At 46.0% G+C, this 72,089-nt stretch overlaps 1 protein-coding gene across 1 annotated transcript; it reads right to left on the minus strand.

Annotated features, from left to right (window-relative positions):
* Positions 1-55,823: 55,823 nt before the first annotated feature.
* Positions 55,824-56,589, minus strand: LOC147525814 (testis-specific serine/threonine-protein kinase 6-like). The gene is given in 4 exon segments (XM_086630961.1): positions 55,824-56,129; positions 56,131-56,192; positions 56,195-56,396; positions 56,398-56,589. Coding segments are annotated over 4 exon segments (762 nt in total).
* Between the last annotated feature and the right edge of the window lie 15,500 nt (positions 56,590-72,089).

The raw sequence follows: 72,089 nt of genomic DNA on the forward strand, positions 1-72,089 counted from the left end.
AGGAAAATTACCAGTCACGCCTCTCATGACATTACACTATCCACAGGACAACAGGGTGCGCTGCTTCACAGAAGATTTCATACAGTAAATAGTCCTTAAATATCTTGATTTTTTAACAGGTTAATCATATGCTTAGGGTCTGACCACCAACACCATCTAACAAGAAGAAATATTTAGATCAGTAGAGCTGTATTTAAAAAAGCGGGGTTTCTCTTTCCTTTCCTGAGTGTTTATCACCCAGAGCAGGCTCAAGTTCTTATCCTGCAAACTGCTCCCCAGTGCTTGTATGCTCACTCTGGGAAACAGAGACAGCTATTGGAATTCTTTTGCAGTTACAATCTTTGCTTCTTTTCTAGTTGGAATAACATGAAAACACACATTTAGAAATAAATGCAGCATGATGCTCCTTATCTCACACTCATTTTTCTCTAAGAGTTGTGTATTTTAGAATATTTGAGTATATTCCCTCCCAAACCAGGCATGGAAAATAAACCACTACCAGCATCACACCATTTTCAGTAACTTCTGATACACCATGCCAGTGTTCCTTCCAAAACATACCATCCTGCATGGCCACATAAAAGAAACTGAGACCACTGAAAACTTTCTTTAGCCTGGAGCACACATCTCAGTAGTTTGCTTTATTCTTGGTATGAGGCAGCTAAACAAACGAAGCCAGGCTACGCATAGAGGGGTCGGGAGAAAAGGTCTGGATCTTACACAGCTTGGGGGGCGTAGGGGGAAAGATGGGAACCCCTTCCATTCTCCAAGTGCAACAGTGATGTTTTCCGAATACCCTGCTGACAAGACCAAAACAAGATTTTGACCATTAACGGCAACAAAAAGAGCACGTTTCAGTATTTTACATGTGTTGCTCTGTAAGATGAATAACGGACGCATCGGAGGAACATGCCACACTTTCCAGCTGCAGATGTTGGCCTGACAACTGACAGGGGCGAACAGCATGGGCTGCTGTGGGAGGCTTCCCAGTATGGACCAGTGCCGACCGTAGGGAGGAGGAACCCAATACCCTTCCATGCACTCAGTGATGGCAGCAAACGACGAGAAGAGCTGTTTTATCCTGAGGTACACGGCAGACCAGCCCCAGGAAGCACACATTCATTTCCTACTTAATCCATCAGTTGGCACTTGCTACCTCCAGACTGTGGCACGGACAAAAACGATTCCATTTACCAGAAGCACAGCACCGTGTGAACCCGCTCTGTGAAGTCCTGGAATTATGGAAATAGCTATAAATAAGAAAAATCTGCAGAGACTGCTGACCCACGTACACACTGTAGTTTCTGAATAGGACACACGTACTAAATCTGCAGACTCAGGACTGTGACACCTCTCACTTCGCCCCTTTTCTCTTTCCCTCAGTTTGGTGTGGAGCTCACTTATGAGTGCAGGTACACCACCAGAATAGCCTCACAGAGGGAAAGGAAGGGGAGGGGACAAGGGAAGGGGTGGAAAGGAAATACACAGAGAAGCAGCTTTGCCTTTCTTTGTTAGAGCCCCAGGCAACTCACAAATCATGTCTCCAGCCTGCAGAGTGAAAGTAATTTTACAAAATGCATGTAGGGGCCTGAAACAAATCTCAGAAAGACTTTCAGTAATGATTTTTGTGACTATTAGACTAAGGCCTAAAATTAAGTGATAAATTCTGCTTGTCAGGTCATGAGAAGGTAACTGAAATGAGCTACACAGTAATGAGAAAATGGCAAAGGCAACAGAGTTGCTTACTGTTTTCCTCCATTCAACCAACTGCGCAGCAATCCAACTCAACACAGCAAGCTGAAGGACTTCTGCAGAGACAGCAGCTTGGTTCCCAGGCATAGCAGCACAGATGGCCCAGCAGGGGCACATCCCAATGTTCCAGGTAAGAGAAGTGAAGCACAGGATGTGTTTGTGGGATCAGTTTGACGTATCCTTTCCATTTTGTGAAAGCCTGGGGAAGGACGCATTCTGCGGTAGGACTGGTGCCGCTTTAGACCTGAAGTTACAAAAGGTGCTGAACTTCAGGGCAACTCCCTGAGCTGTTTCATCACCAAATAATAAAAAAAAATACTTACTCCAACATGGTGGGAAAGCAGCTCCCATGTAGATTCCAGCTACAGTTCAGGGTAGCAGTTAGCACGTGCTGAACTTTAAATGTAGCTTAAATCCCAAAAACTGGCTATTACAGGTCACTTGAATCTCAGAGATCTAACAACAACAACAAAAATCCCCGGAAAATACTACACTCCATTTTTCACTCCTGAAGGAGGCCAGGGTCACATTACATATAGCAGTCCCCACTCAAGCCGTGAACTTGTCCGACTCCAGCCAAGAACCTGGAACATCGGTCCCCTCCGTCCCCAAGGCAGCTGCCACAGCAGCAGCACAGCGAGGATAGCAGCTCCCTGTCAGGCCAAGTAACCCACAAAACCACTGGCCGAGCACTGGTAGGAGACGTGTTCAGCTCTGCCACGGGACAGCTGCAGCCGGGATTCGTCAGGCTGCTCCCTCCAGGAAACAATCCCAACCACCCAGATCCTGCTGATGCAGGGATGTTTTTAAATGGGAAGGGTTTTCCAGCACAGGGAACAACGCTTGAATCTGAAGAATCTGCCTTGCAATTTTCCAGGGCAGCTGAACATTCCCAGGCCGTGAAAAGGGCAGTTCCAGTGAAAGTCCTGGAGAACATAACAGACGCACACACTACTGCTGTTATTGCAGTAACTGAAAATGCCGGGGGAGCTCCGGGGGCTCTGGCAGTCGGGGTGCCCGGAGCCTGTGGGGGGTCTCTCTGTCTCCTTCCCCTCCCCAGCCCTACGGTCATTCCCTGACCAGGCCCAGGCCCAGCTCACCGACATCCCATCACAGCGGGCGGTTTTGAGATCACCAGCCCCGGGCGGACCCAGCCCTCCCCTCAGCCGGGCTGCAACTGGAACAGAGCCTCCGCCTGCGCACACCGACATGGCTGCGGGCAAGGAGATGGCAGCTCCCAGCGAGCCCTGGGAACAACATGGCCGCCCGGCAGCCCGTGGCCCAGGACTACAGCTCCCAGCATGCCCGAGGACTACAGTGCCTCACATGCCCCGGGACTAAGGCTCCCATCATGCCGTGGGACTACAGCTCCCAGTGTGCCCCGGAGCACGCCTTGCTGCTGTCTGAGCCTGTGGGATGGAGGGGAAGGGGACAGGGAGATGCAGAAATTACAATAGTGCTAAACAGCGGAATGGCGGGACAGAGAGAGAAGAAGAGGCATGGACTTTCACAGGGAGCGCGAGGGAGGGCATGGGGGGACAGAGAAAAGGGACTGGGATGAGGACAGAGGGGAGAGAGTGAGAATCATGGAATGGTTAGGGTTGGAAGGGACCTCAAAGATCATCTAGTTCCAAGCCCCCTGCCATGGGCAGGGACACCCTCCACTACACCATGTTGCTCAAAGCCCCATCCAACCTGGCCTTGAACACTTCCAGGGATGGGGCAGCCACAACTTCTCTGGGCAACCTGTTCCAGTGCCTCACCACTCTCTAATCTAAACCTCCCCTCTTTCAGTTTAAAGCCATTGCCCCTTGTCCCATCACTACACACCCTTGCAAAAAGCCTCTCTCCAACTTTCGTGTAGGCCTGCCTTAGGTACTGGAAGGTGCTCTAAAGTCTCCCTGAAGCCCTCTCTCCTCCAGGCTGAACAGCCCCAACTCTCTCAGCCTGTCTTCAGAGGAGAGGTGCTCCAGCCCTCTCCATTTAAATTCTTAGAAGTCTTTTAAAGTCTTAAAAGTCCCATCAGTCCCTGCAGACCCCAACACGGCTCCTGCGCAGCCTCCCCAGGAGCAATAAGCGCAGAACAAGAGACTTGCCTTCAAAGGAAGGCCCACAGCTGCTCTTTCAACAAGACACACAGAGCACCCGCTGAGAACAACCTCTGCTTTAACGACGCCCAGCTCCGCTGTCTGTTATTTGCTGGTATTCCCACAGTCTGGGCTATGAAGGTACCTGGAAAGGCAAAGGATGCAGTACCAGACCATTATGAAAAAAAAAAGGCAATACTCTATGAAATTAGAAGCATGGCTGGGGTTCAAGCCTAAAATCTGGACCAATAGCAAATAGGTGCTTAGCCCAACATCTCTGAGTAACCCTGCTGACACCAGTGGTGACGCTCAGCCCACACAGCAGTGAAACCGATGAGGATGTCCACCGGCTCGGGGCTATGCCAGGACAAAGCTTTTTTTAAGGTACGCCATCTGAAGCCTTCAGCTTCAGCACACGTTTCTTGGCATGCACGGAGCCGGCAGATAGAATCATAGAATCATAGAATGGTTAGGGCTGGAAGGGACCTTCAAAGGTCGTCTAGTCCAACCCCCCTGCAAGGAACAGGGGGATCTCCAACTAGATCAGGTTGCTCAGGGCCTCGTCCAACCTGGCCTTGAATGTCTCCAGGGATGGAGCATCCACCACCTCTCTGGGCAACCTGTTCCAGTGGTCTACAACTTTCATGGTAAAAAACTTTTTCCTAATATCCAATTTGAATCTACCTCCCTCTATTTTAAAACCATTACCCCTTGTCATATCACAACTGGCCCTCCTGAACAGCCTCTCCCCATCTTTCTTGTAGGCCCCCTTGAGGTACTGGAAGACCGCTATAAGGTCACCCCGGAGCCTCCTCTTCTCCAGGCTGAACAGCCCCAACTCTTTCAGCCTGTCCTCATAGGAAAGGTGCTCCAGCCCTCTTATCATCTTCGTGACCCTCCTCTGGACCCTCTCCAACTGGTCCATGTCCTTCTTGTGTTTTGGGCTCCAGAACTGGACGCAATACTCCAGGTGAGGTCTCAGGAGGGCAGAGTAGAGGGGGAGAATCACCTCCCTCGACCTGCTGGCCACGCTCCTCTTGATGCAGCCCAGGATGCGGTTGGCCTTCTGGGCCTCAAGAGCACATTGCCGGCTCATATTGAGCTTCTCATCCACCAGTACTCCCAAGTCCTTCTCCTCAGGGCTGCTCTCGATCCATTCACCACCCAGTCTGTATTTGTGCCTGGGATTGCCACGACCCAGATGTAGGACCTTGCATTTGGCCTGGTTGAACTTCATGAGGTTGACACGGGCCCACCTCTCCAGCCTGTCGAGGTCCCTCTGGATGGCATCCCTCCCTTCCAGCGTGTCGATGGCACCACACAGCTTGGTGTCATCGACAAAGTTGCTGAGGGTGCACTCCATGCCAGATGTAGTTACCTTTCTCTCAGGCAGAATTCTGTGCAAAATGGTAGGGATATGTTAAGTGTTTCCTGAAAATAAATGAAAGCTTTACAGGCTGAGCAAAGAGCACCAAGAGAAAAAGACGTGGTATCCTGGCATAAAACATCATGCTTAGACATAGTAAATAGTTGGTTTTACGTAAATGATGTAGTCTTATCCTTTTGCAAATACCCTTTTGCATTCGCATCTTTTGCATTGTTTCTCTCTACTAACTTCTAACTTTCCCATCTTCTGCATTTTATTCCCTATAGTTATGTCCTAGTTTTAGCTGGGACAGAGTATTTTATCAGCCAGAAGAGCTCCGTGCTTTGGTTTTACTCAGAGGCTCACTCTGAGAAGAATGTTGATAGCAAGCTGATGTTTGTGGTTGGAAGTGAAACTCCAAGGAATTTTCAGTGTGCCGGAGTGCAGAAACACGGTGGGACAAGGGGGACACGATTCCCCTTGTGATTTGTGGTGGAACTTAAGATTGAGGGCCAAACTGGCCAATTAGTATTCCATATCATGCAGCGTCATGCCCAGTATAAGAGCGAGGGTCAGCCAGGAAGAAGGGCTTTTGCGCTTTGGCTCTTTTGCACTTTTGCTCTTTTGCGCTTGCTGCGCTGTTGCTCTGCTGTTTTTCTTTCTTTTCTCTCTCTCTCTCTCTCTGCCCCTCTCTATTTCGGGGCCTCGCGTTCGTCTGGGATTGCAGCTTCAGGACGAGACGGGCTTCGCATAAAAGGGGGTGGTGAGCACCTACACTGTATTAAATCATCTGTATTAAATCATTCTTATCTCAACCCACGGGTTTTCCCGTTTTTTCTTTAATTCTCTCCCTCATTCCTGGGGGTGGGGGAGGGGGAGTGACCGGCTGTGTGTGAGGGGGCAGTTCAGCCTAACCCACGACAGTCTTAATTGACGCCCAACGTGGGGCCCGAAGGGGTTGAGATAACGATGTTGCTGGAGGGAATGCTGTTTGTTATGCTTGCATACATGTTACCGGACGTTTATAATTTATTGCCTTATTTACCCTATATGATGTTAGGCGGAATGTTTATGCGGTTTTCTGGCTCTGGGTGTTGGACCGGCATGAAAAGAGTGTTATTGGTAATTAAGGGTTTTGCTATACTGTACGGTGTAACTCTGATAAGATCATCGGTGCTGGGACCGGCTCAGTCTTTGTATTCGGCGGTGCAGAGGGGGATGGTGATGTGGAGCTCGTTTATTAATTTTGTGCGTCACCTGGCGGATATCATCGCCAATTATACCGGTGACTTTTCCTTCACAAAAGCTTACGTTGACTTTGATAATGCCGAACATCATAGGAATAATTTAATGAGTTTGATTGTCCTGCAAGGTTTCCTGAATGTATGTTTAATTATTTATATACTGAAAGTTAATCGGCCATTTAGGGGTGTATATCAATTTATTTCTCGGGTTATTGTGCTTGCCATCTCAACTCCCATGACAAGCACTATAGCTACTCAGACTACAACGGTATCAGTTGCCCCGTAAGGAAAAGAAAATGTATACAAAAGTTAGAAGATGAAGAAGAGCAATCAGGACCATCACAACAACCAAATGAGGAAGAGCAACCAGGGCCATCAGAGCAACCAGACAAAGAAGAGCAACCAGGGCCATCACAACGATTGGAGGAAGAGCAACCGAGGAAACGCGTGCGAAAGTCAGAACGCAGAGGAGAGGATGATGATGATGAAGAGCGACCAGGGCCATCACGAGAAATGGAGCGTTCTGTTTCACCCCAGAGAAAATCTCAATGGAGGAGAAGTGAGATCACAGATGAGACTATAACCACCAGATCTCTAAAAATGAGCGAGCTGTGAGATATTCGAAAAGATTATGGCCGTCTTAAAGGTGAGCCCATTGTCTCTTGGTTGCTCAGATGCTGGGACATGGGAGCCAATAGTCTGGAGTTAGATGGTAATGAAGCCAGGCAGCTGGGAGCCCTTGCCATGGATGGAGGCATTGATAAAGCAATTGGAAGGCAGACACAAGTCCGCAGCCTCTGGAGACGGCTCCTGGCAGCTATAAAGGAAAGGTATCCCTACAAGGACGAGGTGCCATGTAATGTAAGCAAGTGGACCAACATAGAAAAAGCTATTCAGTATCTGAGAGAACTGGCTGTACGAGAGTTGATTTATCTTGACTCAAGAAGTGGACCAAGACTCGAAGATCCAGATGACGTCCAGTGCACACGACCAATGTGGCAGAAGATTCTACGGAGTGCGCCAGCAGCATATTCCACCTCATTGGCAATAATGGACTTCGGAGACGATGAAGCACCACTATCCGTAGGTAATCTGGTCACCTACCTCCGACGATATGATGATAATACTTCTATACGAAACTGTGTTGCGGCTGTGGAAAAGCTGTCTGAGGAGGTCCGAGAATTAAGAGAAAAAGTAGATTTCCCACCACCTGAACGTTCTAGAATTTCAGCTGTCAGAACCAGGCGTTACCCTCCTCGAGAGAGACAAGAGAGACGGTACAGATCTTGGGGTGAGCTGTGGTTCTACCTCCGTGATCAAGGAGAAGACATGAGAAGGTGGGATGGAAAACCCACCTCCACTTTAGAGGCCAGGGTACGCCAGTTGGGAGGAAGAACCAACAGAAATAGAATTTTCTCCAATTCCTCCAGGACAGCTGTTGCCCCAATCTACAGTGAGCAGTCCACTAGTCAAAATGGGAGGGCTGATCCTCCTAGCCACCCTGACTCTAATCCTGCTGATTCCTCTGATGAATATGATAACAGGCATTAGAGGGGCCCTGCCTCCAGCCAGGTGGAGGAGAGGGATAATCGAGTTTACTGGACTGTGTGGATTCGGTGGCCTGGCACTTCATACCCCAGAAAGTATAAGGCTCTAGTGGATACTGGTGCCCAATGCACCTTGATACCATCGAACTTCAGAGGGGCAGAATCCATCTGTATTTCTGGAGTGACAGGGGGGTCTCAACAACTGACTGTGTTAGAGGCTGAAGTGAGCCTAACTGGAGAGCAGTGGCAAAAACACCCTATTGTAACTGGCCCAGAAGCACCGTGCATCCTTGGCATAGATTATCTTAAGAGAGGGTATTTCAAAGACCCAAAAGGGTATCGGTGGGCTTTTGGCATAGCTGCAGTAGAGACAGAAGAAGGCAGACAGCTGTCTGCTTTGCCTGGACTCTCAACGGACCCTTCTGCTGTGGGGTTACTGAGGGTCGAAGAACAACAGGTGCCAATTGCTACCACAACAGTGCACCGACGGCAATATCGTACCAACCAAGACTCTCTAATTCCTATCCATAAGTTGATTCGTCAACTGGAGAGTCAAGGAGTCATCACAAAGACCCGCTCACCTTTTAACAGCCCTATATGGCCTGTACGTAAGTCCAATGGCGAGTGGAGGCTGACGGTAGACTATCGTGGCTTGAATGAAGTTACACCACCATTGAGAGCTGCCATGCCAGATATGCTGGAACTTCAGTATGAACTGGAGTCAAAGGCAGCCAGGTGATACGCTACAATTGATATCGCTAATGCGTTTTTCTCAATTCCTTTGGCACCGGAATGCAGGCCACAGTTTGCTTTCACTTGGAGGGGCATCCAGTATACCTGGAATCGACTGCCCCAGGGGTGGAAACACAGCCCCACTATTTGCCATGGACTGATCCAGACCACACTGGAACAGGGTGATGCCCCAGAACATTTGCAATACATTGATGACATCATTGTATGGGGCAACACAGCAGAAGAAGTTTTTGAGAAAGGTGAAAAGATAATCCAAATCCTTCTGAAAGCAGGCTTTGCCATAGAACAGAGTAAAGTCAAGGGACCTGCCCAGGAGATTCAGTTATTGGGAATAAAATGGCAAGATGGGCGTTGTCAGATTTCGATGGACGTGATTAATAAAATAACAGCTATGGCCCCACCAACCAACAAAAAGGAAGCACAAGCTTTCTTAGGCATTGTGGGTTTCTGGCGAATGCATATTCCCGACTACAGCCAGATTGTAAAACCCCTCTATCAAATAACCCAAAAGAAGAATAATTTTGAATGGGGTCCAGAGCAAAAACAAGCGTTTGAACAAATTAAACAAGAAATAGTCCATGCGGTAGCCCTGGGACCAGTCCGGACAGGACAAGATGTCAAAAACGTGCTCTACACTGCAGCCGGGGAGAATGGTCCTACCTGGAGTCTCTGGCAAAAAGCGCCAGGGGAGACGCGAGGTCGACCTCTTGGGTTTTGGAGTTGAGGATACAAAGGATCCGAAGCCAACTATACTCCAACTGAAAAAGAGATACTGGCAGCATATGAAGGAGTCTGAGCTGCTTCTGAAGTGATTGGTACGGAAGCACAGTTGCTCCTGGCACCCGGATTGCCAGTACTCGGCTGGATGTTCAAAGGGAGCGTCCCGTCTACACACCACGCAACTGATGCTACATGGAGCAAGTGGATCGCACTGATCACACAAAGAGCTCGGACAGGAAACCTCAATCGCCCAGGAATTTTGGAAGTGATTACTAACTGGACTGAAGGTAAAGACTTTGGAATGTCATGAGAGGAGGAGGAGGTGACACGTGCTGAGGAGGCTCCACCTTATAATGAACTATGAGACAATGAGAAGAAATACGCTCTGTTTATGGATGGATCCTGTCACCTTGTACGAAAACATCGAAAATGGAAAGCTGCTGTATGGAGTCCTACTCGACGGTCGCAGAAGCTACTGAAGGAGAAGGCAAATCAAGTCAGTTCGCAGAGGTGAAAGCCATCCAACCGGCTTTAGACATAGCTGAATGAGAAAAGTGGCCAATGCTCTATCTCTATACTGACTCTTGGATGGTAGCAAATGCCCTGTGGGGATGGCTATGACAATGGAAGCAGAGCAGCTGGCAACACAGAGGTAAACCCATCTGGGCTGCCCCGTTGTGGAAAGACATTGCTGCTCGAGTAGAGAAGCTGGTTGTAAAAGTACGACATGTAGATGCCCATGTACCCAAGAGTCGGGCCACAGAAGAACATGAAAACAATCAACAGGTGGATCAGGCCACCAAGATTAAAGTGGCTCAGGTGGATCTGGACTGGCAACGTAAAGGTGAAAAATTTCTAGCTTGTTGGGCCCATGATGCCTCAGGCCATCAAGGAAGGGACGCCACATACAAATGGGCTCGCGATCGAGGGGTGGACCTAACTATGGACACTATTGCAGAGGTGATCCATGAATGTGAAACGTGTGCTGCAATCAAGCAAGCCAAGCGGTTGAAACCTCTTTGGTATGGAAGACGTTGGTTGAAATATCAGTATGGAGAGGCTTGGCAAATTGACTATGTCACACTTCCACAAACTCGCAGTGGCAAGTGTTACGTGCTCACAATGGTGGAAGCAACCACTGGATGGCTGGAAACCTATGCTGTGCCCCATGCCACCGCCCGGAACACTATCTTGGGCCTTGAAAAGCAAGTCTTGTGGCGGCATGGCACCCCAGAAAGAATTGAGTCAGACAAGGGGACTCATTTCCGTAACAATCTTATAGACACCTGGGCCAAAGAGCATGGCATCGAGTGGGTATATCACATCCCTATCATGCACCAGCTTCTGGGAAGATTGAACGATATAATGGATTGCTAAAAACTACACTGAAAGCAATGGGTGGTGGAACCTTCAAACATTGGGATACGCATTTAGCAAAAGCCACCTGTTTAGTCAACACTAGAGGATCTGCCAATCGAGCTGGTCCTGCCCAATCAGAACTTCTACGTACTGTAGATGTTGGGTGAAAATAGATGATAAAATGAATTGAATTGTGTGATATTAATTGCTGAATAACCCTGTCCCTGCACACCATCATTGCTATGGTTGTCACATTGTGCTAATGTCATTATATTAAGAATCATCCAGGTTAATGAAGAATGAACTTCGTCAGAATCCAAACACCCAGCAACTTCTTCAAGATCAACATCTTCAACCTGCAGACGGTGACTGGATACACCAACTACAAGCTCCAGATGCCACACAACAAAGACTACGTGTCATCCGTTCTACCGACTGAGTGAATTCCACGTCATCTTTCCTGCCCTGAGAGACTGCTGTAACAGATGAAGACACATTTTGGAGGGATGACCCATGGCTAGGGGAATAGTATACATGTAAGGTTTGAGCATGTCGTGCATGGTATGGAATAAGGGGTGGATACTGTCCTAGTTTTAGCTGGGATAGAGTTTTTTAACAGCCAGAAGAGCTCCGTGTTTTGGTTTTACTCAGAGGCTCACTCTGAGAAGAATGTTGATAGCAAGCTGATGTTTGTGGTTGGAAGTGAAACTCCAAGGACTTTTCAGTGCGCCGGAATGCAGAAACACGGTGGGACAAGGGAGACACGATTCCCCTTGTGATTTGTGGTGGAACTTAAGATTGAGGGCCAAACTGGCCAATTAGTATTCCATATCATGCAGCGTCATGCCCAGTATAAAAGCAAGGGTCAGCCGGGAAGAAGGGCTTTTGCGCTTTGGCTCTTTTGCACTTTTGCTCTTTTGCGCTTGCTGCGCTGTTGCTCTGCTGTTTTTCTTTCTTTTCTCTCTCTCTCTCTCTCTTTGCCCCTCTCTATTTTGGGGCCTCGCGTTCGTCCAGGATTGCAGCTTCGAGACGAGATGGGCTTCGCATACGAGGGAGTGGTGAGCACCTACACTGTATTAAATCATCTGTATTAAATCATTCTTATCTCAACCCACGGGTTTCCCGTTTATGTTGCGGCCGAAGACGGGGAAGCAAGACGCATCAATATGATGAGTAAAAAGGCTTCAGCTTTATTCCGTGATACTGCTCTTTTTATAGCATAGCTCGGTTCTGTGCACGCTTTCATGCGCTGTACTTAGCAAGCTAATTGGTCTAACACTACTGTTCACGCGACAAGCACGAGTATGATACACACTGTGATTGGATACAGATTTCTATATTTGTTACAATATTTTAATATTTTTGCAGTTAGTATGTTTTGCTCAGAATCTTGTTTTTCATAGTTTCATCCTTCTTGGTTTTTTCCCAGGGACAGTGTGTTTTTCACAGCTTCAACCTACCTTCTTATCTCAAGGACAGTGTTCTTTTTATATTCGCTGATACACATTCCTTACTGTTAACACTTTGGCTGCAACATCTCCCCCTCTTTTTTCAAAAACGGCGTGCGCTATAGCTGACAAGCGTTGGGTCACACATTGCATTAAGCATGGTCCAAAAAGCAAAAGAAAGCCTAACAACAAAAGAGGCCCTAAGCACGTTTTGATGAGATCTCTCAACCAACCATCTATTCCCCAGGAAGTCAACCATCCATCGATGCCATCTACCTCTTTCAAGGCATGTAGTTTGTCCTTTAGTTGTTTAAGTTTTCTATGCACTGACTCTCCTGGACCTGTTAAATTCATACAACACATTCCTTCGATCTCTTCGCAACCATGCCCATGGGCTAAAAGCAAATAGTCAATCGCTGCTCTGTTTTGCAATACCGCATGATTTACGCTTTCTACGTCTTTCGTTAATTCATCTAGAATGCTGGATGTTAAGTTTATCTCGTCACGAGCCCAGCAACCTAGTTGTTTTGCTAAGGTGAGCGCTTTTGCTGCTGCTAACCCTGGGAAAAGTGTGGAGGCAGCTACTTGTCCAAATTCACTCCAAAATGTGGGATTGCCTACACTGCTACAGTCTAGATCATGGAGGCTTCTTTTTCTCCTGGTGTGATTTTCACTCCATTTTCTCAATAGGGATATATTGGGATGGAATAGGGCTAGCTGGCCTAAATAACAAGGACCCCCTTCTGGCTGTTTTGGAATGCCATTCCATGCCCTGTCTCCACAAATTAAGAAAATTCCTTCGGGCAACCTTCGAGGTTCAGTAATGTTGCTGCCATTGCAGCTCGAGTATAGAAGGCGAAGTACCGATGCGCTGTCAAGATTAGAATCTAAGGTTGCCCATAGTTTCCTGTTTTTATTTGAGCTGTTTGGGTCTAACGGCAAAAATGAAAACCATCCTCCTATTTTCCCAGCGTTAGTGTTTGCATGCATACTACCAAGCAGGTCTAATTCTTCTGGATCAGACTGGAGGGAAGCATTAAGTGCATGAATAAGCCGGCATTGTACTGCTCCGTCATACTGTTGAGGGGTCGCTCCGTAGATCGTTGTGGTATTGAAGTTGCTATATGTTAGGTTAGTGGTGTTTACTAGCCCTCTAAAGGCTGCCACTTTCCATGTTGGTACTCCTATGAGACAGGTATGGAATGGGTTTCCAATACCACCCAGGGCTAGGCAAATTGATGACTGGTTTGTTTTGTTAGCAATGGTTACCCATATGTTGTCTCTCGGGCTGATGGAGTTGATTCCGTAGGTCATTTGGCACCAAACTAAGATTCCTGTTACTATTGTCTTACCAATAAACTCCTCCATCCTTGTCATGATGTCTACACTGCTTCTGATATCTGGTACCCAACACTTGTGTTTTTTGTGCTACTTCTACAACAGTCAGTAGTTTTTGTAACCTAAAGGCTGCGTATGCTAATATAGCTTCTTCTGCACTTTCAAACAACGCAGTTAACCTTTGTCGTGAAGCGTTCTCTATTTTAAGCCAAGCAGCGAGCGCCTGGTATGGGTTAATATCTAAAGCGCGTCTACAATCTGCACAGCCTTGCACTGCGTCACGTTGCGATTCATGACATATGCGACTACAACCTCCACACTCTATAGTTATAATTTCTAAATTCCTACATCTACACCTGCAGTGTGTTAGCGGGTATAATTTTGCAGCTTTGCGTGTACGTATCAAACTACGGATAAAGGCAAAATCTATCTCGTCTGGATCAGAGTCGTCTAATATGTTCTTTGGAAGATTTAGCACTTCTTCTATTCTTCTGCAGAAAGGTCCGAGTCTTTGGGAACTCCTGGATTGCCTCCGCCTTCGCCTTTCAGTTCGCGCGTTGGGGGACATCTCCCCCTCTTTTTTCAAAATGGCAGCGAGTCGCTTTACATCTTGATGGCACCGTTCAATAATAGCCTGACCCGTACTGTTGTACGGAACACCTTTTCTATGTTCAATTCCCCAATCCGCTAAAAATGCAGCACATGTTGTTCCTGTGTATGCAGGGGCATTGTCTGTTTTGATGACTTGTGGTAAGCCAAGGGCAGCAAATGCTGAAAGCCAATGTTGTTTTACACATCGGAAGGCGGTAGAAGGCGCTGGTGTCGCCCATACAGCTCTGCTGCAAGTGTCCACGGTGACGTGGATATGGCGCAGTGGACCAAAGGTGGGAAACTCAGTTACATCAGTTTGCCACACTCCTCTTGGTTGCAATCCTCGAGGGTTGGTGCCTTGCAGCGACGATGGCACGGGCTTGTGCTCGCGACAGTGCAAACTCTTTCTGAAGAGGTCGAGCAGATTGGTGAAAAAATTTGTGTGATCGGTCAGTGACAGCGTTGCCCCCTTTTTTTTTTTTTTTTTTTTTTTTTTTTCTTGCACGAATAAAACTCTGTGTAGGAGACTGGCAATTTCAGTTACTAGCATATTGTTTTGGTACAGCCTTGCAAAAGCAGTTTCTAGTATACTACTTCCCTTTCCGAGGGCCTTACTATTTCCACTATACCCAAGATTTCGCTGAGCAGGAGGGTGTCAATCGGCAGGGTCGTTGTGGAGAAGGGAGGCAGGCACGGCACCTTCAGGGCGTCCCCTGTTTATCCACACAGTGTGCTCTGCAGCCTCCCTCAGCTCCGCTCTGAGCCATCTCTTTTCACCCTTAGCAGAGTCTACGACAAAGGTACTGACACGGCATTGCCGCACGCGTGGCCAGTGCGCGCAACAAGGCTGCCCAGTATGTGCTCTGCCGGCTAACAGCGATTTTTGCGAATCGCAACATGTTGTTCAATAACAATCCTCCTAGCTTCTCTTTTCAAAGTTACGTGCTTACAACTAAGTCCAGTTAGTAATTCTTTGTCATTAATTTGGTACCAGTTAATTCTTTTCCTTCCAGTAGCTACGGGTGGAATCCATACACTTTCCGATCGGAGAAAAGACACAAAGCATATATACAAGCAACTTTCACACACATAATATACCTAACAATGAGAAACATAAGAACAGTTGATATATTAACATGAAATCTTCTATTACAAGTCTGTCCATTTGAACCATTCTTTTCATTTGGTGTTTCTGTGATCTTTGCTTGCTCTGCTAATTCTTGGATCTACCCTTCTCTATTTGTAGTTTCAAAAGTCCTGGTTGGCTTTACGTTTCTTGCTGGTAACCAGTATGGACCTGTGGGAAGAATACAAACATACCCTCTTCCCCATGTAAGCAGAGGCGCAGGGCCATCCCATGAGTTGAGTCCAGCTTCTTATAACATGCTGTTGATTTTTCTGCAAAAATGGCACTGGGTTTAAAATTGTGATCCACAGCCATAGTATGTTGCCTAGAAGCAGACAAATTAAGAAAATTTAAAACATATGTGGCTTTGTCCAAGGATTCTTGCGGGGAAATATACGGAAGACTGCCCCTTTTTGTTTATCAAACATTTGTTTTAACGTTAAATGAGTTTGTTCAATAACAGCTTGTCCCATAGGTGAATGAGGGATACTGGTAGTGTGAGTCACTCCCCAATCCTGTAAAAAGGCACCATACTGGATCACTGTTTGTCCCAATTTTCTTTGGTACTCCCATGGTTTTCTTCAGTGTGAGCAGTAGCAACAACAAGGGCAGAAAACATATCAACAGTTACATGCACATATTTAGATCGATTAGACAATTGAATATAAGTAATATCAGTTTGCCATAATTCATTGGCACATAAACCTGTTGGATTTTACTCCTGCTGGAGTATTTGAAGGCACAATATATTGATGGTCAGGGCAGGCACGTACAATCTGCTAAGCTTGATTTACTGTCTGACCTGACAGAGAGCATCATCTACTACCAATTGACAAACTGTAGGACTATTCATCATTCCTTGAGGCAGTATAATCCAATGATATTGTTGCGTGGGTCGTTCATTGTTAAGCACTGGAACTGAAAAGGCAAATCTAGGACAATCGTTAGGGTGTAAATAAATAAAAAAGTAAAAAGGTGAAATAACCCAATCTTCTAAATCAATTGCCATCAAATGCTAACATTCTGGAATCATAGTAGGATTTGGTACACTCGGTTGTAAAGCACCTATTGGTGAAATGATTGCATTAATAGCTCTTAAATCTTTTAACATAAATCTCCACTTTCCTGATTTCTTTGAGATAACAAATTTTGGAGTATTCTATGGGCTAGTGGAGAGAATTATATGTCCTAATTTGAGCAGTTCGTCGACTAATTTTTGAGCTCACTCCAGCTGCTCGCTTTTTAATGGCCACTGATCGACCCAGACCGGCTTGCCAGCTTGAGTCAGGGCTGGACATCAGTGACGTGCTAAAAATTTGAGGTTAGCCTCACATTCCAGTGATTCAACAAATCCCGACCTCATAATGTACATGGGACATCAAAAACATATGGTTTCAAAACAGCTTGTTTGTTACTTGGGCCTACTACTAACAAGATCTGTGCACTCTGCTGTGGGATCTGTGTTCCACTTACTCCGATCACAGCTGCCAGGGCTTGTATCAGAGGCCGAGAGGGCGGCCAGTCAGGATTTTTCACTATAGATACATCAGCCCCTGTGTCAACTAGGCCAGAAAAGCTTCCCCATTAATGATTGCTGTTAAAGAAGGCTGTGCAGCTGTGACTATCTGTGTCCAAAATTCTTTTGTAATAGCAGAGTGACCTTTATTGTTGTTATACACGCAGCTTTTATAGATTATTACTCTGGCTACGATGTGTCTATGCGGCCCTCACCCAACTGTGATTGATTACAAACAATAGTGCACGCACCTATTTTAATTTTACTATTGGCTATGCCTAAAAAGGAGCTATTTTTTACTTGCTAAACTAAACATCATTTTCTCACACACTCTATATCAACTTCCCAAACTCCTCATGTCAACTTCTCACACTCCCTGCACCAGCTGTTCACACTCCCTTTTCTTTCTCATCCTCTTTATCGGTGTTTCCCAACTTCAGAAAAGAGCACAGGCTTAAATCATCAAGGTCAAACCTCAACTGTAGCTGTGTGTATGATGCCACAACAACTCCCCCCTTTTTGTTTTTCTGTGATCATTATTTGATTAACCGTACTCTGTACCGTCTGCTGGGAGCGTGACAATAGGCAGGGGATGATTATTACTATGCATAAAAGAACTACTAGCAATATAATGTCTGCTTTATTAAAGATTTTAACCATCCTGTCAATTAAGAGCATTGATAAGGCAGAAGCTGTAGCATTAATTTGTTTTGCAAGCCAACAACCCAACTTATTCAGTGTAGTTAACACCTGTGCCACTCCAACTTCTGGTGCAAATATTGAAGCTGCAATGATTTTAGCTGGTTCCCAAAATTCTGCTTTATAGTGTTTCGAGCCCACATTGTGACACGCCTTTACTAAATCTGCAATCGTTTTTGCCCAATTTCTGATAAGATCAAGAGCTTATTGACAGTCTGTGTTAGCATTTTCAATGGCTAGCTGGAATACCAACACATCTGCAGTAGCCGGATTTTCTGTTTATCTCTGAACTGCCATTTGTAGCTGATCAAAGAAATGCTCATAAGGTTCCTGTGCTCCCTGCCGAATGGAAGCAAAGGAAGCCTCCCCTGTCCCAAAAATCAGGGACACGTCTTAATGCTCTCGTAGCCAATTCAGTCAGCTGTTGGAAAGCCACTTGCTGTAACCCTGCCTGTGCCTAATTTTGACATGAGTGACATTTTATTCATCCCAAAATGTTTAGCTCTCGATTTAAGAGATTTAACACCTATAACACTTTAGCTATTGTTTCATTGGGAGATTTCCCCATCATTCTTGTTTTAAAAGCATATTCTCCAAAGTACCATGTGCGTGTTCTATGATCGGTTGCTCAGTAGGATTGTAAGAAATACCAGCAACATGCTCAATACTTTATGATGACAAAAATACATATGTCTGATAAGAAGTGTATGCCAAAGTTCCTGCGAGCGTAAACCACGAAGATTAACACCATTCACTGGTGGCATGATCATATTTTAACAGCTAGTACAGAATTGTACGATTGAGCGGGCTTATTGTTGTGTTAAACCAAATTGTCACTTAATAGCATCAGTATCCTGATGGTAGAAGTCCTGCAAGATTTTGCCTGTATTAACGAGTTTGGTACAAGAGCTGCACTCGTGAGAGGCTCAGCTCGCCTGTCCCCTTCTGCTATAGGCCCTGGAAGCGTGGTGTGCGCTCGCAGATGTACAATGGAATGTGCATGTTTACGGTTTTGCAACACTGATATTAACTGTTGAAATTGCTGGAACAAAAGAGGATTAGTTATTTCCCGCGATACTGATCGAGACGATCCAAGTTACGATGTGCTGTCTCTCTTGGTACAACCTGGGCCACAGGCAGCGGCCAGGCGGGGGGGGGGGGGGGGGGGGGGGGGGGGGTCAGCCCTCCCTCGCCTCAGCCGGGCGGGGTGGCGATGACGACCCAGCAGCCCTGTGCCGCCTCCCCCCTTGTTGTTGTTGCTCTTGTTGTTGTTGCCGCAGCTCCGGCCGCTCGCGCTCCGTAACCGCCGCCGCCCCCTCCCGCCGAGGGGACCATCAGCCGCGAACGAACCGGCGCAGCGGGGCCCGCCGCGCGTCTCCGTCCTTTCCAGCCGCGATTCGTTCCCGCACACGAGCGGCAGCGCCGAGGCAAACGCCGCCCGCGGCCCCGGCCGGCAGCAGCAGCGGCGTTCCCGGGGCGCCGCCGGGCGCGGTGGGCGGCGCGGCGCGGGGGTGCCGGTGTACCGACTTCGTTGGAAGAGGGGGAAAGAAATAAGTCTGTCTTTCGTTCGGGGGTCCTGGATCAAAAGCATTCGATGATGACTTTTCCAGGCCGGCAGCATCCCCACAGGTGGCTGCACGCCAAAGTTTAACGTCTATAGTGTCCCAAGTCCTTGTCAGGTATATATTTGAAGAGCTTGCCTCCGGTACATGGGCTGATACCCAAACCAGGAGTACCGGGAGTTTTATCAAGTTAGAACTGTTAGTAGTGCTGGTTTCTGTAGCACTTTGTCCCAGTCGCTTACCTCCTCCTGTTGAGGCAGTTGTCGCTTTTTTGTGTTTTTTTGTTTTTTTTTTTTGTTTTGTTTTTTTTTGTTTTTGTTTTTGTTTTTGTTTTTGTTTTTGTTTTTGTTTTTTTTGTTGTTGTTTTTTTTTGTTTGTTTGTTTTTGTTTTTCAGTCGCTTACTTCTTTTGCATACCCCCCTGCAATCAGGGGCCAATATCTTTTTCCAAGTTTTAGTCCACGCTCCTCTAAGAAGCTTTTCAACAACGACAATGCAACGTCCCGTTCCATCATCTCGTTCCCAGGCTGTCATTGCAGCATTCCCATCCCGAACCAGACCTCGGTCTGCCTGACTCACCGGTCAGTCCGTAGCGCTACGATTCCGCCTCTCTCGGACGATCCGCCTCTCGGGCTATCCGCCTCTCTCGGGCTATCCGCCTCTCTCGGGCTATCCGCCTCTCTCGGGCGCCGGGATGGCCGTCCTCTCTCTCGTCCGCCTTGTGGTCGTTGAAAACCCTCTTGATCACGTCGGGGTCACCAGATGTTGCGGCCGAAGACGGGGAAGCAAGACGCATCAATATGATGAGTAAAAAGGCTTCAGCTTTATTCCGTGATACTGCTCTTTTTATAGCATAGCTCGGTTCTGTGCACGCTTTCATGCGCTGTACTTAGCAAGCTAATTGGTCTAACACTACTGTTCACGCGACAAGCACGAGTATGATACACACTGTGATTGGATACAGATTTCTATATTTGTTACAATATTTTAATATTTTTGCAGTTAGTATGTTTTGCTCAGAATCTTGTTTTTCATAGTTTCATCCTTCTTGGTTTTTTCCCAGGGACAGTGTGTTTTTCACAGCTTCAACCTACCTTCTTATCTCAAGGACAGTGTTCTTTTTATATTCGCTGATACACATTCCTTACTGTTAACACTTTGGCTGCAACACGTTTATCCTTTAATTCTCTCCCTCATTCCTGGGGGTGGGGGAGGGGGAGTGACAGGCTGTGTGTGGGGGGGCAGTTCAACCTAACCCACGACAATTTAGTTTACAGTACTCATAAATCTAATTTTCAACCATTCATACCGTGTATGTACCATTTTTCCTAACTAAATAGCAGTGCCCACAAAATTTAGCTTTTAAGCTTAGTGTTGTTACCACTGAGCTGCAACAGAAGGTTGGGGATATTGTTGCTGGCAGTTCTTTTTCTTGCGTGATGTTTTGGGGTTTTTTTAATGATGGTTTTGTAAGGTACTGAGCAGATGAAAGTATTAGGTCTGGTTTAAATTGCTAGGATGAAATTTCAGAATTTCCACTCAACATGTGGTAGGACTTTTATAGCATGTTTCGAGCAGAGGATCAGGGATTTTATTCGCAACTGTGTTTGAACTTAGAAAATGGAACTGTTTAAATGTGTTGTGGCGTATTAAAAATTGTTTAAAACTCTATATCTCTGCATAGATTTCTTGAAGATTACAGGAGAAAAGATTTTCTTGTATAGGGACCTCTTGTACCAAGGGATTTTTGCCACTTCAAGAAGTGTTCAAGACGAGTTCAAGAAGATTGGGAGGAGGCCAACAAACTCCTTCTTGTTGATATACCCATATTGCAAAATTATTTTAGCTGTGGGTACTGTAATAGCGGTGCTGGTAGCTGCTTTACTGAGAAAGCTGATTGAAAAGGGTAACACAACTGGAATAAACAGACATGTCTCAACAAAGAAAGAGATTAGAAGGAAACTGAAATTGTGCCTATTTGTAGCTAACTGCTCATACATGATTTCACCTCTTCTCCTCACTCTTTTTCCAGCTAGTAACTTCAGGAATGAAACTGCAGAGCTATGGCAGTGGTTTGGATCCCTGTGACCCACCCTAACAGATAAGCTCTGGCAACAGAGATACAGTCGAAGAAATTACTACCTCAACAGCTAGGAACATACTGCCAGCTATGGCTCACTTTGTCTCTTTTTGCCCACTTCTGAGATGATCATAAGTCCTGTTGGATCTCAAGTGTGTCATTGTTTTTCTGCCCCTTCTGCTGTTCAAGACACGAGTTTGGCATTTTTTCCATAAAACACCTGGCTTATTGTGGGGCAAAATGTGCCTATGAATGTTGGAGGGGCTGGTACATGGAAGCACAGCCCTGGTAGCAAGTATTCTTAGTTTCAGACCTCTCAGATGAGGACAATAACACATAGCAAGGGCTGCATTAGCTTTATTGGTGTAGAAGCAAACACAAAATGCTAAGTATTGGATATCTTTTTTTTTCTGAAATTCTGGAAAATAATTTGTTCTATTCTCCAACTTGGGTGAAAATCCAGAAAGAATAAAGATCATAAAATCTGGATTTGGGAAAAATTTTTTGTAAAGTGTTGGTAGACTATAAAGGTAATAAAAGCTACTCTGCCTGCACCAAGGAGGGCTGATTCTTTTTAGTCTTCTATGAAAAATGCTTTTAAAAGAGTTGAATCTGGACTGATAGGCGTGTCAGAGGTAGCTGTTCAGAAAGCATCCCAATAACTGACGTCTTACCCTCCTGACTGTAAGAAGGAGTGTTCATTCCCTGGTCAGGGATACCTGTGGACAGAGTGGGTGAGCCTGCATCAGAGGACTTTCTCTGCAGTTTAAAGCCAGATGATAATAGAAAGTTCATGTGGCCTCTGGCTCATGTGCTAAATTCTTTTGGCTAGCTTGAAGCCGAACATTTGGTCTGGCTCCGTTTCTGCACTCCAGAACTGTCCAGTTTTGACTCCAAAACTGTCAAAAAAACCCCACCAACTCCACCAAATTTGGAGGAATAGCCAAGAAAGATAAAGGTGGTGTTGGTAAAGTGGTGCAGAAGTGGTTTCTGAAGTTTGCTTCTGTATCCAAGATGCCTTTCTGGCGAAGTGGTGAAAAATGGATCTTGCCTTCCTCTGTAATAGAGAATTCACAGGGAGACACTAGCTTGGTTGAGGAAACTATAAATAAAGAAGCGATTGGAGCAGGCAGGTAATAAGAGATAAAGTGCGGTAAGGAGCTTGATAATCTGATAGGGTTAATGTTAATGTTATGACACTGCACAGCAGGAGTGATCAGCTCAGGGCCTTGCACTAATCCATGAGGCAGCGCAGGTGGTGAGGGTTGCTGGTGCTCAGTGTTTGCATAGATATATGTTTATATTTTTTTATGTGTATTTATATATATATATAATGTGGAAAAATAACCAAAATTGGTGAAAATTGGAGAAATACAGCTTTGCAAAATTCAGCTCAAAGGCTGCAATATTAGAGCAGCTTTGAAGTGAAACACAATTGCTGCTCCCCGGACGGACACGGCCTGCTGGACACACCTGCTGCTCCCAGGAACAATCAAGGCCCACACAATATCCTTGAAATGGGGAGCAGAGCGATACGGAGGTACCACGGCTCATCCCTGTTATCAGGGATGAGGGAGCGCCTGGTGAAAGACAAATCACAACCGCTGCCTTAGCAGTAATGGCGGGTTAGCCACTAAATCACACCTCCACCCCTCACGAGAGAAATTTTCACCAATCCTAATAAAGTGATGTATGACTAGAGTCACTTGAGCTCCACCTAAAAGTAAAGAAATAATATAAAATGGAAGAAGAACAAAGAGGATGCTAGGGAGAAACCCCTTTCCCCCCGCATCAGGACGTCTGGGATCAGTCGACGGGCTGAACCTCTCTTCTCCCCCCATAGGGACGCCTATTGGGTAAGAGCTCTGTGTTATGTGCGCTTAGCTACTAACACCTTGCTAGCTGTTTGGTATTATCACTGATCAATAATAATTTTATATTATCACTGCAGTTTTTTAATTAAAGTTGTTTTCGTAGTCAGTCACTATCACTGGCTATCCTTGAACCTGTATTCTGTCACGAATAAAGTATATATATGTATGTTTCTGGAAACTTTTGAATTATTATGAGGAATTGGCCCATAGTATTACTAGTGACGGTGCCTAATGAGTGGGCAAACTACACTCCGATTCACTGGGCTGCCAAGGGAAGGCAGGGGGAGTCGGACCAAAGGGTCTCACCTGCCTTGGGACACTGATAGACTGGTCTTTTGACCTCAAAACGTGACACTCATGCTGTGTTTCCTTTATCCTGTACCTATGGCCAAGTTGCAAAAATATACCCATCCCAAGTAAAACATCAAGTAGCCTTTGCCATGTACTGGAATTGTGATAAAAGAAATGGTCATTGACCAGAGTCCTAATTTGTCACTTTATTTGATGTTTCATTAGTTTTATTGTGTTTCCATTCCATGATCGTTTGGCTTACTTTTTTTTTTTAATTGGTCGATTATAAGAACGCCATCTTATATTCCAAAACCTTCCTATCCTGGTAAAAACATGATTTAATAGTTTTTCACAATCAGCTTGATTTCCTGGTGATTTTCACTTTTTTCTAATAATTTCTTTTTTTTTCTTGTAATAACTGTAATAACTTTAATAACTGTTTTTTGTTTATATTGTGTAGTTTCATTTTCATGTTCCAATTTAGTCAAATTCATGGTTAGAATTCCCCATGGAATTGATTCGCCTACTGCTCTTGGTATGGATAAACAAGCAGTAATTTGTGACACGTTTTGCAATTTGGCAAATTCCTTGATCAATCTCAACATTATATTTTTTTCTTGAGTTTTTCTTGGGAGGTATATTAATTTTTCTGTTTCTATTTAACCGTTTTTTTTAATTTTTTTTTTTTTTTTTCCTTTTTGATCTGTGTAGGGACCTGGGTTTTATTGTAGAGATTTTATAAACTGATTTTCCATATCCTTACCAATAATGATACTGACTTTCATCTTTCAAGGTGTTGTTATCACCTTTAATAAGCTTCTTTCCTTTTGTTTGTGCACTTCAACTCTTATTTTTATAGTCAGGGTGTACTATTACTTCATTTATTTTTGCATCTAACTTTAAATATAATTCTTTATCTTTTTTCCAATTCACCTGCAATTTGTCAAAATTAAAGTCTGGAATTTGAGTAAAATTGCATCTCAGTTTTAATTGATTTTCATATTCCAGTGATATCTTTTGTTGTTTAATTTTTATCTTGAATCAGGCTCCACTAACATGAACACCAGTATCCATTTTCCACAGATTTCAGAATGATGCACAAAATTAAACATATTTCAAAATCAATTTTCAAGTGTCAGGATTCTTAGTCACAATTCTCCACTATGGTGGGGCTTTCTTTACCCTTGTGTAATATATCCAAGCATCTGATTCACCAATCTTGATGGCAGTGAAGGCAGTCAGCAATACTTGAAAAGGTCCCTTCCAGTGTTCCTGAAAAGATTCAGAAGTCCACATCTTCACATAGGCATAGTCTCCTGATAGGAAGTTGTGCACTGGATTTTCCAAAGACAGATGTCTGTTCCAGACAACTGCACCCCAAAGCGCAGTTAGAGTTTTCCTAAAGAAAGCAGATAGTTCTGGACATCTTGTTTCCTTTCAGATGCATATTCAGATTTGGCTCAGGAGACTCCTTAAGGCTTTCCATACAATAACTCATATGGACTGACTAATATTCTGTTTTCTAATTGAACTCGAATTCATAAAAGGGCTGGTGGAAGTGCCTGAGGCCATTTCAAATTAGTTTCCTGACTTATTTTACTAATTTGTCTTTCCAACATTTGATTCATTCTTTCTACCTTCTTGCTAGATTGCAGTCTCCAAGGTGTATGTAAATCCAATGTGATTCCCAGAATTTTACTAACATCTTGTGCTATTTTCTGCAATGAAATGTGAACCTCTATCCGAGGAAATTCCGATGGGTACCCAAATCTCAGGATGATTTCGTACGATAGCCATTGAATGACTTCCTTTGCTTGATTGGTTCGACAGGGAAAAGCTTCCAGCCGTCCTGTAAAAGTGTCAGCCCCTACCAGAATGTATCGATACGCAGGTTGCTGGGGTAGTTCTGAAAAATGTACTTGCCAGTAATCTGGTTCCATTCCCAATTTCAGTACTTCCATTTGAACTTTTCTCTTTATAACTGGATTGGGTTTTTTTAAAACATATCCCACATTTTGCAGTTGTCATTTTAGCTGTTTCTAGCATTTTCACTGAGACTGTGTGTCTCCTTAGGAGAGCCACCAATCCTTCTGCTCCCCAGTGACATTCCTTATGTTTTGTTTGTATTCTTTCCTTCATTAAAAGTGGTGGGATTGCTACTTGACTTGTTGTCACCCACCATCCTGCCAAATTCTTTGCATTTAGTAACTTATCTAATTTTTCATCTTCCTCTGAGTATTTAGGGGTATCTCTTGGTAATGCAATGGTTTTAGTAGGAATTAATGCCATTTGTAAAGTATTTCTTTTTGCAATTTCCCTTGCAGTTCTATCTGCCAAATTATTTCCTGTAACTATTTTGGTATTCCTGACTGGTGCTTTACAGTGCATGATCGCTGCCTTAGTCGGTTTCTGGACTGCTTGTGTTAATTGTAAAATTTCTTCCTTATATTTGATGTTTGTTCCTTGAGAGGCTGGTAATCCTCTTTCTTTCCACAGGATTCCATGGACATGTACTGTATCAAAGGCATATTTCAAATCAGTCCAAATATTTACTTCCTTTTTCTTGCTTAGTTCTAATGCTCTGGTCAAGGGTATTAGCTCTGCTTTTTGAGCTGAAGTTGTACAAGGTAACAAATTTGGTTTTATAACAGAATTTTCAGTTGTCACCACATATCGTGCGTATCGAATTCCATTTTCCATGAAGCTGCTGCCATCTGAGTACAGCTCCCAATCAGGATTTTCCAGCAGTGTGTCCTTTAAGTCCTCTCGACTGGAATACACATGGTCGATAGTCACCAGACCGTCATGTTCTATTTGTCCTTCTTCCTGTGCAGAACTTAAAAAGACTGCAGGGTCGATCAGGTTAGTTGTTTTCAAAATTACATCATCCTGCTCTGTCAGGACTACTTGGTGTTTCATCATTTTATTAGGGGATAGCCAATGGCTCCCTTTTGTTCTAACACAGTCATTACCATCTGTGGCACATACACCATTCTTGTTCTTCCCACAGTCAGTTTCCAGCCTCTGGTATGAGCATCACTGTCACAGCAACTGCTTGGAGGTGAATAGGGCACCCCCTGCTTACGGTGTCCAGTGGTTTGGAGAAATATCCAACCGATCTTTTCCAGCTCCCCATCTTCTGGGTCAACACTCCGAGGGCAGGATGTTGCCTTTCGTGAACAAACAACTGGAAATCTTTGGTTGGGTCTGGGAGTCCCAGTTCTGGTGCCATCATCGGTTGTGGTCAACGGTTCAATGTCCACGTGGAGGCCTGTGACGAGTGGTGTTCCTCAGGGGTCAGTACTGGGACCAGTGCTATTTAGCATCTTTGTTGGAGACATGGACGGTGGGATTGAGTGCACCCTCAGCAAGTTTGCAGATGACACCTAGTTGTGTGGTGTTGTGGACACGCTGGAGGGAAGGGATGCCATCCAGAGGGACCGTGACAGGCTGGAGAGGTGGGCTTGTGAGAACATCATGATGTTCAACAAGGCCAAGTGCAAGGTCCTGCACGTGGGTCGGGGCAATCCCAAGCACAAGTACAGGCTGGGCAGAGAATGGATTGAGAGCAGCCCTGAGGAAAAGGACTTGGGAATGCTGGTGGATGAGAAGCTCAACATGAGCCGGCAATGTGCACTGGCAGCCCAGAAAGCCAGCCGTGTCCTGGGCTGTATCAAAAGGAGTGTGGCCAGCAGGTCGAGGGAAGTGATTCTGCCCCTCTACTCAGCTCTCATGAGACCCCACCTGGAATACTGTGTTCAGCTCTGGAGTCCCCAACACAAGAAGGACATGGACCTACTGGAACGAGTCCAGAGGAGGGCCACGAAGATGATCAGAGGGCTGGAGCACCTCTGCTATGAAGACAGGCTGAGAGAGTTGGGGCTGTTCAGCCTGGAGAAGAGAAGGCTCTGGGTGATCTTATAGCAGCCTTCCAGTACTTAAAGGGGTCCTACAGGAAAGCTGGAGAGGGACTTTTTACAAGGGCATGTAGTGGTGGGACAAGGGGCAATGGCTTTAAACTGAAAGAGGGGAGATTTCAATTAGATATAAGGAAGAAATTTTTTACATTGAGGGTGGTGAGGTACTGGAACGGGTTGCCCAGAGAAGTTGTGGCTGCCCATCCCTGGAACTGTTCAAGGCCAGGCTGGATGAGGCTTTGGGCAACCTGGTGTAGTGGAGGATTTCTCTGCCCATGGCAGGGGGTTGGAACTAGATGATCTTTAAGGTCCCTTCCAACCCTAACCTGTTCTATGATACGATGATTCTATCAAGGCCTGTTTTAAGTCCTGAAAAGCCCTTTGTTGTTCCGGGCCTTGTACAAATGATCCCGCCTTCTGGGCCTCGTACACGGGTTTAGCTGTCAGACCTGTAATTCCTGATCCAGAGCCTGGCATCACCCACCCATTCCCAAAAAGGTTCTCAGTTCAATAACATTTCTTGACTCAGAGATACTACAGATTACGCAGAGCAAACTTGATACAAAGTCCTTGAGGTTCCCGAAGAGTGTCAGTTTAGTGTGTGCCATGGTGTGCTGGAAGCCCTGGGTTCCAGTCAGCTTTGATGAATACCTGCCAGTGCTCTCCATGGCTCCACATGGGGGCCAACCAAGTAGTGCTGTTGCCTGGAAGCCAAGGTGTAAAAAGTAGACACCATGGCCTGCTCCCTGCTGGCTGTGAGGTTAAAGACCTCAGAGGGTGACAGTCTTCTTCAGGAGATGGGTAGCTTCAGCAACGGGGGGTGTTTTTCTTCTTCAAATGAGTCAAGTTCAACTAAAGGATGAGAATTTGGCAACTAGTGAAGCATTTATATGGCCAAATTGCCAAGATCCTGGTCCAACAGGATAAGGCTCCTCATTGCTTAAGTTGAGATGCTGAGCCAGGTCCTTGTGACCTGACGTGATCATCAATCCGGTAATGTGGTGACATACACCGATTTCCCCCCTTTTGAGACTTCTGTTCTTTCTGAATTTCTCTAAGTCTCACAGTTACATTTCCAGTTCTTTTTGTTTTATTTCTTTGGTAAAAGGGTTATCATCTTTCTTCTCTGTAAGAATCTTTTCCTTATTTTTCCTTTTCCAAATGGTCTTCAAGGTATCTGTCCAGATGGGGAAACACTGTAGCATACAACAGCTAAACAAAAAGAAGTAGCATTCACAATGTTCCTGGCAATCTTTTCTTCTGGATATCAATCTCACTTTTGTGTTCGGAGTAGATTTTTTCTGAAGCTCTTGTCCTAAATTTTAGAAAAAAACAAATGGTATGCAGGAAGGATCATAGCATTGGTGACGATTGTGATTGCTCACTGGGAAACTTATGTAAAAGAAATAGGAAAAGAGAAGAGACTACGGAAGTATGGGTCGAACATAAATTTACTAAACATCTCACAATATGAAAAGCTGGAGAAGAATTTACAAAGATAAAAATCTTAGCTATGAATATAAAAGTATAGCAAAATATCTATTAGATAAGTAAACAAATAAACAAAAATAGCACAAAGAGCAAAGTGATTATTTTACAGTCTTTAATCATCCCATTGAAACAGCCTTCTACTCTTCTTCGGGCTCTGAGGAGGAGGCTGGCTTGGTTCCTGTGTAGTGAATCCAAGAGTTAATTCCTTCCACTTTCACAGCAGTGTAGGTGGTCAATACTGTGGTGTCAGGTCCCTTCCATTTCTCTGTCAGCTGTTCGTCTTTCCAGGAAGGGATGTAGACTGAACCTCCAGGTTGGAAATTGTGTACTGGCGTATCCAAAGGCAAGGGAGCTGGCTGATGGAGGTACCTGTGTGAGGATGATAAAATGTGCCAAAGAGACAGCAAATGGTCTTTTACCATCCCTTCCCCTTTAATGTGCATCTGATCACTCCAGGTTCCTATACTTGTTCCTATACATACTGGATATGGTTTCCCGTACTGTCGTGGTTTAGGCCGCTCCAGCAGGTAAACCACACAGCCGCTCGCTCACCCTCCCCCACCCCCCAGGGATGAGGAAGGGAATTAAAGGAGAAAAGGGAAAGAGACCAGTGGGTTGAGATAAGAAAAAACTACTACTACTGCTACTACTACTACTACTACTACTACTACTACTATATGAATATATATATGTAAAATGATAAATGTATACAAACGAGTGATGTACGGTGTAATTGCTCATCACCACTTGACCAAGGCCTGTCTCATCCTGAACTAATGATCCTAAAACAGATAAGTCCGACATTGCAATCCCAGATGAGTGAGAGGCCGGGAAATAGAGCGAGAGAGAGAGCAGTCCAAGAGTGAGAGCCTCAGAAGAGCAAAAGGACCCTTCTTTCTGGCTGACCCTCATTTTTATACTGGGCATGACGCTGCTGTGATATGGAATACTAATTGGCCAGGTTTGGCCCTCAATCCTAAGTCTAAGCACAAATCATAAGGAGAGCCGTGGACCTTCTGTCGCGGCCATGCTCCCCCTTATCCTGTTGTGCTCCTGCACACTTGGCAAGAACACAGCAGCTGGAAAGCTCTTGAGGCCTCAGTCCCAACTACAAACATCAGTGCACTGTCAGCGTTCTTCTCAGAGCAAGTCTCAGACTAAAACCAAACATGGAGCTCTTCTGGCTGTTCAAAAGAAGAGCTGACTGTCCCAGCTGAAACCAGGACAGTATCCACCCCTTATTCCATACCATGCATGCCAGTGCTCAAACTGTCCTATATATAAAAGGATGCTATTCCCTTAGTTCATGGGTCATCCCTCCAAAATGTGTGTTGAGTTCATTCAGTCCATAACTCCGGGCTTCATCTGCTGTAGCAGTCTCTCAGGGCAGGAAAGATGATGTGGAATTCGCTCAGTCGGTAGAATGGATGACGTAGTCTCTGTTGCGTGTGACAGCTGGAGCTCGTAGTTGGTGTATCCGGCAACAGTCCATGTCTGCCGTCTGCAGGTTGAAGATGTGGATCTCGAGGAAGTTGCTGGGTGTCTGGAATCAGTTCTAGTTCTGTCAAAGTTCATTCTTCATTAACCTGGGTGACTCTTAATATACTGTCATTAGTATGATGTGACAACCATAGCAATGATGGTATGCAGTGACAGGGTTATTTAGCAATTACTATCACACAATTCAATTCATTTATCATCTGTTTTCACCCAACATCAAATCCCCTTGAGGTACACATTGGACTTCCTCGTCCTTCTGCATCACCCACCAAGTGCACCCGGGTCCTTGAGCAAAAGCAATCCCACGAATGGGTTTACCTTTACCCGAGGCAGGAATAACCCAGACTGTCTCTCCCAGTATATTCCTCATGTGCACTACAGGGACTTTATCTCCTTCTACAGTACGTAAAAGTTCTGATTGGGCAGGACCAGCTCGATTGGCAGATCCTCTAATGTTGACTAACCAGGTGAGCTAAAACCAAAACACAGAGCTCTTCTAGCTATTGAAAAGAAGAGCTAACTCTGACCCAGCTGAAACCAGGACACTGTACAACATTTCCAAAGGACTCACTCCTTCCCTAACTCGCGGTGTAATTTTAATTCTCATTCAGGCGAGTGGAAAAACATCTGCTCACTTGAGCTGGGTTTCTTGACACAGTTTGGAAATTTGCCTTTTAAGTGTTTTGTTCGTTTGTTCTACTTTTCCACTAGACTGTGACCTCCAAGGGTGTGTAAATCTCATGTAAACTCAAGAAACTTGACTGCTTCCCAGCCTACTTCTGAGATAAATTGTGGCCCATTGTCTGAAATCGGCCCTTCAGGGATTCCAATCTAGGGATTATTTCTTGGAGTAATGTTTTAACAATGTCTCGAGCCCGATTGGTGTGGCAAGGGAAGGCTTCCGGCCGCCCTGAGAAAGCATCTACTGAAAACGAGTCGCTGTTTATACGGCTTGCGCCTTGGTAACTCAGAGAAATCTCTCTGCCAGTGTTCCCCAGGAGCTGTCTCTCTTTGTGCAGCACGCGCAGGAGGTTTTCTTTGTATTTCGGGGTTATTTACACAAGTTCAGCATCTTACTGTTGTTGAATTTGTTTGCATTTTTGGCCCTATTTCCTATCTTTTAACACTGCTTATCGTAGCGTCTGCTCCGAGTTGTTTCCTGTGATTTGTTAAGGAGTGTCTCCATCATTCTGGCTGTAGTGAGAACCTGTTGATTGGAGTTACCCACCTCCTCCTGTGTTCTTCGAGCACTCGAGCATTTCTGCCAACCAGTTCTCCTTGTTGGCATGTTGGGGAGGGTTCACGCTGATTTCTTGACCAGGTATCAGGGCCCCAACGAGGTGCTACTGTGAGGCCGCCTTTTTTGCTGCCAAATCACCTTCTGGTTTCCCTGGATTATTTCTCCTTGTCCCTTTTGGTGGGCTTTGCAGTGAGTTACTGCTACTTCTTTTGGCTCTAAACCAGCATGCAACAGGGTATCTTTAGGGTATCTTGTCTGTGTTTTATACCGTTTCTTGTGACTTTAATAATCCCTGTTCTTTTGGAATTGCTCCATGGGCATGTACAACTCCAAAGGCATGTTTGAGTCTGTATAGATATTGATTCTTAAGATTTTTTTGCCTATTTCAAGGGCTCTGGTCAGTGCAATTCTTTCTGCCTTTTGTGCTGAGGTGTTTGGGGCAGTGTCTTTCCAGAGGGTTATTACTGCGTATCCTGCTTTTCTTTCTCCACAATGCACAAAACTGCTGTATGGTTCCGAGTCATCCTTATCGCTTAAGTTGAAATGCTTAGTCAGGTACTTGTGACCTGGCTGACCATTTATCTGGTAATGTGGTAATGTATCTTACATCACTGGGGAGACCAGAACGGGACACAGGAGTGTGCATGCAGTCTCCAAAGTGGCAAATAAGAGAGGATAGGATGTCTTGGGTTTTAAGTTTGTTTTTCTTGACTTCTGAATTGGGTTTTCTTGTTTTTCTTGTGTTTTTCTAATTGTTTATTGGCCAGCCTTGCCCAAACATTTTGCTGCCAGAAGAGAAGTCTTGTGCTTGTCCAAAGGAAGAGCTGTCTGTGCGTCTTGACTGCTTGCAGAGATGGGGCACCTGCCTTCTTTGATGAGCGGTTGCTATTGCAGAGATGGTGTATCTACCTTCTTTAATGAGCGGTTGCTATTGTGTGGGCACTGCCGGAGCGGGTCTGGCTTCATCGTCACCCACCCATTGGGTAGCTGAGGTGAGAGCTAGCTGAGGACAGCCATCCTCACTGGCTTTGTCATCCTCAGACTGAAAAAAATGCCAGCTTCAGGCCCAATTAAGCTTGTTGGTGCTCCAGGGGAGTCCCACAGGCTCCAGCGGTGTCTGGTGGTCTGCGATGGTCTCTGGCAGTGTCCATTGTCGTCTGGCGGTCTGCGGTGGTCTCCAGTGGGGTCTAGCGGTGTCCAGCAGTCTCTGATGGTCTCCATCGGTCTGCAGCGGTGTCTGGTGGTCTCCGTCGGTCTCCAGTGGCGTCTGATGGTCTGCAATGGTATCTGTCGGTCTCCAGAGACCACCAGACGCCACTGGAGACCGACGGAGACCATCAGAGACCACCAGACAACGCTGGAGATTGACAGAGAGCATCAGAGACCACCAGACGAAGCTGGAGACTGATAGAGACCATTGCAGACCATCAGCGGCGTCTGGTGGTCTCTGGATAGAGAGACTGTTAGAGACTGCTGGAGACTGACGGAGACCATCAGAGACCAGATGCCGCTGGAGACCGACAGGGAGCATCAGAGACCACCAGATGAAGCTGGAGACCGACAGACACCATTGCAGACCATCAGCGGTGTCTGGTGGTCTCTGGAGAGAGAGAACACTGGAGACCGATGGAGACCATTGGAGACCACCAGACACCGCTGGAGATTGACAGAGAGCATCGGCGACCACCAGACGAAGCTGGAGACTGATAAAGACCATTGCAGACCATCAGCAGCGTCTGGTGGTCTCTGGAGAGAGAGACTGCTAGAGACTGCTGGAGGCTGACGGAGACCGTCAGAGACCAGACGCCGCTGGAGACTGACAGGGAGCATCAGAGACCGCCACATGAAGCTGGAGACCGACAGACACCATTGCAGACCATCAGCGGTCAAAAGACCAGTCTATCAGCGTCCCAAGTCAGGCGAGACCTTTGGGTCTGACTCCCCCTGCCTTCTCTTGGCAGCTCAGTGAATCGAAGGGTTGTTCATCTGGCTTATCGTGGGACCCGTCACTAACAGACGAACAGGAGGTAATTTGGCCAGTATACCAGCTCCCAAGTTAAGCGAGACCCTTGGGTCCGACTCCCCCTGCCTTCTCTTGGCAGCTCAGTGAATCGGAGGGTGATTCGCCCACTCATTAGGGATCGTCACTAGTAGTACTATGGGCCAACTCCTTATAATAATTCAAAAATTTCCGGAAACATACACATATATTTTATTTGTGACAGAATACAGGTTCGAGGATAGCCAGTGACAGTGACTGACTACAAAAACAACTTTAATTGAAATACTGCAGTGATAATATAAGACTATTACTGATCAGTGATTGTAGGTAAAAAAAAATTATCTGACAAAAAGTTATCCGAACCCGGAAGTAAGCAGTCAGTCGAGTTCCGACTCCGGCTCAGACACCACCTGCGGCGAGTGGCTCACAACTGACTCAGACTCTGAGGAAGAGGCAATGGGGGTAGATAGAGTCAAACACCAAAACATCCCCATTCAAATTAAAGAAGAGCCGAGAGGGGGACAAATCCTTCTCACGGATTGGAGAAAAATAAAGACAGTGTGCGCCGACTGGATCCCATCGGCCAAACTAGCGTTCCCGGTCCAGGTGACGGATGGGGGACAGAGGATCCACTCGCCAATAAACCCTAAGGATATACAAGCGATTGCAGACAAAGGGCTTAATTCTGCCATGTTCTCCACCCTCATAGACGGTCTGTCAGAAAAGATGGCAGAGTTAAGTGGTGTCCACTTAAGTCCATTAAACCAGACCTCCAGAATAAAGCTAATGAAAACTCTAAGTTTTTGTCCACAGGACCGGATCATCGGACACCCCTGTAACCCATACACCCCGGTGACAGGAGAAGACGACAAGTCGACAAGCATCCTGTCCACACCTGGGAGCTCCACATTGGCAACTTCCGAACAACGGCAAAACAGCCCCCGTGGTGGAGGGCTGCGATGTTTCTGTGTTATTTTACTTTTGGAGCTTGTAACGCCATCCAGTGGCTCATATGAACAACAGCCATGGGAATGGGTGTTGATACAATGGGAGGAACAGAAGATACTGCAAAAAAATCGTTACCCCAGGGGCCCCTAGCTTTCGGGTGACACCCTGCGACCTAGTCCCAGTATTTCCCTGTTCGCATGATGCAAGTTATTACATGTGCCCCAGCTCTAACCCCGGCAGATCTTACTGCAATGCCCCTAATCAGTACTATTGTGCCTACTGGGGATGTGAAACTATAGCCTCAGACTGAGCGCCAGGGGCAGGACCAGATAAATATTTAAAAATACAAGAAGGACCCTACGGGTGCGTCGCCTCCCCAAAACACCCCCTGAGATCAGGACTTACAGGGGAAATCAAAAATTGGTGTCTCTATCTTATGTTAAACGTAACCAATGAAGACGACTTGGGGTGGACTGTTGGAAAAACTTGGGGCGTCAGATTTTACGAAAGAGGTAAAGATAGAGGGGGACTGATTCTTATTAAAAAACAGGAAGTAAAGAGCAGCACAACAGTTAGCCCTAATGCCATGACCAAAAACAACAACCAGCAAAGGCCGATCTCTAACAGTCCCCTACCATCCAAACCGAGTGTGACTCGCCACTATTTGTCCGACAAGCCGTTTTTTGATGTGTTAGATGCTACCTTTCGATCACTGAATCAGTCAAGCCCAAATCTCACAAACCCTTGTTGGCTATGTTATGATGTGTATCCCCCTTTCTATGAGGGCGTTGCCCTCGATGTTTCCTTTAGCTACTCATCAGACAGCAATCCAATCCAATGTAGATGGGACACACCACGGAAAGGGATCACCCTGAATCAAATCAGAGGCCAAGGCGTGTGTTTCGGTAATACCCGCATTGGCAAACCGGGAGAGTACTTTGTGTGCAAATACCATTGCGATTGATAAAACCCCAAAATGGGCGATCCCATCCGCGTCTGGAATGTGGATCTGCCACAAGTCAGGGATAACCCCTTGTGTGTCCCTTGCACTTTTTGATGATTCTGCTGATTTCTGTATGCAGGTTTTGATTGTTCCCAAGGTCCTATACCACTCAGAAGAAGAAATGTATCATTACCGGGGAGAAGATGACAACAGACTCCAAAAAAGGGAAGCCCTGACAGCCGTGACGATAGCGACGCTGCTCAGTTTAGGAGCAGCGGGCACGGCCACGGGAGTGACATCCCTGGTGACCCAGCAGCAAGGCCTGTCTCAATTGCAAGCCATTATCGACGAAGATTTACAAAAAATCGAAAGATACATGACCCTTTTAGAAAAAATCCCTCTCCTCGCTTTCAGAAGTCGTTTTACAAAATAGACGGGGTCTAGACCTTCTATTCATGCAACAAGGAGGTTCTTTGCGCTGCTTTGAAGGAGGAATGCTGCTTCTATGCCGACCACACTGGAGTGGTTAGAGATTCGATGACCAAACTGAGAGAGAGATTGGCTCAAAGAAAAAGAGACAGGGAAGCCCAACAAGGATGGTTCGAGTCATGGTTCAACCGTTCACCGTGGCTAACCACCCTGATATCCACCTTGATAGGGCTGATTGCGATGGTCATGCTGGCATTAATTTTCGGACCCTTCCTTGTCGTTTGTCAAGAGCCGGCTACAGAAAGTCAACATTATGTCGTAGAACACCAACAATTACTACTAAGAAGGTACTCGTTCAGCGTTACCTACAGTCACACCCTGTTGTGCCCAGTCGCCTCTCAATTACCACTTACCCAAAGTGCCTTATGTTCGTTATTATGGCACAATGATGTATATTTTCAAGCTTTGCATTTTACACTTTTTAAAACTCTAGACCTTTTTACCTAAGATTTAGATTTTATACTTTAGATTTTTATACTTTAGACTACCTCGTCTACTTTAGATTTTCAAACTCTGCACTTTCTAGCTAAAATTTTAGATCTTTTAGACTACCTCGTTAGGCATAGGGAGGGGGGAAATGTAGGTAGTTAAGGCTTGGCGGTTGGAAGATATCGTGCTGTACAGATAGTTAGGATCCCCCCCTCACTAGATAGCCAATAGCAGTCAGCTCATGATGAAAGCAGACGGAAGTGACGTTGTAAACCTAAGCTATATAACGGTGTGTCGTTCAGCAATAAACGCCATTTGCCATCCACGACATTGGTGTCAGTGAGCTAATGACCCGAGCGGCATGCAGTCGGTCGTTGTGTCGTTCCTGAACCAGGTCGCCACGCCTCATTAGGCAACAAGTGATAATATTAAATAGCTAGCAAGATGTTAATAAGTAATAAAGTAAGTGCGCGTAACACAGAGCTCTTACCCAATAGGTGTCCCTATGGGGCGGAGAAGAGAGGTTCAGCCCGTCGACTGATCCCAGACGTTCCGATGGGGGGGCTTCTCCCTAACATCCCCTTTGTTTGCTGCTATTTTATACTTTTTTTGTATCTTTTAGGTGGAGCTCGAGTGACTCTAGTCATACATAACTTTTATTAGGATTGGTGTAAATTTCTCTCGTGAGGGGTGTTCACAAATTAGGATTGGTGTAAATTGCTCATTTGAGGGGTGGTCGCAGCTCGGAGGCAGGTGGAGGTGTGACTTAGTAGCTGAAGGACACAATTTCGCCATCACTGCTGAGGCAGCAGTTGTGATTCACTTCCCTCAATGGCATTTTTATGGTTATCTTTACCAGGTGCCTCTCATCCCCGATAACAGGGATGAGCCATGATACCTTCGTATCACTCTACTCCCCATTTCAAGGATATTGAGGCCTTGTTTGTTCCTGGGAGCAGCAGCTGTGCTTCATGTCAGAGCTACTCTAATATTAGCTGAATTCTAGGGAACAATATTCTCCCATTCCCCTCCAATTTCAGTCATTTTCCCACATGGTCTCTGGAGAGAGAGAACGCTGGAGACCAATGGAGACCATCAGAGACCACCAGACACCACTGGAGATCGACAGCATCTGAGACCACCAGATGAAGCTGGAGACCGACAGACACCATTGCAGACCATCAGCGGCGTCTGGTGGTCTCTGGAGAGAGAGAACACTGGAGACCGATGGAGACCATCGGAGACCATCAGAGACCACCAGATGCCGCTGATGGTCTGCGATGGTCTCTGTCGGTCTCCAGCGGCGTCTGGTCTCTGATGGTCTCCATCGGTCACCAGCAGCGTCTGGTGGTGTCCAGTGGTCTCCAGCAGCGTCCAGTGAGCTCCAAGAGACTCCTCCTGGTGCTATGGGGCTGCCAGCCAGAATCATCAAATCATAGAATGATAGAATGGTTTGGGTTGGAAGGGACCTTAAAGATCATCTAGTTCCAACCCCCATGGAGTCCCATGGGCAGGGAACACCTTCTTCTAGATCAGGTTTCTCAAAGCCTCATCCAACCTGGCCTTGAACGCTTCCAGGGATGGGGTATCCCCAACTTCTCTGGGCAACTGGTCCAGTGCCTCACCACCCTCAGAGTGAAGAATTTCTTCCTTAGATCTAATCGAAATCTCCCCTCTGTCAGTTTCAAGTCATGGCCCTTGTCCTGTTGCTACATGCCCTTGTACAAAGACCTCCAGCTTTCTTGTAGGCCCCCTTTAGGTCCTTGAAGGCTGCCCTAAGATCTCCCCAGAGGCTTTTCTTCTGCATGCTAAACAAGCCCAACTCTCTCAGCCTGTCTTCGTGGGAGAGGTGCCCCAGCCCTTGGATCATCCTTATGTCCCTCCTGTGGACTTACTCGCACAGGTCCATGACCTGCTTATGCTGGGAACATAGAATCATAGAATCATAGACATGGACCTATGTTGGGGCGGGTGCATGGGAGGTCCATAAGATGGAAGCTCCTCCCCCTCTCCTCCCCTTCTCCTCCCACTCCCTCCCCTTTTCTTTTTTTCCCTTCATTGTTTACAAAAGGAGAGGATAATCTTGTGCATAAATACAAAGCAAAGGCATATGTATCTGTCTTTTCTCCTATATATATACATATATATCTGTGAGAAGACCAATTTTTTATCTTTAGTAGTTAGGTAATAATATTTAGAGTAAACAATCTCTCTCTGTAACTCTTTCTGAAAACCTGCCATTTAAAAAAAAGAAATTTTCTTTCTGCTGTGAATGGGCAAAAGCCTTTGTGTCCATGCAGCAAACATCATGGATGTAGTATCTCCAGTCAGATTGCAGAGAATATTTAAGGTATTCTGAAGTCTAATTTGATTTAGAATATAACTTCAAGTGTCTTTACGAAAAAACAGTGCAGAAATACAGAAATATATTTTACTATGTTCTTAAAAAAAAGTTAAATATTTAGCACATATAAATAAGCTTGATGATTTGTTCCCCAACACAAACAGTTATTTCCTCAACGCTGTTTGCTTCTTCTTGTAGCAAAACCAGGCTTGCACTTCTTGCAGAGGGAACCCCACTAAAACTGCTGCTGATGTGCACTGGATAGCAAGAGTCCTATGGTATTGAATCCAAAAGAGGACGACGGCCATGATATTTGATCATGCATCAGTTCCCAACATGGCATTGTACAAGCTGTACATGTATCTGTAATGCCAAACAGACCTTTTAATCGGGTTAATTCTAATTAATTTAATCAATCAGAAGAAGTATTTCCTACTTACTGTTTTATGTTGCTGACAGGAAGTGTCATAGAATCATAGAATGGCATAGGCTGGGCGGGACCTCAGAGATCATCTAATCCAACCTCCCTGTCATGGGCAGGGACGCCTCTCAACTAGACCAGGCTACTCAAGGCTCCGTCCAACCTGGCCTGAAACACCTCCAGAGAGGAGGCATCCACAACCTCTCTGGGCAATTTATTCCAAAGTCTTACCACCCTCGTACTGAAGAATTTCTTCCTCAGATCTAATCTAAATCTGTTCTCCTTCAATTTAAACCCATTTCCCCTTGTCCTATCAGTGGACACTCTTGTAAAAAAGTCCCTCCCCAGCCTTCCTGTAGGTTCCCTTCAGGTATTGGAAGGCAGCTATTAGTTCCCCCCAAAGTCTTCTCTTTTCAAGGCTGAACAATCCCAGCTCCCACAACCTGTCCTTGTAGCAGAGGTGCTCCAGCCCCTGGTTCATCTTTGCGGCCCTCCTCTGAACACACTCCAACAAATCTATGTCTCTCTTATGGTGGGGACACCAGAACTGGACGCAGTATTCGAGGTGGGGTCTCACAAGAGCAGAATAGAGGGGGAGAATCACCTCTCTTGACCTGCTGACCACGCTTCTCTTGATACATCCCAGGATGCGGTTGGCCTTCTGGGCTGCATGAGCGCACTGCCGGCTCATGTTGAGCTTCTGATCTATAAACACCCCCAAATCCTTCTCTTCAGGGCTACTCTGAACCCACTCTGTGCCCGGTTTGTATTTGTGCCTAGGATTGGCCCGACCCAGGTGAAGGACCTTGCATTTTGACTTGTTGAAGCTCATGCAGTTAGCACTGGCCCATTTCTCAAGCCTATCAAGGTCCCTCTGGATGGCATCTCTTCCCTCAAGTGAGTCCACGGCACCACACAACTTGGTGTCATTGGCAAACTTACTGAGGGTACACTCAATGCCGTCATCCATGTCGCTGACAAAGATGTTGAACAACGCTGGACCCAGAACAGACTCCTGAGGGACACTGCTTGACACTGGTCTCCATGTAGACATTGCACCACTGACCACAACTCTTTGAGTGCGACCCTCCAGCCAGTTCTTTATCCACCGAGTGGTCCATCTGTCAAATCCGTGTCTCTCCATTTTAGAGACAAGGATGTCGTGTGGGACAGTGTCAAACGCCTTGCACAAGTCCAGGAAAACGACATCTGTTACTTTACTCATGTCAACCAGCGCTGTAGCTTTGTCGTAGAAGGCCACTAAATTAGTCAGGCACAACTTGCCCCTAGTGAAGCCATGTTGGCTGTCACCAACCACTTGGTTATTTTTTACGTGCCTTAGTACAGCTACCAGGAGAATCTGTTCCATGATTTTACCTGGCACAGAGGTAAGGCTGACTGGTCTGTAGTTTCCCAGGTTGTTCTTGGTCCCTTTTTTAAAGATGGGGGTTACGTTTGCCCTTTTCCAATTTGTAGGAACCTCACCAGATTGCCAGGACCTCTCAAATATGATGGCTAGTGGCCTAGCAACTTCAGCCGCCAGTTCCTTCGGGACCTGTGGATGTATCTCATCAGGTCCCATGGACTTGTGTACCTTCAGGTTCTCTAGGTGTTCCCGGACCTGATCTACTCCTACCCTGGGTGGTTCTTCACTCTCCCAGGCCCAGCCAGCATCCTCTGTGATTTGGGTGGTATGGTTCAAGTGGTTGCCAGTGAAGACTGAGGCAAAAAAGTTGTTGAAAATTTCAGCCTTCTCCATGTCCTCAGCAACCAGGTCACCCGTATCTTTCCAGAGGGGCCCTACATTCTCTCTTGTTTTTCTTTTTTCTCTCACATACCTATAAAATCCTTTTCTGTTATTTCTAATATGGCTGGCCAGATTTGACTCTGTCAGGGCCTTAGCTATTCTAACCTGGTCTCTGAGTACACGAGCAACTTCCTTGTGATCACCCCAGTCCCTGCTTCCATGCTTTGTGTAATCCCCTTTTGTATTTGATTTTAGCCAGGAGTTCTTTGTTTATCCATATAGGTGTCCTGGTGTTTTTCCCTGATTTCTTCCTTTTAGGGATGCAATGCCTTTGAACTTGGAGGAGATGATCCTTGAAAGTCAACCAGCAATCTTGGGCTCCCAGTCCTTCCAGGGCTTTATCCCATGGCACACTACCAAGGAGGTTCCTCAAGCGGCAAAAGTCAGCTCTTCTGAAATCGGGGGTTTCAAGCTTGCTGAGCTTCCTCCTTTTAGCTGCCCTTAGGATCTCAAACTCCACCATCTCATGGTCACTGCAGCCAAGGCTACCCACGAGTTCAACATTACCTACCAGCCCTTCCCTATTGATGAGAACGAGGTCTAACATGGCACCTCTCCTTGTTGGTTCCTCTATCACTTGGATAAGGAAGTTATCGTTAATGCATTCCAGGAATCCCCTGGATTGCTTGTTTCCCACCGTGTTGTTCTTCCAACTGATATAAGGATGGCTAAAATCCCCCATGAGGACCAGGGCTTGTGAACGAGCAGCAACTCCCATCTGCCTATGTAGGGCCTCATCCACTTGGTCCTCCTGATTGGGTGGTCTGTAGCAGACTCCCACTGTAAAGTCTCCTACCCTTCCTTTCACCCTGGCCCACAGGCACTTGGTTCTTTCGTCATGAATTGCCAGGTGGAGCTCCATGCATTCTAAGCGTTCATTGACATAGAGGGCAACACCCCCTCCTCGTCTCCCCTGCCTGTCCTTCCTGAACAGTTTTATACCCCTCTAGTCCAACACACCAATCGCAGGAGTCATTCCACCATGTCTCTGTGATGCCGATCAGGTCATAGCGCTGCAGGCTCACAAGCATCTCCAGCTCCTCTTGTTTATTGCCCAAGCTGCGGGCATTCATATAGAGACATTTGAGTTGGGTCCCTTGTTGCAGGAGCCCTTCTGTGGACAGCCCAGAGTCATGACCATACACCAATATGGTTAGAAAATCATGCTCCATTTATTACAAACAACACACAGGTTATATAGCGGAATGTGGCGTGACATGACTACATACTACAATTGGCTTGCTTAGCGTAAACACACTCTCGTGGGCTATAGTGATAGGGCAGCGCTAGCAGAACACAGGTAATAAGCTCATCCCTTCAGTCTCCTCATTGTGGTCATCGAAGATGCATCCAGGAGGCGTGCATCTTGGCAGGCTATCAGTCTACATTTCCTTTTAAGGCCATTGAGATAACTTGAAGGACAAAAGTAATCTAGTTGGTAACCTTGTGCTCTGGGGCCCAAACAGGGATTGTCCATACCCAAGAGAATATTATGGCCAGTCTCGGAAAGGAATTCCTCCACAGTCCCTGATGAGGTACCTGGAGCCCCCTGATGATGCTCAGATGTTTCCACAGTAACCAACCCCTCAACAACCCCTGTGCTCTGTCTGCAACCTGGCATGACACCTTGATCCCTTGCTAATTCACAAGACTGCACGATCTTGCTAGAGCATTCCTCCCTCACAAGCACTGGCATACTGCATTCCGTCTCCCTTCCAGTGATCCTGATTTCACCTCCACCCCCTTTCATACCTAGTTTAAAGCTCTGTCTATGAGCCCTGCCAACTCCCTTCCCAAAACTCTTCTCCCTCTGTGGGACAGTACAACTGACTTTCAAAACTACAAATAATTGAATTTATGTATAACAGCTCAAGGCCTGAAATAGAAAAAGTAAAGACAAGACATCCAGTATTTCATTGCATGCAAACTTTTGACTCACTCCTTTCAGACTTTATTTCAGCCTTTTATCATAAACTTCATTTCAAGAAGCATTAGAACTGATGGAGTGGTTTTGCCCTTGGATATTGAGTGTACTAGAACTCCAAGGAACCAAAGTTTGACACTATCAAAAAATAATTAAACAAACAAACAAACAAATAAAAAAAAACCCAAACAAAACTATAAGCAAGGAACAGCTGAGACTACATGGCTTTATTTTGAAAAATTTGCGTATTTTTGTAAATTTGAAGGAGGATGCACTGTCAAAGAACAGCCCACCGAGATAATAGGTAGGCAATCCAGCTTGCTGAAGTTTCACTGTTAGAGAAAGGCTCACTTATTTTAGCTTACATCTAAAAATTGATGAAATTTCCCCATTAAAAATAAAATAAAAACATTAAGCATCGTATGGACTAATGAATTAAAAGTCAAGCAAAGCTCTTCTCTTAAAACTTCGTGAGGACTAAAGCAATGTATTCACATTTTTTAATATTTACTTAATATCTTATCCTTGAAGTAAAAACTTCAGTTTTCAGGCAAGGTAAGTCTTTATTTTCTCCACTTACAGTCAGATAAACAATAACAAAGGATAAATAATTCAGTAGACCAATATCTTATTGAAGACATAGAGCCGATGAAAGATACTGCTTGTATACCCAAGGCACTACAGGATATTATACTTCTCTACCTTTGGTAGCATAAAATCTTTTGTGAGTAGGTCAGGTAAAGTCAAGTAATTAGTCAAATTAGCTTTTTGTTACATAAACTTGGCTGGCTGATTTCAAGTAAATGAGGTTACAGACTGCTCATGTGATCCTTCTGCCATCACAGCTGAAGATGACAGGCGTATGGATGGTGTTGAAGAGTTCGACTGAAGCAGCTGTTTGCAAAATGAGCACCTGTTGATGGCAAAAGGGTACGTTCTCACCTTGATTGTTTTGAAATGTAGAGAGAAGTGGCTAAAAATTCTCAGTGTATAATGAAAGCTAGAAATCTTTAAGCTCTGCATTTGGCTCAAACTTGCAAACAATCCCACAGTGTTTTGACTTCATGTGCAGACTGAAGTCAATGGGTGTGATTTTAAAATAAAACATACCCATGGTGGAAGCAAAAAATTCAAAAGCAGATTGAGACATTAATTTCATCACAGGCTTTATGCTTCTTTGTGTATTTGTATTACAGGTAATAGCGTAAGACACGGCGAACCCAGCGCCAAAATATCACCAACTCAGGATGTAGGAGAAGGTCAGATTCAAGACCATCTAAAGAACCTGAAGGTGGACAAGTCCATGCGACCTGATGAGGTGCATCCATGGGTCCTGAGGGAACTGGCAGATTAAGTTGCTAAGCCACTATCCATCATATTTCAGAAGTCGTCGCAGTCTGGTGAAGTTCAGTGAGGTCACCCTCCGGTGAAGTTCAGTGAAGTTTAGTGAACTAAATGCCTTCTATGATGAGGACAAAATTTCTTTGTCCAAAGCAGACTTTCATAGAATCATAGAATGGTTAGAGTTGGAAGGGACCTCAAAGATCATCTAGTTCCAACCCCCCTGCCATGGGCAGAGAAATCCTCCACTACACCAGGTTGCCCAAAGCCTCATCTAACCTGGCCTTGAACACTTCCAGGGATGGGGCAGCCACAGCTTCTCTAGGCAACCTGTTCCACTGCCTCACCACTCTCTGAGGGAAGAATTTCTTCCTTGTAGCTAATCTAAACCTGCCCTCTTTCAGTTTAAATCCATTGGCCCTTGTCCTATCACTACATGCCCTTGTAAAAAGTCCCTCTCCAGCTTTCCTGTAGGCCTCCTTTAAGTACTGGAAGGCTGCAATAAGATCACCGCAGAGTCTTCTCTTCTCCAGGCTGAACAGCCCCAACTCTCTCAGCCTGTCTCCATAGCAGAGGTGCTCCAGCCCTCTGATCATCTTCGTGGCCCTCCTCTGGACTCGCTCCAGTAGCTCCATGTCCTTCTTGTGTTGAGGACCCCAGAGCTGGACGCAGTATTCCAGGTGGGGTGTCACGATATCAGAGTAGAGGGGCAGAATCACCTCCCTCGACCTGCTGCCCACGCTTCTTTTGATGCAGCCCAGGATACGGTTGGCTTTCTGGGCTGCCAATGCACATTGCCGGCTCATATTGAGCTTCTCATCCACCAGCGCTCCCAAGTCCTTTTCCTCAGGGCTGCTCTCAATCCATTCTCCGCTCAGCTCGTACTTGTGCTTGGGATTGCCCCGACCCACGTGCAGGACCTTGCACTTGGCCTTGTTGAACTTCATGAGGTTCTCACAGGCCCACCTCTCCAGCCTGTCAAGGTCCCTCTGGATGCCAACTTAAAAGTTGAACTTAGCTTACATATTAACAAAATAAATTCTCACTTTTGTTCTTATTGGTTTGTTTTTCAGCTTGGTCTCTGTGTCTTTCAAGCTATCTAAGCATCCACAAACGAGTGATATTTTCTTACATCCTCAGCACATAAACATGTGAGTGAACACAGTAATGAATGTGAATGAGCACAGTAATGATCTAAAGCAGAGATTCTTGGCTTATGTTTATTCCTCACTGGATGAAAAGAGACTCGGCTGCAAGGTTCCAGCAAACGGTTTATTTGCGCTGCGCTTACAGATCTAACTGTGCGGGTCAAGATAACAATTTACTCGAACTGCACTTGCAGATTCAACACGCCACTATTGCAGGTTTTTATGGACACAGTGGAGGAATGCACTGTCACGATTTAACACCAAATATACGCTATTACAATATGCTCACAACACACAAGAGAATCAGGGAATGCACTATTGCAGCACACGAAAGAGACAACACACAAGTGCACTAGACTTAAAAGACTTATTTTAGACTTAAAATAATCCCTGACCCCTCCAGGCAAGGACTCTCAATCCCAGGGAAGGCACCTTGGCTGGCGTCCTGATCAAGGGGGGAAGAATCTCCTCCAGACCAGCTGTGTAGCTGGAGAAGCAGCTCCCCATTCCCAGCCCAAATCATGGGGCTTTTATCCCCTGATTTATGTGACCCTGTAGGTACCATGCCTGACACGTCTCTGGGGGTGTGACGGGAGTTTCCCCTTATCAATTGTCTGAGTACACAATGTTGTGGCTGAAGCAGAAACCTTCCAGCTTCCCTTTACCTTATCTCAGGCAACTGGGCCATGGCTGGATTGAGACTCAGGGCACATTCTTTGTTGAGGGATTTCAAGGCTCAGCCCAAGTTTCGGTTCTTTGAACAAGGCAGCACTGCTTGTTTAGTCTGGGACTTGTCAGACACCTCAGGGCTGAGCGATCTACACAGCTCCCTGTGGGTCCTCTGCCTCAAGGCAATACAAAGCTGGGTCGCTTCTACAGCCCCCCGTGTGCCACCTGTGTGCTGGACATTGAGTCGCCCCGTGTGCCGGGCACTGCCGAGAAACTTGATTTGGATCTATGAGCCGGATGATCTGTGCACTCACTTACACAGACCATGAAGCTACACTCTTACAAGAAACCAGTGGGTCTGATCCTGGTGAGGGGAAGAAGGGAACGTGTTGGGCTGAGTCACTGAGGGGAAGGAGGTCACTTGTAATTCCAACTTTACCATTCAATATGGACATAAACTAAGAGAGAATAATTGACTGATCTCTAACAGTGGCTATACAATCAGGGTTTTCTGAAACACTTGGCATGTAGGGTCCCTTAATTAGCAAGGCATTTTTTTCTGTTGTGTCAAACATCCAGCTGCTGAAATGAGCCTTGCTTTGGAGAATAACACCCTCTGTGCACATACACATGCCTGGGAGGTCTTTCCTCTGCATTCAGAAATTTGAAAGTATTTAGTACGGTTTTAAAAAAACTTTCATCAGCCAGGTGAGCCAAGGTGAGAACTCACAGCCCAGCAAAAAGTGATTTAAAAGTGTTGATTGAAATCTCTTTCACTGAGATTTAACCTGGCAGTTCATACATTGCATTTGTTGTTAATTAAGAGCAAACACACTGTAAACTTGGTTGTCTGGGACCTGAGAAACATTGATTGGCACAGACGATTAAATGCATAATGTTTAACAATTTTTTCATTGGAGTAGAAGACCACAAAGGTGAAAGTCCTCCTGATCTTCTTTTCTTTCGTCTTCTGTTTGCTTGCACTTGTTTTTTTCTTTTTAGATACCGTTGTATTATTTTGATTGTGTCTTTGAACTGTGTCAGTCTGTCCCGACACAGAAATCACAATCACCTGAAGCAAAGCAAGAACAAAAAGTACGCAAGCGAGAAATGTGGATGCATCACAAATTCAGTTTGAAACCACCATAAACTGAATCGCTGTCAGCAATATGTTTAGCAGCAGCTATTACTGTAACTTTCAGGGACACATACATCTTCTGAAGCAAAGAGAAGTAGAATCCAGCCTGTTACCTGGGAGGTGGCCCACTTGCGTTCCCTCACAGTTCTATCAAAAGGAGGGAGGCAGGAGGACAGATTTTTGAAGATAAAGTAGTAGAGATAAGCTGCTGCCGAAATGCAATCATTATTAAAAATATGCTAATGCTGAGTAATAAACATTAGCTATCAGGTATGGTGAAGAGCAAGTCGTATTCTTGTTTGCTTTCTAGAGGATGGAAGATCTTTGCCACAAAGATGGTGAAGGGAGTGGAGCATCTCCCTTATGAGGAAAGGCTGAGGGAGCTGGGTTTCTGTAGCTTGGAGAAGAGGAGACTGAGGGGGGATCTCATTAATGTTTATAAATATGGAAAGGGTGACTGTCATGAGGATGGAGCCAGGCTCTTCTCAGTGGCATCCAATGATAGGACAAGGGGAAAATGGATACAAGCTGGAACATGATGATGGGGAGAGGCTGTTCAGGAGGGGCCTGTTGTGATAGGACAAGGGGTAATGGTTTTAAAATAGAGGGAGCTAGATTCAGGTTGGATATTAGGAAAAAATTTTTTACCATGAGAGTTGTAGAACACTGGAACAGGTTGCCCAGAGAGGGTGGTGGATGCTCCATCCCTGGAGACATTCAAGGCCAGGTTGGATGAGGCCCTGAGCAACCTGATCTAGTTGGAGATATCCCTGTTCCTTGCAGGGGGGTTGGACTAGATGACCTTTGAAGGTCCCTTCCAACCCTAACCATTCTATGATTCTATGATTCTTCCCAGTAAGGATAACAGAACACTGGGACAGGCTGCCCAGAGAGGTTGCGGAGTCTCCTTCTCCGGAGATGTTTAAAACCCGCCTGGACGCGTTCCTGTGTGATCTGATCTAGGTGGTCCTGCTCCGGCAGGGGGATTGGACTAGATCCTTTGAGGTCCCTTCCAATCCCTGACATTCTGTGATTCTGTGAAGAGATGTGACACTTGCTTTTAGGGTTTGTGTCCTGGGAGCAGGATGGAGTGACCTCCTGATTATCTTTGAATTGGCTTCATGTCATACTAAGTGAAATTATCAAATAATTTGACATCAGTTCTTTAAACTCAGAAAGCTTGCTGTACCTCAAATTACAGATATTCTCATGATTGTCTTTTGAAATTTAATAACTGTTTTACTCTCTCTGATACCTGGCTGTTGTGACTAAATAGTCTGAACTTTTCTAATAACAGATATTGATTCATTAATGCACATAATTACATACTTAGACCTTAACATTGCAATAATGTCATCAAGTTTGATACTTGATTTTTAACTATTTTAGGAGATAAGGGTGTGTGAACACATACACTGCTTATGTGAAATGCTGCAAACAGATTAGTTTTGCCTAATTTCATGTTAAAAATCCCTGTGAAGTGAAATCTAGTCTGGAAGAAAAAAGATTTATACCAGACAAACTTAACATGTTCTTGAAATCAGTGGTACAATTCATGCGTAAAGTGAAGTACCTGCTCATGTGTTTTGGTAGGTCATATATCTGATCTAAATCTGGATAATTATTTTTTTAATGATAAAGATCATAATCATTAGCCCTTTATAGAAACTGACCAAAAAAAACCCTATTAAAAATTGCTAAAATCACCACTTTCACCACTGATAACTGTGTTGAATCTATCGTCACCTGAGCCATTAAGAATTCCCTCATGCTTTCACTTCACCTTTGATATTAGCTGACAGCAAACCTCAGATGTTCAGGGTTTAAGTGTGCACCAGCTGTACAGCACTGACTGGCGGCATCCCCACAGGAATGTCAGTGCCACAGCAAAATGAGTTCCCTTTGTATTTCGTTTGAATCGAAGAGGTAGCAGCTCCAGTTTGGTAAGGCTGAATTCCTGGGATCATCTCCCTACTCCTTGAAACCAGGACGGCTGGGACCAACGCTTTTGACCCCTGTTACAACCAGTGGCACAAACTACCCAGGACACAGACCAGCCGCTATTTCCGTGGCACGGCATCCAACGGCCTCGAGCCATGTCAGCTGGGGAGCACAAAACCAAACTCAGGTGACAAAGCTGCAGCAATGTCACTCAACACTTTTTAACTACCTGATAAACTATCTCTGCTCCTTTCTTGCACGTTTTGCTCAGGGATTGCTCTAGCTAATTATAAAAGAAGTAGGAACATGCATGAAGGTACTAAATTTACGTTTTAATTGCTCTTTCACATGTATTTCTGTAACAACACAAACACAGAATGACTCAAACAGTATTTTAACATAAACACAAATGCATAGCTATTAAATACTTAATATCTACTATCAATATTAGTTCAAATAGTTCCTATTAAATACTCTATTAGTTGCTACTACTCTATTAGTTCCTACTAATACTCTATTAGTTCCTATTCAATACTCTATTAGTTCCTGTTAAATACTCTATTCCTACTAAATACTCTGACCACTAGATACTTTATAACTTGACAGGTAAAAAAAAGTAAAGGAAGAAGTATAAAATATGAAAAGACTAAAATCCTACCAAGTTAAAATGAAAGCAAAAGTTTTTAAAAACAACACAGTGGAAGTGATCTGAAGTGTCTCTTGCATGCAAAGTAGCTCTGCTCGGGAACCCAACTGGCAGGGGCTGCACATTTTCACAGAGTTGGCATCCGCTTCTCAGTCTCCTGCTTCTTCCTAGTCAAAGCGCCCCAACTTGCATGGCGGTTCTCCCAGAAGATCAAAATCTAGGAAGAAAAGGGAATACCGAGTGAATGTTAGTCCTTGTACACGTTTCACTTGGTAGCACCACGTAGCGATTGTACTATCAGGTACCATAAAATATGGCCTGAAAGGTAGACTGTAACTTGACAATTTGAGGCCTACTGTTTAAAGAATAGGAATTATTCTCATTTTGCACAACTTTAAATATAGAACAATAACAAAACTAATTATAAAGAAAATTGCTCTCATTCTTCAAGATATATTATTTCTATGTGCCTTCATTACCCTGGATACCAACTGCCCAATGTTAATTACGATAAAACCCTGGCAGGATCTACAGAAATGCCCATTCTGCTTGTGACATATACCTTCATTTATCCGTAAAAGGCATAAGTGCCTCAAAGGATGCCATAGCTGGTGCCAAGATCCTGGAGAAAACTCGTGGTGTCCTCAGACAGGACAAACGAGACTCCTGTTTTGAAAATTACCTCGATTCACGGCAACATTGAGATACTTCCAATGTACGGCCAGATCTCGCAGGTCAAGAAAGTGAACAAGCACCCTGACAAAGTCACAGCAGCACTACCACTGCTGATGCCACCCATGGGAACTCTAATCTCTAAACAGACACATCCACATCTCAGGCAGAGAACTCCAGCCCTTGTTCTTTCTCTACACTACAAAGTTCCTGCCCAATAGGCACCAGTTCTGCGCTTGCTGACAGTCCCTTCTGCCAAAGGAGACTCTGTTGGGAACAAATTGTGAAAATGCAGAGGGATGGAGAAATGAGGGGGCAGTAACAGTGCGACTGTGGATTACGTACAGCTGGCAGACAGCCTCTGACACCCACCCACCCAAACCAGCAGACCTTCAGGACACGGAATTCGAAAGGCCTTCACTGAATATGCGATGGAGTAAACGTGACGGCAGCTGAGCTGGAGCAAGAAGCTGCAGTTCAGACTCCTGAGAGCAACTTCACTTCGGGCTTCAGACAGAAGTTGAAGTGTTCCAGGGCCAGGCCTGCTCACATTAACTCTTACTCCTTTGTAGGAGATCTCTCTGTGACCTCTTAGGAACACTAATGAACTAAATGAAATTATTTTTGCCTGGAAGGGGTAGGAAATAGTTCAAGTGAACGTATGACAGTGTGGAAGACCTTGCCTGAATGAAGATTTGCCCTTAGCCATTGCATCTGTAAACCTATCTGCCTCGTGCTGAATGAGAGGGAATGCACAGTGACACAACTGCAGCGGCATGGGAGTGGGTGGTAAATGTCTAGGGCACCTTGCAGCATGAGAACAATGGATTTATCCGAGTCAGAAGTATCTCAGTGTTATGTCTGCGTACCTTTACCAAAAAAATAAAAATAGAATAGTTGCCAGATTATGTGAAGGACTAGACGACTCACAAAAAAAATCTATGGCCAGACCCTGAGAAAGGAAGCTCTTTCCTTAGTGTGTCAGTATCAGCTTAAACACTTAAATCCAGAAGTAAAAAACTTCACCTGCTCCACTCTGAGATGCCTATTTCCAGAAAGAAGGGCTGCAAACAAAAATTTCTCCAATCAGAATCTGGTCCTTCTTACGTGCTCTTTCAGAGGGGAAGCACAAACCACAGACATTAGGGCCAGTACAGCTGTGTTCACAGCTGAGTGTAGCTCTGGAGTGCCACACAGAGGAGATGGAGAAGGCTGCGAAAAGAACTTACAGAGCTCCTGTCAATCATTGGGAAGTCCAAAAGGACTCCTGTTGCAAGTGTGGATGCTGCCAACGTAAGCAGATGGCTTTATTCCAAAAATCCCATTTTATAGATGAGCTCAACTAGAAAGTAGTGAAGAAAGAAGATGCATCATAAGCACCTTCCAATCTATGTTCTAAGAAAGAGCCCGTGGCTGAAAAAAGCAGTCTCTGAAAGGTGAGCTATCCCTCACACCTCCATGTGACCAACACCCCAGGAACTAGAGAGCCATACCAACTGTCTCCTGGCAAAAAGAGTGGGAAAGGAACACAGGACACCAGCCTATACTCATTTGTATCTTAGTGCTGAATTAAGTTCTGCACTCTCTGTTGCAGCCTCTGACTCCCAGGAGGACTCACAAATAGTTCTGCTGCACCTTCCAAAGAAATGAGGTCCCTCTGCCAAACTGTCAGCGACAAAGACAATTAGTGCAGGAGGAGCAAAGGTGTGGCTAAAGCAAACACTTGCATTGCAAACAAAGAGGAGGGTTCTTCACTCACTGTGGAATTAATCTGTGTTACTGACATTAACTTACAAAAACCACAGTGGGTGCTGAATGTTCGCATGGCTCCAAAAAGTGACTTGAAAAATTAACTGAAGAAAAGTTTACTGAGGCCTTTCTACTTAATAGTACAAAAATGTCCAAGATACTGTTGGAGACAGGAGAACGGACTAGAGAGCTGTCGTGGGTTAGGCCACTCCAGCAACTGAACCCACACAGGAATCGTGTCCCCCTTGTCCCGGCTATGCTCCCCCCTTATCCCGCCATGCTTCTGCACTCCGGCACACTGAAAAGTCCTTGGAGTTTCACTTCCAACCACAAACATCAGCTTGCTATCAACATTCTTCTCAGAATGAGCCTCTGAGTAAACTAAAACATGGAGCTCTTCTGGCTGCTAAAAAGAAGAGCTAACTCTGTCCCAGCTAAAACCAGGACAAGAGCCCTTTCCTCTTGACCCTGGTTGGCAGGATGTTCTTAAAACTGGTAAATTAGAATTTAGCTGAGAAAGTTGGTTAAGTCAATTTCATTTGAAGAAAACAGACGACCTATTTCGGTGATTTATGGTGCTGCAGAGATGGGCTGGCATCTATGGAGGGCAATCCTGGGACTGCATTTTAGTTAGACAAGAGTTGTCTCTCTTGCTACAGAATAGCTGCAAAAAGACAGAGAAATCTCGTCCAGTTCTTCAAAGAAAAGTAATGCCTTCTCCACAAGAGAGGGTTCGATTCTTGGCTCATTGGTTTCAGCCCAGAGTTGCTCCCAGTCACAGAAGTGACTTTTCGTTCCATCTTCATTGCAGTGGCCTTTGGTACCACCTTACGTTGGCTCTCGCTGTGTGATATAGAATCATAGAATCATAGAATGGTTAGGGCTGGAAGGGACCTTCAAAGGTCATCTAGTCCAACCCCCCTGCAAGGAACAGGGATATCTCCAACTAGATCAGGTTGCTCAGGGCCTCGTCCAACCTGGCCTTGAATGTCTCCAGGGATGGAGCATCCACCACCTCTCTGGGCAACCTGTTCCAGTGTTCTACAACTCTCATGGTAAAAAATTTTTTCCTAATATCCAACCTGAATCTACCTCCCTCTATTTTAAAACCATTACCCCTTGTCCTATCACAACTGGCCCTCCTGAACAGCCTCTCCCCATCTTTCTTGTAGGCCCCCTTGAGGTACTGGAAGACCGCTATAAGGTCACCCCGGAGCCTCCTCTTCTCCAGGCTGAACAGCCCCAACTCTTTCAGCCTGTCCTCATAGGAAAGGTGCTCCAGCCCTCTTATCATCTTCGTGGCCCTCCTCTGGACCTCTCCAACTGGTCCATGTCCTTCTTATGTTTGGGGGCTCCAGAACTGGACGCAATACTCCAGGTGAGGTCTCACGAGAGCAGAGTAGAGGGGGAGAATCACCTCCCTCGACCTGCTGGCCACGCTCCTCTTGATGCAGCCCAGGATGCGGTTGGCCTTCTGGGCCGCAAGAGCACATTGCCTGCTCATATTGAGCTTCTCGTCCACCAGTACTCCCAAGTCCTTCTCCTCAGGGCTGCTCTTGAGGTCGCCACGCCTCCAAAAGGCAACCGTTGTTCCATTATCTTTCCAGGGATGGAGGTGAGGCTGACCGGTCTATAGTTACCTGGGTCTTCCTTCTTGCCGTTTTTGAAGACCGGAGTGACATTTGCTTTCCTCCAGTCCTCAGGCACCTCTCCCATTCCCCACGATTTAACAAAGATGATGGCGAGTGACCTGGCAATGACATCCGCCAGCTCCCTCAGCACCCGCGGGTGCATCCCATCAGGACCCATGGATTTATAGATTGCCAGGTTGCTTAACTGGTCCCTAACCGAGTCCTCATCAACCAGGGTAGACTCCTCCTCTATCCAGACTTCCTCAGGAGCCTCAGGGTTCCGGGGCTCATCAGGTTAGCCTCCAGCAGTATAGACTGAGGCAAAGAAGGCATTCAGTAACTCTGCCACCTTCTTATCCTCTGTCACCAAGGCACCCTTCTCATTCACCAGTGGGCCTACGTTGCCTCTAGCGTTAGTTTGATCTGCAATGTATTTGAAGAAGCCCTTTCTGTTGTCCTTGACCTTCTTGCAAGGTTTAATTCCAAGGAGGTCTTAGCTTTCCTAGTTGACTCCCTTCATCCTCTGACAGCAGACCTTCAAAATGTTTAGAAAACATGTTGAGAAAATACTCAACTCCCTGTTCTGTTTGGAGAGTCCCTCTAATTGGTTTCAAGATATGAATTCAAAAAACCTGAAAGAGAGAGTAAGACCGTCAGGTGACATAAGGTGTGACAACAGCTGAGGACAGGACTATAGATGGGGTAACGCTCAGCCCATGCAGTCAGCCAACAAGAGCTAGACGGTGGCATACTGCAGTATTATTGGCAGTATTATTGCCTTACGTGCTTTGCTGAACATTTCTCTTCTTGTCCTTGAAGAAGGATGTGGTGGTTTAGGCCGATCCGGCAACTAAACTCCACACGACCACTCACTCTCACTCCTTTTCCAGTGAAATGGAGAGGAGAAATATAATAAAAGGACTGAGGGTCGAGACAAGAACAGAGAGGGAGCACCCACCACCATGGTCCCAGGCAAAACAGACTCAGTTTTCTCTTAAAACAAAACAATTTATTAACAGCTGCTTAAAAAGGACAAAGGGAAACAAAACCAGTTACTTGAGAGGATAAAGAGAAAACAAGCCAGATCTTAAAACCGACACCTTCCTCCCTGCCCCCACTTTCCTTTCCTCCTGGCTCTATCTCCCCCCCAGCGGCGCAGGTGGACGGGGAATGGCGAGTGCAGGTCATCCATGTTGTTACTGACACTCCTTTCTTAAAGGAAGAGGAGTCCTTACACCATTTCCCTTGCTCCAGTGGATCTCCTACTCATGAGGAAAATCCACAAACTTCTCCAGCGTGAATCCTACCCACTGGACGCAATCCTTTCGCATCGGATTGCTCCAGTGTGGGCTTTACCACAGTCTCGGATTCTTAGGGAGTTGTGGCCACTCGCCTCGGCGTGGATCGTCCCACGGACTCTAGATGCCTCACGACCTCATTGTGCATCCCATGCTCCATTATTAACAGTTACTCATCGTGCATCCCATGCTCCATGACCTCTCTTAGGCTCAGGCATCTCTTCCCCGACATGGGCCTCTCCACAGTCTGCGAGCGGGTCTCTGCTCACTGAGTCCATCCTGGCTGCAGGGGGGCTGCTGCCATTTTGCCACCGGTTGTAGGGGAAACTCAGCTCCGGCACATCTCATCCCAGTTCCATCTTCACTGACCTGGTGTCAGTGTGGCCGTTTCTCTCAGATCTCAGTCCTCTCTGGGTGAACTTGGCCCAACGGGCACCCCGGGAGCGGGATGCTCTCCAAGTTCCCCAAGTGGCTCCGTCGTCGACATTTTCAGCCAGCCCAGCACGGGCAGCTGCCCGGCCGGGGACCAGGGAGCGAGGGCAGCACCCTCCTCCCCTCTCCTCGCTCCTGGCAAAGCACCTTTCTGGTTCCTTTGTCCCACCTTAAATAGGGCAATTCGCAGAGGCGCTGATTGGGTCAAACCCTGAGGGGGATGGGAGTCCAATGTGGTGGCACGGGGAGCAAATCCCCTCTCCTGCCACCAGAACGCCCTCCCCCACAACAAATCATCACAAAGGATTAAATAAATGATATTTGTGGTGTATCTTGCATGGTGATAGAAAGTTAGTTATTTGGTGCTGATATTAGCACCAGCAGTGGGGGCAGCCCCTCCGGGTACTGCACCCCTTTCTTCTGTTGCCTGGGCATGCCAAGGATGTGGGTATCGTCAAAGGGCATGCAGCTGGTCACCCCCAGGCTCCACATACGGTAATTCTTAGCGTTGTAGGCGATGCCCATCAGCACCTCAGGGGACATGCAGGCTGCTGTCCCGCAGAACGTGGTGCTCAGCTCAGGGTAGCCATTGACCTCCTTGCTAAAGCCAAAGTCACTGACTTTGGCCTGGCAGCCATCGGCAGTGAGCAGCACGTTTCTCATACTTGAGGTCCCGGTGCACCAAGTTGCGGTTGTGTAGGTAGTGCACGGCCCCCACGACTGCACAAAGATCTCCTGGGCCTTGGGGATGCAGTGCAGCCTTCCCAGCTGCTGCACCATCTGCTGCAGGTCAGTGGCTGCCGCCTCCCTCGCGATGTAGACCTTCCCGTTGCAGCCTTTGATGACCACGCAGATGTGCATGATGCTGGGGTGCTGGATCTTATACACAATGGAGAGCTCCCAGAGTAGAAACTTGTACGCGAAGACTGGGGGGTGCTTGTTTCCGGTCCAGAGCCTTGATGGCTAAGGAGCCCTTGTATTTGTTGGAGATGGCCGCTTCCACCTTGGAGAAACTGCCCGCCCCTAACTTGTGACCGAGCCTGTAGCCCAGCTCACAAAGTGGCTCCTCTCCTGCCGTCGGTGTTTGACATGATGTGTGATTCCGACGGCTTGACATCATGTGTGATCCCAATGGGCTTGAGATGATGTGTGATCCCGACGGGCTTGATATCATGTGTGATCCCAATGGGCTTGACATGATGTGTGATCCTGACGGGCTTGATATCATGTGTGATCCAATGGGCTTGACATGATGTGTTATCCTGACGAGCTTTTTTTTCAAAATAGGGGTCTTTGTTTGATAAGAGTTTAAATGTCAGCATTCTGGGATGAGGAATCCATTTGGGGACATACACCACTTTTCTGCAGGGTATTATCATAGAATGGGTTGGGTTGGAAGGGACCTTAAAGATCATCTATTTGTTCTGTTAAAATCAGAACTGCACAGAGTGGCGCAAAGGAGTGATTCTACTGTCCCGCACTGCAAACCACCTTGGCTGGCTGTAAACATTTTCCTTTTTTATGATGGTGCAGGGAGCTATTTTACTAGATGGGCTTTCTGACTTTGCGTGGTGTGGATGGGGAACTCTGAATGCATCTTTCTGAAGAAACAGCTTTTTGGTTTCTTGAACTCAGAATTGCTCTCTCTTTATTTTATCAGAATGATGTTTTGGAGACTTACAGAGAGGTGAGACCAGAGATCCTTCGGAGAGCTTCTGTAATTTAGCTGTTAGATGCTTTTAGTCAGTTTTCAGTTGCCATAAGGTGACAGTGGAATTAAGCATGGGGCAGGAGCAGAGGGCAGCTGGGCTGGGTGGCAACAGCCGCTCCTGAGCGAAGTGTCGCTCCCATCACACACCGCGTCCCAGGCCGGCGTCGGCTCCTTCCTCCAGCTGCTGCCTCCTTGCTCTCACAAACAGTTGTTTCTGGTTTGTGCTGTTTTTTTAAGCTTCCCGAGGATTCTGCTGTCCCTGTGGAGCCTGTGTTTCCTTTCCAGCTAGCCTAGGACCACAAAACATCTGTCTTCCTAAATACCAACCCAAAGACTATTATTAATTTTTGAATATATGTTTCATTCTGCAAGTCAGTTCTAAAGAGGGCTAAGACTCAACTGAAGATTGAAGAGAATCTTTCTTGTGAGACCATTTGTCAGTACTCTGAAGTCGCTGGAGGAAATGAAACTAATTAGCAACTGCAAACATGGGTCTGACTCCAGAGGGCAAGGAGCTGTCGTGACGTTTCATCTGCTGTGGAAGTGGCAGGTCCAAATCAAGGCACTTTCTCACTTTCAGATGCTGTTTTCTACCGGCAAGTCGAAGGATGGGAATCCAATGTGCTGTGGCTGAGTGCGAGTTGCCAGGCATGTATCAGGCGTGTATCACCAGGCACGTATCAGATGTGTATCACCAGGCATGTATCAGGCGTGTATCACCAGGCATGTATCAGGTGTGTATCAGGCATATATCACCAGGCATGTATCAGGCGTGTATCACCAGGCACGTATCAGGCATGTATCAGGCATGTATCACCAGGCACGTATCAGGCATGTATCAGGCGTATATCACCAGGGATGCTGTCAAAAGGCCAGGTAAACAGCATGCACGTTGCACGACAAAGAGAGTGGAGGCCCCATTTGATGGCGAGGACTTTGCCTGGGGCTGATGTCCGTAGGAAGGTCGAGCGGAGGGAACTCCACATGCGTGCAGAAGCTCAGGACATCATTTTGCCTTTTTAGCTGCTGTCTCAATATTTATCGGTATAAAATGCACTAAAAATCTCTTTGGCTTGCAACCCCTCCACTTCAAGCACTGCTGCCTGTGGTATAATATTTAGGTCATTTCAATATGCTTTAGTAGGGAACTCAGTACTAACCTATAAAAGGTTAGTACACTGAAGCTGCTGAGCTTTCTGGTGTGTTTTTCACATCAAAGCTGTGTTTGTAGCACGGACTGGTTCCATTGCTCTTGTAATCGAGAGCAATTAGAAATCAGGCAGCAGTTACTGGTTTGTTCCATCTGGAATGTGAGCAGGAGGAGCTGATCTGCAGAGGTATAAATTACTGGAGCTCCCCTGTCAAGGTTTTCAGTATGGGGATGTTTTCCGACTCCGGCGATGTGGTTGTACAGTCAGTTCCTCTGCCAAGGGCTGATGAACTCCTGAAGGACTGTTCACGCTGTTGTGCGGTGCAGTGTCGGAGGATATCTAAGGGTTAACGGACAGGTGAACAATCCAGCCTTTCCTGATGACGCATGCTGGAATGCGGAAGAGCTGCAGAGCTGTGGGAGGCGTGGACAATCCCCGGATGCGGAATGGAAAATAGACACTATAGTGATGCTGCTTCTTTCAGTATAACCAATCACACTAAGAGGCGGGCTATTTGCTTGCAAGGTTATAAAACACGCTGAATGTAAATAAAGATAGCTTCACTTGTTTGATCACATTGATCGTGTCAGGTGTCCTCATTCATCTCCCGCAATTGGCGCCCAGAGTAGGGACTCTCAGATTCCTCACGGCAAAGTTGCGAGACTTGGTGAGGAAGAGGGTGGAAGGCCGGTCGAATGATCCGCTGCCCCGGCGGAATGAGCAGTGACCTGCGTAGTCACTGAGTGGAAAAAGGTGCACCTCATTTTAGTCGCTGGATCGACGCTGGAATCTCGCCTAGGAGGATAGGTGAGCGGCCGGGAGACAGATGGGGTTGGATAAGCAACAAGAGGCTATCCTAAATCTGCTCCATCATATCGTCTGTGAGAAAATTTAAATATGAATCCTCGGCTCTTAAAGGGCTGCTATTGTGGGCTTGGAACAGAGACTTGATCCCCACTGTAGGAGTTGCTTTTGAACTCTCTATGTGGGAAGCCATAGGCAGAGAGCTATGGTATGATATCAGCTCAGGGGGAGGCGGGCACGAAGGAGGCAAGTAATATGCTACCCTGTGGAAGTCAATTAAAGAAATGTTGCATAGCATGAAAGCCGAACGAACTGTTGCTGCTGCTGCTTTTGCTGCCTTCGCTGCTTCTTCTACTGATTCTTTACCGACAACTAACGAACACTTCCTCTATCTTTCTACGCGAATTTCTGTGCCTCTAGCACCCCTTGCCTTCTGCTACCAAGGTAGAAACCGCAGATTTGGGAGAAAAAAGGGTATCCTATAGGGACCACGCCTTAAAAGAGGAACTGCGCCACAATGGCGGCAGCCAAGATGGTGACAGCCAAGATGGTGGCCACCAAAATGGCGACAGCACGTTTGTTCAATCAAAGGGTCCCGGAAGAGAGGCGGAAGTACTACAAAGGGGCATGGAAATAGGTGGACCGTCTTGTCAACCTAAGTCCCGCCTCTATCCTGACCTCACAGAGCCCCGCCCAGAGGCCCCCCCCACAGCTCCGCCCAGAGCTCTGCCCGCAGCCCCGTTCACAGCTCTGCCCACAGCTCCGCCCAGAGCCCCGCCCACAGCTCCATCCTGGCCTCGTTCAGAGCTTCACCCAGGGGAGGAACCCATGCCCCGCTGATTTCATTGGGAGAACAACAGAAAAAAGACTTTTTGAAGAAGTCTTGCAACAAGTTATGGACAAGCTGTCAGAGTTGAAGACATCAGATGCCGATGACAACAATAATCCACAATATTCTTCAGATACTACAGTCCACAATACCACCTAATCCTTTTGCTACGCCTTATCACCACCGATGCCAATTGCAACCCACCTATCTGTGCCAACGCCCCACGCCCTTTGCGCACCAGACGAACAGAGAGAAGCAAAAGATGGAAGGGAGTTATTCGTGAAGCTTAATCGAAGGAAATTTTTACCATCCTCCTTTCCCGTTATCACAGACCATGGGGGAAATAGAAGGTGGGGAACCTTTTGGCTGGAAAATTTAGAAAGGCGCGTTCTGCGTATCACAATATGGGCTTCAATCCAGTTATACTCAACAACTGTTACAATTTATTTTCACAGCAGATGTGCTGATACCACATGACTCTCAACAAGTTGCTGATATTCTTTTGTCCCCTTCTCAGCAGCTTTTGTTCTCCAGGGCCTGGCAGCAACTATGTGACCGTGAAGCTGCACGACCTCGGCAGCAGGGAGACCCTCTATATGGCATTCAAACGCAATTGTTGATGGGCCAAGGTCCTTTTGCAAACACGACATTACAACAAGGCTTTCTGGCAGAAGTATTGCAGTTGTCACAGCAATTAGCGTACCAAGCAATGATTTCAATTAGAGAACCGGGGAAAGTATATTCCTTTGCAAATATTAAACAAGGCCCCCAGGAAAGTTTTCCTTCCTTTATTGATCATTTACATCAGGCTGTTCGAAGTCATCCTGATTTAGACAACACAATGAAGGAACAAGTCTTTAAAATGTTTGCCTTTGAGAATGCCAATGATAAAGCAAAAAGAGTCATAAGCACATTACGTAGAGATGCCCAAGTGGCAGATATGTTAGAAGTTATAGAATGCACCACTGGTCCTGCATCTCTAGTTGCTGCTGCGGTATATGGTGCTGTTCGTCCTCTGTTAGAGAAAAAAGGGGGAGGAGCCAAGCAAAAGAAATGCTTCAATTGTGGGAAATTAGGCCACTACAGAAACCAATGTAAACAGCCACAACAGCAGCAACAGGGTAGCAGGAAATGGTGCAAAAATTGCAAAATGGATAATCGTAATACCTACGAGTGCAGGGAAACTGGAAACCGAGCGCGCCAGCCCCGTGCGCGATGATAATAAATCAGGAGGCAACACCATTATCAAGTCTGAATTTAAACCAGAGCCAAAGTCAGGAATTTGTTCCCTCCGTGCCGCCACCGCAGGAAGTGCTGGAGTGGATGTGGAAACCACAGTAGATTTAACACTCGTATCTGACAAGGTAGTAGTAATAGGCACAAACGTAAAGGGACCACTAGGGGAGGGGTTATCAGCTTTACCAGTTGGTCATTCATCTACATCACGTCAAGGCATTTTTGTTCTACCAGGAGTTATTGATGCAGACTACACAGGGATTATTAAGATCATGGTTTACACGTTAACTTCACCTGTTTTTATTCCAAAGGGCAGTAAAATTGCTCAATTAGTGCCTTTCCTTAGCTGCGTGCCTTTATCTGATGATGTTGAATGAGGAGAAGGAGGATTTGACTCCACTGAGCAACCAGAGGTATATTTTGCTTTGGATTTGAAAAGGACGAAACCCGAAATGATGGTAACAATGTTAGGGCCAGATGGTGTTAAAATAACAAGGAGAATGTTACTTGATCCAGGTGCTGATGTCACAATCATAGCTGCACACAATTGGCCGGCCCATTGGCCGACCCTCGATTCACAATTTGGATTATTTGGTATTGGGGGAACTCAATCCACCAGAATCAGCCAATATGTGATTTCATTCATTTTTCCAGATGGGGCGCAAGTATCTACTAAGCCATATGTCATGAATACATCAATCACGTTGGTTGGTAGAGACTTGTTGAGCCAGATGAAAGCACAGATCGTGACCCGGCCTTTTTAGCTGCGGCCACTGGGGAGCAGCGTGTCCTCAAATTACATTGGAAAACAAACGACCCAGTGTGGATTGATCAGTGGCCGCTCTCCCAAGAAAAGCTGCTCAAAGTACAGGAATTAGTATACGAACAGTTGTGTGCAGGCCATATTGTGCCATCAACAAGGCCCTGGAATACTCCAATTTTCATAATACCAAAAAAGAGTGGAAAGTGGAGATTGTTGCATGATCTACGTGCAGTCAATGCAATTATGGAGGACATGGGAACCTTACAACCAGGTTTACCGTCCCCATCAATGATTCCAGAAAAGTGGAAGTTGTTAGTAATTGACTTAAAAGATTGTTTTTTCACAATACCATTACATCCAGATGATGCGGAACATTTTGCGTTTACAGTACCTGCTGTAAATAGAGGCGAGCCGGCGAAAAGATATCATTGGGTTGTGTTGCCGCAAGGCATGAAAAATTCACCTGCAATATGCCAGATGTTCCTTGCATGGACCTTAGATCCAATTCGGAAAAGATACCCACAGTACTTAATATATCATTATATGGATGATATATTAATTGCTGGGGAAGAACTTGAAGCCAAAACGCTTATACCTGAACTTATTACACAGCTGGAGGGAAAGGGACGAAAAATTGCTCCAGAGAAAGTTCAAGAAAAGGCACCGTGGCATTATCTGGGATGGATTATCACAGAATCCCATATAAGACCACAAAAGATTGAACTGAAAACAAACATTAAAACGTTGTCGGATGTACAAAAGCTGGTCGGGGAAATTCAGTGGATACGTAATATTTGTGGAATTACAAATGATGACCTAAGTCCTCTAATTCAGTTATTGGGGACAAGCAGCCATGCAAATGAATCTAGAGAAATTGGACCATCCCAAAAAATAGCTTTGCAAACAATTTCAGCAAAATTAACTTCTCAATATGGATCAAGGTTCGTCAAAGATGAACCAATAACATTAGTAGTTGTCAATTCTAGTCAAAAGAGAAAGTATCCATTTGCTCTTTTTATGCAATGGGTCAAATCAATAAAGGACCCTTTATCAATTTTGGAATGGGTTTTCCTACCCATGCAACCGCACAAAACTGTCACAAGAAGAATAGAATTGTTTGCCCTTCTGATAATGAAGGGACGGACGCGTCTATTAGAAATAGCAGGGAAAGATCCAGAAATAATAGTATTGCCAATCGCATCTGTCTGGCTGGAATGGAATTTATGACATTCTTTAGAATTACAGACGGCACTATGTGAATTTTCAGGTCGACTATGTAATCAATTTCCTGCTCACAAAATGTTAACATTTTTAACTGACCAAGATTTTGTTTCAACTTCACAATTGTCGGAGGTTCCTGTAGAAGGACTTACAATATTCACTGATGCAGGACGGAAATCAAAAAAGGCTGTTAGTACGTGGCAATCTTTATCCGGTGCCTGGGAGGAACATGTCATCGAAGGAGGCCCGAAGGACTCATTACAGACTCTCGAACTGCAAGCAGTAGTATGGACATTTTCAAACTGGACTCAGCAACCTATCAATATTGTTTCAGATTCATTATATGTGGTAGGTATAGTACGTCGATTAGAACGGGCTATGATAAAGGCAATATCTAACCCAGTCTTAAGCAAGTTGTTAGGTCAGCTGTTACACTTACTAAATATGCGCTCTGTTCCATACTTCATCACGCATATACGTAGTGATCTAACTCAACAGGGCTTAGCAATTGGCAATAACAGGGCTTAGCAATTGGCAATAACCGTGCTGATCAATTAGTGGCACCTGCATGGATGGGACCACCTATAGATGCCTTCCAACAGGCTCGTATATCTCATGACTTTTTCCACCAGTCAGCCAAGGTGCTCCAGAGACAATCTCATATCCCCTTAGCGGATGCACAAGGCAAAGTCCTGTGCTTCCTGTCAGAAACTAGGTTTTGGTCTTGGTCAAGGTATCAATCCACGAAGACTGCATGCACTCCAGCTATGGCAGATGGATGTTACTCATGTAACAGAGTTTGGACGCTGGAAATACGTGCATGTCTGTATAGACACCTATTCTATGGCAATTTGGACCACCGCACAAACTGGAGAGACCACACAACATGTCTGTGATAGTTTGATGGGGGGGGTGTTCTGGTGGCAAGGGAGGGGATTTGCTCCCTGTGCCACCAGATCTGAGTCCCATCCCCCCCCGGCGGAGGCTGAGCCAAATTGGCGCCTCTGCGAATGGCCCTATTTAAGTTGAGACAAAGGGGTGGGAAAGGGGCTTTTTGCTCAGGAGCGAGGAGAGAGCAGGATGGCGCTGCCCTCGCTCCCGGCTCCTGGCCGAGCGGCCGCTCGGGCCCGGGCCGGTGCCATGTGCTCAAGATGGCGCCGGGGGAGCCGCATGGGGGACTTGGTAAGCGCCCCACTCCCGGGGTGCCCGCCGGGCCGAGCTTCCCCAGAGGATTAAGATCTAAGAGAAAACAACCACAACGACCGGGTCAGCAAAGATGGAGCAGGAGGAGGTGTACTGGAGCTGAGGCTTTCCCTTGCAAATAGGTGTGAAGATGGCAAGGCGGCCCCCCCTGCAGCCAGGGTGTACTCGGCGGAGCACAGACCCACTCGTGGCCCTGTGGGAGAAACCTCACGTCGGGAAGGAGATGCCTGAGCCCAGGAGAGGTCGTGGAGCATGGGGATGCATGACCAGGTACTGTTAATAATGGGGCATGGAATGCACGATGAGGTCGTGGAGGCATCTGGAATCTGTGGGACGACCCACGCCGACGCGAGTGGACAGCAGCTCCCTAAGAGGCCGAGACTGGTAAAGCCCGAACTGGTACAATCCATGGGGAAGGACTGCAATCCTGCGGGCACGGACTCACGTTGGAAAAGTTTGGGGACTTTTTCTTCATGAGTAGGGGATCCACTGAAGCAAGGGAAAAATGGTGTAAGACTCCTCCTCCTTTAAGAAAGGAGCGGCAGTAACAACATGGATGAACTGACCTGCACTCCCCATTCCCTGTCCCCCTGCGCCGCCGGGGGGAGGCTAGAGCCAGGAACGAAAGGAAATAGGGGGTGGGGAGGTGTTGTTTTAAGATCTGGTCCTTGTTTTCTCTTTTCTCCTCTCAAGTAACCGGTTTCGTTCCCTTGTCTCTCTGTTAGTAACTGTTAATAAATTATTTTGTTTTATGAAGAAAGCCTGAGTCATGTTTTGCCCGGGACCATGGTTGGTGGGTGCTCCCTCTCGGTTCTTGTCTCGACCCTCAGTCCAAAAAAACCACGACAATGTCGAGCGGCATTTATATGCTTGCTTTGCAGTTCTAGGGGTTCCGCGTGAAATTAAGACAGATAACGGACCCGCTTATGCTTCGCTTCGCTTTGCTCGCTTTTGCAATCGCTGGAGTATCACTCACCGCACTGGGATACCGCATTCCCCCACAGGTCAAGCCATTGTTAAGCATTCCCACCACACATTAAAGACCGTGTTGTTAAAACAAAAAGGGGGGACTCAGGTTGGCTGCATGGCGATCGATTAATGAAAGTATTATACGTCCTGAACTTCTTACGGCTGGCGGGAAACAGTGATGAGCCGCCTATGCTGGTACACAGTAAAGGAATGAGCTCATTCTGGAAAGAAAAAACACAAGGCTTAGTACTCTATAAAGATTTAAAAACAGGGAAATGGGAAGGACCAGTAGAATTAAAAGTAACAGGCAGGGGATATATGTGCTTACTTACAGGAAACGGACCACTGTGGGTTCTGGTGAAGTGGGTAAAATCATATATACCCGAAGCAAACCATTTGTTACCGACAGGAAATGTAAGACCAGCTAGAACTTCTGAAACTACAGATAGAGATAGGGAGATTCAAGATTTTACAGAACAAGCAGAGATGACAGAGACGCCAGATGAGGAGAATGGCTCACAAGATTCGTAATAGAAGATTTCATATTGATATGTAAACTGTTCTTATGTTTTTAATTGTTTGGCATTCTATGTGTGTGAAAGTTGCTTGTATATATGCTTTGTGTGTTCTTCCGATCGGAATGTGTATGGATTCCACCCTTCTACTGGAAGGAAAAGAATTGACTGGTACCAAGTTAATGACAAAGAATTAGAAACCAGACTTAGTTGTGAGCACGTAACTTTGAAAAAGGAAGTTAGGAGGATTGTTATTGAACAACATGTTGCGATTCTCAAAAACCGCTGTTAGCCAGCAGAGCACATACTGAGCAGCCTTGTTGCACGCACTGGCCACGCGTGCAGCAATGCCGTGTCAGTAACTTTTTCATAGACTCTGTTGAGGGTGTAAAAGGGATGTCTCAGAGCGGAGATAAACAGGGGACACCCTGAAGGTGCAGTGCCTGCCTCCCTTCTCTGCGATGACCCTGCTGATTGATACCCTCCTGCTCAGCGGAATCTTGGGCATAGTAGAAAATAGTAAGGCTCCCAGAAAGGGAAACAATATGCTAGTAACTGCTTCTGCAAGGCTGTACCAAAACGATATGTCAGTAAGTGTTTCTGTAGGGTTATGATAGAGTTTGGCAAGGTATTTTTTTTTCACATATAAGGGAAGATTTATGTGCACACCCGGAATAGGCGAAGCATGCATGTTTGTAATAGCTAGTGTATTCCAGAGTAGAATTTAGGCTTCGACATTTCCACCAGAATGAAAAGCTTTCTATTAGTTTTAGTAGCTAACACAATGTTTCTCTTAATAACTTTTGTCTGTTACACTTGCTCACGAAAATGACTGAACGGGTTGTAAATAAGTCTGGCTTGTTCAAAAACAAGAAGGAGGATGTGTCGGAGGATATCTGAGGGAGTGCAGAAACACGGTGGGACAAGGGGGACACGATTGCCCTTGTGATTTGTGGTGAAATTAAGATTGAGGGCCAAACTGGCCAATTAGTATTCCATATCATGCAGCGTCATGCCCAGTATAAAAGCGAGGGTCAGCCGGGAAGAAGGGCTTTTGCGCTTTGGCTCTTTTGCACTTTTGCTCTTTTGCGCTTGCTGCGCTGTTGCTCTGCTGTTTTTCTTTCCTTTTTCTCTCTCTCTCTCTCTCTGCCCCTCTCTATTTCGGGGCCTCGCGTTCGTCCAGGATTGCAGCTTCAGGATGAGACGGGCTTCGCATACGAGGGGGTGGTGAGCACCTACACTGTATTAAATCATCTGTATTAAATCATTCTTATCTCAACCCACGGGTTTTCCCGTTTATCGTTTAATTCTCTCCCTCATTCCTGGGGGTGGGGGAGGGGGAGTGACCGGCTGTGTGTGCGGGGGAAGTTTTCAACCTAACCCACGACAACAGGAAATTCTTTACTTGTGCTTTGCTGCACTATTGCAATGCAAAAGAGGCTTTGAAGCAATTTTTACAGGATTCTTTTTGCAGTGGTTCTAAAAGTACACGTCGAGAGGAGACTGAGGAATCCACATCTGTGTTATAGGATTGCAAAATGTCCAATTGCAATTCAGTGCCTAGTCTGTTTGCTAGCAATTTGTTGCTTTATGTAAAGTTCTCTCAAATGTTCATTTTAAGTTTTATAATCTTTTTTCTATTTCAGTAAACTAGTAAAAAATTTAAAAAAAAAAAAAAAAAGGGCCAAGCTGAGCTGGATGGAGGGCTGGCCAGAACTATGGTAGCAGTTGGACTTGGTGTTGCAACTGTTGCATTTGCAGGTTATTTAGCTTTCCACCTTTGGAAACCATTGGAGCAGGCAATTACCAAGACAGCAAAGAGGATTTCAGCTTCTAGTCTTTCGTTGTACTATGAAGGAGGATTTGAACAGAAAATGAGTAGGCGAGAAGCTGGTCCTATTTTAGGTGTAAGTCCATCTGTTGGCAAGGCCAAAATCAGAACAGCCTGTAGAAAAATCATGATTTTGAATCATCCTGATAAAGGCGGATCACTTTCCATAGCAACAAACATAAATGAAGCAAAAGACATGTCCACTGCCAAAAACTGAAATCTGAAGCCCTGGATCATAAGAGATTCAGCAGACACATTGTGCAACAGCTTTTGTATCTACTTGTTCTGCACATTTTTTAAACACTGCCTTTATTGCTCCTATTTATTGTCATAATTAAAGTTTATTTTAAAACATTTTTTCCTAGCTAACACTGAAGTTACCAAGATTTTCTTGCCAGTAATGGGTAGAAAGAGCTCTTTAAACACAAGCTTTTGATGTTTCACTCTGTATTTGATTTTTTTTTTTAATATATAATTGCTTTATGGAGAGCACTGGGCTGAAAAGAAACCCATTGCTTGTAGCACTATTTTCCATCCACCTGGATGTTGCAGGGAGTTCGTGCAGGTGCTGAAGGTTGGTGAAAATTCTGCAGATGCGAATTCTTCTGCAGCCCTGTGCAGCTATGTGACACTCTCCAGGTATTAGCACCAAAAGGTAGAAGCCAAGGTGAGGTTGGCTTGTAACAGGTGCAGACACTCATTAACGGGGCGCAGCCAGTAAAGAAAATGACTGTGGTGGTTTTTGGACTGAGGGTCGAGACAAGAACCGAAAGAGAGCACCCACCAAACATGGTCCTGGGCAAAACATGACTCAGGCTTTCTTCATAAAACAAAATAATTTATTAACAGTTACTAAACAAGACACAAGGGAACAAAACCGGTTACTTGAGAGGAGAAAAGAGAAAAACAAGGCCAGATCTTAAAACAACACCTCCCCACCCCGTTTCCTTTCGTTCCTGGCTCAACCCCCCCCCCCCAGCAGTGCAGGGGGACAGGGAATGGGGAGTGCAAGTCAGTTCATGCGTGTTGTTAACTGCCGCTCCTTTCTTAAAGGAGGAGGAGCCTTTACCCCATTTTTCCCTTGCTTCGGTGGATCCCCTACTCACGAAGAAAAAAGTCCCCAAACTTTTCCAACGTGAGTCGTGCCCGCAGGATTGCAATCCTTCCCCATGGATTGTACCAGTTCGGGCTTTACCAGTCTCGGCCTCTTAGGGAGCTGCTGTCACTCGCGTCGGCGTGGGTCGTCCCACGGATTCCAGATGCCTCCACGACCTCGTCGTGCATTTCCATGCCCATTATTAACAGTACCTCGTCGTGCATCTCCTGCTCCACGACCTCTCCTGGGCTCAGGTATCTCTTCCCCGACGTGGGTTTCTCCACAGGCCACGAGTGGGTCTCTGCTCCGCCGAGTGCACCCTGGCTGCAGGGGGGCCGCCTGCCATCTCACACCGATTTGCAAGGGAAGCCTCAGCTCCAGCACACCTCCTCCTGCTCCATCCTTAACTGACCTGGTCGTTGTGGTTGTTTTCTCTTAGATCTTAATCTCCTCTAGAGGAGCTCGGCCCGGCGGGCACCCCGGGAGTGAGGCGCTTCCCGAGCCCCCCCGTGCGGCTCCCCCGGCACCATTCTGAGCACACGCCTTGAGTCGCCCGGCCGGGAGCCGGGAGCGAGGGCAGCGCCCTCCTGCTCTCTCCTCGCTCCTGAGCAAAAAGCCCCTTTCCCGCCCCTTTGTCCCAACTTAAATAGGGCAATTTGCAGAGGCGCCAATTTGGCTCAACCTCCCCCGGCGGGGGGGATGGGACTCAGATCTGGTGGCACAGGGAGCAAATCCCCTCCCCTGCCACCAGAACACCCCTCTCCATCAAACTATCACAATGACGCTCTTGGCAAGGACTCGCATTTTTCTAGTCGTGTTATTTGCCCCTTACTTGTCAAATACTATTCGGTGAGCCATTTAAAGGTAATTCATTGCTGGCCTGGGTGATGTTCGAGCAGTTGGAAAAATGCGGCAGGTCCCATGAAAAGCACATGGAATCCAAGCTGCCTCAGGAGCTGACCTGCTGTCGTTGCCTTAGATCCTTTCCTGCAAAATCCAGCTGTCTGGGAGGTTATTTTAGGCACTGTTATGAATAGGACCTGGAAAGTTGAAGGTACAAAACTAACTGCAAAGCCTTGTCTCCGAGTGCTTTACAAAAGCGGCGTGTGTGCCTGCAGCTGCAGCCTGACCGTGGCCACAGTCTCACGGCTCCTTACAGGCAGCAATGGCAGCGTTGGCGATGGAGGAAAACAAAGTCGCAGGTGGTAGGAAATCTATGCTTGTTCTTTTGTGCTGCTTTTTCTTCTTCTTTCTTTCCTCTCATGTCTCAAAGACTGGTGTTTGTTTAAAATACTCTGCCGATGTTGGAGGTTTTTTTGATCCCTTTGGTAGATAAGCAGATCTGAGACCTCACGTTCCTGGTGTTCAGAAGCAGCTGTGATCCCCACAGCTGTTTGCCACCAGATCTTGCCCTTAACCTCTTGTTCAAACAGAATAAACTCGTGAAGCTGGTTGTGGAGTCCCACAAGAGGACTTCTAGAAATTCAGCAGGATGAGGACATCAACTGGGATGTCAAATAGCCAGTTTGGAGCTACCAGCACTGGTGGAGGACTCTTGCCATCCCAAGTTAATGCCTTTGCACCGAATAATCCATCTGGGTTTGGAAGTGAATAAAACTGCTGCATCTCTCTTGAGCATTGCTTGTTTTTTCTGACTGAAGAGCATAGAACGCGGGATGTACATGTGGATGTGGTACAAGTGTTAATGTGGGGGTTTGGTGGTTTTTTTCTCCTGAAGTATGTAGTGCCGTTATTGTGGCCCACAGTAGCCAGTGGACCCCAGAATTCCCCTTGGTGGAATGCTGAGGCACCTGCATGGCCGGAGTGAGCAGTCGGGCCTGGGAGCACTATATGTGACGGAGCGGAGGTTAAGCCGTGGCTGCGGGGCCCTCTCTACATCGTCCGCCTGCTCACCCAGGCTGTGAGTAGGAGCCAGGCGGGTGGTTTTTTGTATTACTCGATATGATACTTCGGTTTGGTAATGGGCCATCTTGATCAGTCTGAATGTGACTAAAGGCTTTGGGATGTGACTTTTCAGAAACAGCACAATGTTAGAGGTCTTAGGGATGCTGTTGGATCGCCTGACATGAATACGCAGAGATATGTTTCAGAAGTCTTGACTGTTTCTAGTAGCATTGAATAAAATTGTCAAGAGCTCTTGAAAAGCGTTTCATTTGCGTTAAGGGATTTGCTGCAGAAGGCTCCCTGAATTTTGTCTTCAGTTGCTAGTTACTTTCAGTTGGACAAATGCTAGCAGGCTGAATGGCTAGCTGGCTGACGTCATTCCTGTACTAGGGTCTGTGTAAAAGAAACTGGGATGGAGCCCAATTATTATCCGCAGAAGAGGAAATGTTTGGAAATAGACCAAACACGTGGATTCTGTTCCTGCAGGTGTGGAACAGAAAGTAAAGTTTCAGAAGAAAAATGCATGCTCCTAAGTATGTTACCCCATAAAGTGTTCCATAATAAATGGGACTCTGAACTGGTCTTAATGCAGTGTTTTGTGATCTGGACCAGAAGGAATACTCTGTACGACTCTGTTCAGCAGGTAGAAAGACGTGCTTTGGGCTTCTGGAACTGCAGCTGGCACAATTGCCCAGTTGTTTGTCTGGGCCTCAGTACTGTTTGAGCTCCTTCTCCATCCACAACTCCCAGTGCACCTTTCTTGACAGGTGGCTCTAGAATGGTGAGATTTTCCTTTTGAGAAGAGCTCTAGGGGTTGGTTTCAGGAGATGACTTCTGTACAAGCTTCTGGTTTCGTCCTCAGTAGTCCTTTCTGCTCCAATTTGAAACTGCTCTCAAGTCCAGAGGAAGCTTGCTGTGCGGTTCCCTAGGGGGAAAGATGAGGATTGAGTTTCAGTAAATGATTCTCAGTTTTCTGCAGAAGCATTCTGTCATTTGGAAAGAGAAGTAAAATTTTCATTTCACGGTTGAAACAATTTCTTCTGGTAGGTATGTTTTGGTCTAAGAGAAGTTCCTGCCATAGGAATAATATACTGAAAAATTGGAGCGTGAACTGTGAAATATTCCTATTTTGTGTTTGATCACAGAGCAAAACCACCCTGAGAGAACTTGGCTGGATAGACAGCATCCTTGGTTTTCAGAGCACCATTCTGATTCAGTCTGCAAAGGTGTGGCTTTTAATATTTACAGCTTTGGGCACATTACAGGGAACGGCTGCTGATGGTGGTGCTTCAAAACACTTTGTCATGTCCAGCATGCGCAAGCACATAGAAAACCCGTTCTCAACGGAGAGACCTTTGCCTTTTCAGCTCACTCAGTGCCAGT

Source organism: Tauraco erythrolophus, unplaced genomic scaffold (assembly GCF_009769465.1).
Source record: "Tauraco erythrolophus isolate bTauEry1 unplaced genomic scaffold, bTauEry1.pri scaffold_62_arrow_ctg1, whole genome shotgun sequence".
NCBI classification, from domain to species: Eukaryota; Metazoa; Chordata; class Aves; order Musophagiformes; family Musophagidae; genus Tauraco; species Tauraco erythrolophus.